This window comes from Sorghum bicolor, chromosome 1, assembly GCF_000003195.3.
Source record: "Sorghum bicolor cultivar BTx623 chromosome 1, Sorghum_bicolor_NCBIv3, whole genome shotgun sequence".
NCBI lineage: Eukaryota > Viridiplantae > Streptophyta > Magnoliopsida > Poales > Poaceae > Sorghum > Sorghum bicolor.
Window position 1 is genome coordinate 71,636,247 of NC_012870.2, and position 70,415 is coordinate 71,706,661.

The following is a 70,415-nucleotide window of genomic DNA, read 5'->3' on the forward strand; positions in this document are numbered from 1 at the left end:
TCATATTAGTTTTGTTTTAAATTAAATGTTTATAAATTTTACCATCATTTAAATTAAAACAACTATATAATCAATAATATAATATAAGATTTATGTTTTTCATTAGCTATGTGAAATACTTTTATACTATGTAATTCACATATTGTCAAACCACATAAACTTTTATTGAAATTAATGATCAAAGTTTAAAATATTTGATTTGGAACAAACCAAGTACGACATAAAAAAAAAACGGAAGGAGTACCTCCACTCCAAACTCCTATTATCTCCTTCCAGTCATTCCCAAACGAAAACGTGTTCCCTCTCTACTTCACAGCTCCGCTTGGAGCATGAATGCATGATCGAGAAGGTGAAGAAAAAGAACAACTCTCAACGCCCAACAATGAACCAGAACCGTGTGACATGACAGAGTCAAAAGGCTCAGCGGGTTAGCGCTGGCTGAGGCCGGCCGACGTCGTCTTCTCGTCGTCCCTCAAGTTGGACTCGGAGTCATAGCCAAGTCGCACCCATTAATTTCTGACGGTGCCGCTGCTACTTCACCTAAAATTTATTTTTTTTAAAGATTTCTTATTACATCAAATTTTGCATGTAGCACATGCATAAAGTATTAAATATAGATGAAAATAAAAATTAATCGTACACTTGTAAATCACGAGACGAAACTTCTAAAACTTGTTACTTCATAATTAGATAATATTTATCAAATAAAAATAAAAATACTATAATATCAAAAATTCAAAATTTTTATAGATCTAAACAAGGCCCAGATGTCCAGATGGCCTGGAGAGATCTGCCGGCAGCATTGATTGGGCGTGCAGTTTCGTGTGACGATTGGCCGATTGCTTGCTCAGCGACGGCTCGCAGCCGCTGGCTGCTGCTCTCGGCGTCAACGTCTGCCCTGCGTCCATGCTTGGTGATCCTTGAGTACTCCAAGATTTGTCCACCGAACCCTTTTTTTTCAGTTTGTGCTGCATTAAAATCAAGCATGAGGCAGATCAATGGATTAGCGGGGATACTCACCTTTCGGCCTGTTTAGATGCAGCCAAACAGCCAAAACTTTTAGAGAAATGAGTACTTTTTGGAAGAATGGATCTAAACAGGGGTTTGTAAACTTGGCTGTAAAGATTTAGAATTTGGGACCTTGGAGCCCCAAAACTGTGTAAACTTGCTTAGAGACCCGTGTCATGTGTCTTGCAGACCAAAAAATTTAGGAAGCATCTAAACACCTATTTGAATGTAAAGTTTACAGCCAAAAGTTTTGGAATGTAAAGATTTGGGATCTAAACAGGCATTGTATATAGGGCTTGTTTAGATCCCAAATTTTTACATCCCAAAAGTTTTGGCTGTAAACTTTACATCCAAATAGGTGTTTAAATGCTTCCAAAAACTTTTTGGTCTGCAACACATAAGACAGATTTGCCCTTATTTAGTGCTTGATTTGGTTCATTAATTGAAGTACATGCACATGATTGCTGGGGGTATACCCGTCCAACTCGGGTCCCAAATTCCAAATCTTTACAGCCCATGGTTTACAGACCCCTGTTTAGATCCATTCTTCCAAAAAGTGTACATTTCTCCAAAACATTTTGGTTTTTGGCTGCATCTAAACAGGCCCATAGTTGCCACTGCATGCTAGCTTAGGCCAGTCTCAATGCATAGTTTCATGGTACAATTATCAAGACTATAACTAGGTAACCGAGCCACATGAGTTTTATAGGAATGAAACTCCTCTCTCATGTGTTGATGAGTTTCATGAGCATCTCCAATAATTCCAAAATACAATCGTTAAATTGATGAGTTTTTCAAGCCACTAAGAAAGAGTACAAAACATACCCCATCCGCCCCCATAAAAAGTGTAATTCTCGCTTCCAAAAGATCAAAGATATTTAACTTTGACTAAATATATATAAGAAAAATATTAATATTTATGATATATAATTGAGAAATTATTTTCTACTCCCAAGGTGTAGTTAGCTTATGTTCTTCAAATTTAGGACATATATGACCCAACGAAATATACGTTGACGAAGTATACGATCATACTAGACCATCTAGGACATTATATATGCCAAGTATGCATGTAATATAGTAACATATTAAAAATATATGGGTTATTTTGAAAAAAAATCACATAAGTAGGAAAAATGCATCCTATAATTAGTATCACTAGATAGATCGTTGAATATATTTTTATAATAAATTTATCTGTAGATACAAATATTGGTAATATTTTCTATAAAACTAGTCAAACTTAAAAAAGCTTGATCAGCATGAGTCCCATAGCGACTCTTTATAGGACCAAGTAGTATTTGTTAGCTTTCTCTAACTATTTTTAATATCTCACTTCTAAAAACTAGAAGATAACTTTGTGTCAAAGATCCTAAACTGTGTTTAAATCACCTTAGCTATTATATTTTTTCGCTCTTGTACGTTTATATTGAAAACTTTGTCCGTTTTTCTTTTCTCCACCATGTCCTTCCACCTCTAGATTGACCAATTGAATGAGCGCTTATATTTATGTGTGATTGGATCGATGTTCCGTGCTGGAAAAATGGATGTTGAGATAAGAAGTTGTTCAACAGAGTTTTTTTTTCAATCTTACCATAAAATCAAGATTGAGAGTTGGTTTTGAAAACTCTTGTAGATGTTCTTAGGTTGTCTTAGTGGTGGTATATCGATCATATAGTATACCTCGCTTACTGCACATGCTTGGCATGGCGCGCCACGTAAACTCATTTTTATTGGAGTTATTACTCAATTAGGTGCTTTAGTTTTTAGATGATTTCAGTTAATAATTTTATATAACCAACTTTTAAAAAAATAATTCACAAGAGACAATTCACAATTCTTTTTTAGTCAACAAAATCAGGCATGTGAACTATGGAGGAAGTGCGCTCTCATGGCCGAGCCGCGACCATTTATACTTTTCTTAAATGGCCCAGAACTATGGAGCAAAGAACCGGAAGGGTTTCAATATTCCTCCAGCCCATCACGGTGGGCGAATAAATGTTACATGGGCCTGGTGGAAACAAAGTTGCTCGATGGTTTTCTTTTCTTTATTGGCCCAGCCCAGTACTGCTAACGGTTCTTCTTAGTATTTTCTTCTCTCGAACAGAAATAAAAAGCTGCGCAGGCTGTTCAGACTGTAACGTGCGCTTTTTGACATGGATAAATCGAATTCGAACTATCTGTGGATTGGTTAAGTTGAAGCATAAACAATTTCAAGGAAATGCCGAAATACTCAGCCTGATCCGATGCTGTGTTGAAATGGACCCCTTCGTCAGTTTGGATTCAGATCTGTCAGTCACGCCCTTCCTAAGTGGGCTCCATTCTCAATCGCTTCCGATCAATATGACTCATAATAATAATCCTCAGCTATCGGCAGATGCACGCCACAGCTCACAAGTTAGTCAACCCCAAGCATAACAAATCCCCTAGCGAAGTCCTGTGCTCGTTTTCTTTCCTAATCTCCCACTGAAACATTGGAGCCGGTATCGTCAACCACTCAACGTTGCCTTTACACCACCATCACGCTCTACCACTCCATCTGCTTCTCTAGCTATAAAAGACACGCCAGGTCGCCAGTCCATGCACAAGCACAGACACACACACAGCTAGGAGCTAGCCCTTCCACCTGCAGAGAGCAGCGCACGAGTGGCGACCAAAAACTCAAACCAGCAGCAGCCATGCAGCTCAGCGTCCCGCCGCACATTGTGGTGTGTCTCGCGTTAGCCTTTCTGCTGCTCCCGTCCCACGCCGCGGCGACGGCGACGGCCCCGGCCGGCACGCTACAGCGTGAGACGAAGCAGCAGATCCTGGCGAGCATCCCGCCGCACTGGGACGAGAACCCCGTGCTGTTCCTGACGTCGCCGTCGGGGAAGTACGCGGCGTACTTCATGCGCACCCAGACCACGCCGGGCGCCGGGGGCCTCGGCGCCGACTTCTGCTACGTCGAGGTGCTCGACACGACGGCGCCTGGCGCCGAGGGCCGGAGCGTGTGGGAGTCGGAGTGCATGGCGGTGAGCACCGTGAACACGTGCGCGCTCGTGTTCTCGTGGAACGGGCTGGAGGTGTTCGACGGGAGCACCTCGGTGTGGCACACCCACGACACGCGGTCCGACGACCACAACTTCCTGCAGACGCTGCAGCTGGTGGACCACGGCGACATGCGCATCCTCGACAAGGGCGGCGAGCTGGCGTGGAAGGCCAGCGACGAGCCGCGCGCCGCGCAGCACTGCGGGATGCCAGGCTCGCCCGGCCTGGCCTCCGCTCTGCCCCCGTTCGCCGAGCCGATCGGACACGGGAGCAGCGACCTGCCGTTTGGACAGGGAGACGGTTATGGCAACGGCGTCGGAGTCGGGGTCGGCGTTGGAGCTGGCGGCGTGGCGCAACCTGAGGCACCGCTGGCGGCGCCATTGCCGCAGCCCGAGTTGCCACTGGCGCCGCTGCCTCAGGAAGCGGATCAGTTCGGTGGCGCCGCCGCCGCCGCGGGGCAGGGACAGACCGTGCAGGATGTGGGGCAGACGTTCGGATTCGGCAACCAGCCGCTGGTGGACAACAGCCCGTACGACAGTGGGGCGCTAAAGCATGGATGCAGCCTCGTTGGGAACTCAGTTGCTTTGGGTCTCACCGTGGCCGTCGCCATGGGTCTGGGCCTCTGAATTCGAGACAAGCGCGCGTGCAAATGGTTGTGGTGTACTAAACTCGATCTTGTTATTATCTCCGGCATAAGTAGCCGGTAGATGTATTGTGTTTGGAGTGGTGCTTGTTTGGTGATGTCAGTGGGGTATTGTCGTGTTGTAGTATAATCTTGAGACTGCAAATTGTTTGTTAAAAATCTGAGCTTAAAAAACAAAGGTTATCTATGTCACACTCAATAGATCCAGGATTTGCACATGACTAGGGCCTCTACCTAGCAGTGAAAGTAATTATACATTTCAGTTTTTGTACCACAAAAGTAAAAAGGGGTTATATATAGTCTATTGGCGTCGTGGCGACCATGGCATGCCTGAAACGCGCGTGCCCACCGGCGGGCTAGGGTTCTCGCTTGCTGTTGCTGTTAAGCCCCTACTGAAATTTTATTGAAAATGAAACAATTGTTAGGCTTGTTGTTGCTGTTCCTGCTATGGAGAAAGTAAGATGCCGAAAACGACTTCTTTTATTCTTTCTTCTGGAATGAATCCGATCACGTCGATGCATGGCGTGGCGTGATTTACACATGTTTAGGTCCATTTGCCATGGCAAAAGATTAGCCTCTAAACTTTTGCTGCTAGACTTTAGCCTTTGTTTGAATGTTTGGATCCATGGCAAAAACAATGGAGTAAAAGTGCAAAATGAAGTGTCCTTCACCACCCCCCCCCATCCCCCAATGTTTTTAGCCAGGTTTGCACGAGATGAGGTGCAAATAGCAAAACTTAAGCTTCTCTTTTGCTCACTTTTTGCCCACCTATTTAGATCCATTTATCCAAAACATGGGTTAAAAGTGCTGGACAAAAGTTTTGCCAAAAAAATAAACACAGCCTTACATTGGCAAATAATGGTGATCCGAACGGGGATTATTATCTCACAAGAACATGCATGCATGCCCCCACTGCGGGCGCGAAGGTATATCAGGATCATGTAGGTACGACCACTAGCTAGCTAGCTAGTGCCCTAGATCATCGTGATTTGGATCATGTAGGTACGACCACTAGCTAGCTAGTGCCCTAGATCATCGTGATTTCTTCGTGACAAATGTTCATAGATTTTTTCTTAAGAAAATTTACATATTTTTGTATTAAGATAAAGAAATACCGAAAGTTACAATGATGTACCGCAAACATGGTACACTAGGGGAATAGTGTTATATAATTGGGCTCTGTCCTCCCTAGCAGAAGGAGATCATGGACTATTACTCGTTAATTATGCTACCTAGCCATCACCAGCAATTAGACGCGTTGGCCTGCGCGGCGCCTCAACCACTCTCCCTACACTATAGGTCCGGGAAGAGTTGTCGCATTGTCTCAGCATGCATAGGGTTGACCTGGTCGATGAAGATGTTATTGTAGGCGTTGTTGGCTACTGTGGAAGGCCTCGCTTGTCCATTAAGGAATCCCATCCGTTTCATCATCACCACCTCTCCTCGCTTAGAAGCCGGGACGTGTGAGAGCGCCTATGTGGCAATCCTATTGCAAGTCGACAAGTTTGGTTGTTCCTCAACATTCAACTAAGGCAGCAATGGCAATGGCGCCTAACGAAGGATCTTATAGTGAATTGCTTTAGCCTCTTGGTGGCGTAGTCAGCTGATCGTGGAGGGTGCCCGCATCCACACTTGTGGGAGTGGCGCTGGGGCTTTGCGTGTGTGCCTCAACATCAACAACGTCGTGCTGTCCCCCTCGAGGTGGCAAGCTTTCTAGGCACTCGTCGACATCCACATGCCAGGTTGCTCCCCCTCGCAACTGCACGTGCGGCTGCCCGTGCACGATAGTGTAGGTGAGCCCGTTGTCCATAGAGCAGCCGTCGCTGGAAAATGTGTCTACCGGTCAGAGGCGGAGTCAACAACATTGATTAAGGGGACAGACAAATAGGATGACACATATAAGTGTTCAATAATTTTTAGTACTTTTATATGTGTAGTTAGTATTCATAAGAAAAAAAAAAGATAAATTACCGTATTTCTGTAAGACTATGATTGAAAATAAATGACTTATTGTGTTCTTATGCTATAAATTAATAATAATTATAGAGATACTTAACTAACTTTGACTGTGTTGGGTGGGAGGGGGGGCATGGCCCCTCCTCGCCCTTGCTCCGTCTGGGCCACCAGCGATGCTTCCACTTCCTGAGGAAAAGTCACCCTTGCTGGTCAGCTCACTCTTTCTTTTGCTAGCGAGAATTTATTCGCTAGTCGCAACATCATGGCACACGTCTACAGCTCAGAGCTCCGCCGAGATGTATGTTTGCACATTTCTCAAAGCGAATTCAATGAGTGGGAGAGTGAGGGCATGTGCCCTTAAGGGTAAAATAAACTTTACCTTTCGTGAGGGTCCAGGGCACCCGCTTCGTGCAGAACGGCAAGCCCTTCTTTGTCAACGGCAACCGCAGCAGTGCGCTGCTATACTCTCCCGACCACTATCACCAGAAAACTTTCGAGGTCTTGCTTCTTTCCCTTGTGCTAACGACGAGTAATTAAGTTTCTTGAGATATTGAGATCGATATTCTGGCTCTTTATTTCTGTTGTTTTGTGAGCTGATGCACATACATTGCCATTTTCTCTCTCTCAATATTCTACTATTCATTCAGGGGTTGGATTTTGTGCTATCTGAGACCAGGAAGTATGGGATTAAGATGATTCTGAGCCTTGTCAATTATTATGGTGATGACTATGGAGGGAGGAAACAATACATATATTGGGCGAGGAAGCAGAATCAGATCATTCCATCTGATGATGAATTCTTCACTAACCATGTTGTCAAGGGCTTCTACAAGAACCATATCAAGGTGAGAGAGATAGAGATAGAGAGAGAGAGAGGGAGTGCTGTAAGCCCTAGTAATTAGTTTTGATTAAAAACCATATCAATGTTTGTTAATTGAAACATTTATCAATATCAAGATTTGTTAGCTGATAAACATTTATTTGTTAGCTGATAAGTCATGACAAAAAGTACTGTTAATTGATTTGTTGTGACAGAAAAACACTGCTGAATGGCTGGCAGAATAGGCGAGCTGACCTCGCTGGCCATCCGGAGTGATCCAGCGTTTTCCGCGTGGGCGTCATTCGTCACCTGTGGGGGTATAAACCCCTATACCCTTACGGCTAGACTTCGGCCAGGAGGCTTGGCCCATTACAAGACGAGTTCAAGGCTTGATCCGACAACCTGGAGTTTCGCGCAAGGAAACAAGATGTGGAGATCAAGCAGGATTCTAGTCGGTTAGAATAGGAATTGATATCGAATTATCCATGGCAATTGTAACCGACTAGGATTAGTTTCCGGATCTGTAACCCTGCCCTCCAGACTATATAAGGAGGGGCAAGGGACCCCCCTAGGATACATCATATTCTCTCAACACAAATCAATACAACCAGACGCAGGACGTAGGTATTACGCCAACTCGGCGGCCGAACCTGGATAAAAAGCTTGTCCGTGTCTTGCGTCACCATCGAGTTCGTAGTTTGCGCACCGTCTACCGATAAACTACTACCATGGGTATACCCCAAGGTAGACTGCCGACCAGCTTTCGTCGACAGTGGCGCGCCAGGTAGGGGGTGTGCGTGCAACTTTTCCGGCGAACAAGATGGTCATGATCCCAGCTTCCGCGACCGTGCCTGAAGGCCTCACGTTCACCGTTGGCCAGATCACGTGGACGACGTGCAGCGGCGGCCTCACGACCACGGTTTCGAAAGAGACCCAGATCCAATCTGAGATCACGCCGTCTCCGACCACACACGTGGCGGCACCGAGCACCCGACCACCGCTCCCGCTCTACGAGGGAAAGAAGATCGACAGCTCGGACCTTCTCCAAGCGCTTGATCGCGCTGACTCCAAGCTACTCGAAGTTTCCCAACTAGTAGACGGAGTTCTGCGCCGGCCCGACCAAGCTGCTCCAGCGGATTTTTTCAAATCCCGCCGGCCAACTCGTGTCGCCACACACGAACGGCTGGGAACGTCTCTGACGATAACCTCAACACCCTCAGGACGATCCGTCGAGCTCAAGAAGGAAGATTATCCTTGCGGCCTGAACAACTCGGCCTCTGTTTACTCACAGCACACCCAATCCGTTTTCAGCAAGGCGGGTTGGTTGCCGACAAGGAACGATCGTCACTACGTCAACATGGTGACAATCCGAGAACTACGGGACGGCCAGGTTTCCAGCACCAACTCAAGCACCGGTTCCGTCCCCACCGAGGTTATAAACACCGAATACGAGGACTACGACCTGGATTTTCCTTCACACCCTCCGGGTTTCGACCGATTCCCGATATTTCCCCCCCGGCGAGGGGATATTGTGTTCAATGTCAGCGCCGACGAACCGGTCGTTGATGGAGAAACAGATGACCAGAGGCAACTCCGCGAACAGCGCAACGCCGATCGCGCCCGACGACGCGCAGACGAGCAACAACAAATGCCACCAAATAATCTCAACGATGCCTTTGACATGGTCGGGGACCAGCCAGTCTACAAAACGCCAAGCGCCAACGTGGCTGTCGCCATGGCTAACCTAGATCGGCTTCCTGATACCCCCGAATGCCAGGGAGTCCGTACCAGCATCCGAGCACACCTGATCGCTGCAATGGGACAGACAGCCACTCTGCTCAAGAGAGTCCAGGACGTCTCTTATACGGGAGCTGCCTCTGACCAGACTAATCGTAGCCGAGCCTCACCGCCTCCCAGCAGGCGTCACCGCAGCCGCTCCCCCGACGACCGTCGAGAGGACTCACGGCGCAACGATGGTGGTCGGGACGCCGACGGTCGCCGCAAGCAGAACCACGTACGTGGCCAAGAAGTAAACCAGCACAGGGATCTCCGCCACGACATCCCTCCCAAAGATGCCCGGGACCGCATCAACAGGCGCGCCGCAGAGAGAGCAGTCCACGAAAACCTGCGCCGCATCGAGTATGATGCAACTCACGGTCCTCCGGGCCTAAGACAATTCTCCTCACACCTCCGCCAGGTCGTGTGGCCCCGCAATTTCAAGCTCGAAAAACTTAAAAAATACGACGGCAAGGAAAATCCAGAGAACTGGATCACCCTCTATGAAATCGCCGTCCGATCAGCGGCAGGGGATGAGCACGTCATGGCTAACTACTTCCCCGTAGTCCTCGACCAGGCTGGTCATCAGTGGCTTCTTGGCTTGCCCGAGGACTCTTTCGACTCTTGGGAAGAGCTACGCCAGGCTTTCATCGACAACTTCATCGCCACATGCGAGCAGCCCGGCAACAAGTATGACCTCGAAAGGATAAGGGACAGGAAGAACGAACCCCTGCGCGATTACATCCGACGATTCTCGGATATGCGCCTCAAAATCCCGAAGATTTCCCACGACGAGGCCATCTCAGCCTTCATCAAGGGCCTGCGTTTCCACGAAGCGCTGAGGAACAAGCTGCTGCGTAAACGTCCAACAACGGTAGCAGAGCTCCTCGCCACGGCCAAAAATTACGCCGATGCCGACGACGCAGAAAAACTAATCCGAGACGATGCGAGAGGTCCCGACCAGCCTTCCCGGCGAGATGACGGTCGCGGTCGTTACGACAACAGGAACCACCGTCGCCCCGACAACCGCGACCACAGAGACGGTTGGGATCGGCGGCGCGACAGCCGCGACGACTTCAGAGGAAAGCGCCCTCGCGAATACGACCACGAAGTAAATACGGTCAAACGTCCCAATGGACGACGGGACTACCAAGAAGACTACAACAAAACATTGAAGGGACCATGCCAACTACATCCAAAGTCCAATCATACCATGGAAGAGTGCCACGTCCTCAAAAGTATCTATACACGGCGGGCCGCCCAAGACGACTCCGCCAAGAAAAATAACAAGCGCGACGGGCACGACCACGAAGAAGAGGATGAAGACCAAGATAGGGACCCCCGGCACCAATACGTCAGCCCCACTGACGTGGTCCACTCCATCTTCGGGGGCAAGGTCTCCACTGAGTCCAAGCAAGAAAGAAAGCTGTTAAAGAGAGCCTGCCTCAACATAGACAGCACGGACGGGCTGATCGCAGACCCGAAATTTCCCACGTGGTCCCACAGGGAAATCTCGTTCAGCAGGAAGGACCAGTGGGCCGCTATCCCAGAGTCGGGTCGTTTCCCCCTGATTCTTGACCCCTGCATCAACGGCGTCAGATTCGAGCGCGTGCTCGTGGACGGGGGAAGCTCCATCGACATCCTTTTCCGCAACAGCCTGCCCGCCCTCAAGATATCCCCTGCACAACTAAAACCTTACGACGCCCAATTCTGGGGGGTTTTGCCAAGTCAAAGTTCAGTGCCTCTCGGACAGATAACATTGCCTGTCCAATTCGGCACACCCGACCACTTCCGGACGGAGTTCGTCAACTTCGTAGTCGCGGATTTCGACGGGACCTATCACGCCATACTGGGCCGACCATCGCTGACAAAGTTCATGGCAGTCCCGCACTACTCATACCTAGTCCTTAAGATTCCTACGGAGAAGGGTGTCCTAACCGTCAGAGGCAACGTTTACACTGCGTACACCTGCGAAGAAGAAAGCTTCAAGATCACCGAGGCAATCGACCTCTCAATCCGCATGGCAGAAACAGCAAACCAAGCCGCACAGCTGCCTCCCGACCAGCTCCGACTACCCGAACAGGAGACAGCCAGGAAGAACTCAAAATCCAAGGAGTACAAAGAAGTGCAGCTGGTCGAGGGCAGCCCCGAGAAGACAGCCCTCATCGGGGCCAACCTGGATCCAAAATAGGAAGACGCGCTCGTCACGTTTCTAAGGGACAACGTGAGCGTTTTCGCATGGAAACCCGCAGACATGCCCGGTGTCCCACGAAACCTGATCGAGCACTCCTTAAATGTCTCGAAGACCGCAAGACCAGTCAAGCAAAAACTGCGACGGTTCACTCGTGACAAAAAGGAGGCTATTAGGACAGAAATAACACGGCTTCTAGCAGCCGGATTCATAAAAGAAGTGTATCACCCCGATTGGCTCGCCAACCCGGTTCTTGTACGCAAAAAGAATAATGAATGGAGAATGTGCGTTGATTACACTGATCTCAATAAACACTGTCCTAAAGATCCTTTTGGTCTCCCTCGCATCGACGAGGTGGTCGACTCAACGGCCGGATGCGAACTCCTCTCTTTTCTAGACTGCTACTCTGGTTATCACCAGATCTCGCTAAAGGAAGAAGATCAGATCAAAACGTCTTTTATTACACCTTACGGCGCATACTGCTACACAACCATGTCTTTCGGACTCAAAAACGCCGGAGCCACTTATCAACGGGCCATCCAACAATGCCTCCACGACGAGATTCGCGATGACCTCGTCGAGGCCTATGTAGACGACGTGGTCGTAAAAACAAGGGACGCGAGCACCCTAATCGACAACTTAGACCGAACTTTTAAGGCGCTCAATAGGTACAAGTGGAAGCTCAACCCCAAGAAGTGCATTTTCGGCGTTCCTTCCGGTCTACTGCTCGGCAACGTCGTCAGTCGCGACGGCATACGACCAAACCCTTCAAAAGTCAAAGCCGTACTCGACATGCGACCACCGAAGAACGTAAAGGATATCCAAAAGCTAACCGGATGTATGGCCGCCCTCAGTCGCTTCATCTCAAGGCTAGGAGAAAAAGGCCTCCCTTTCTTCAAACTATTAAAAGCGTCGAAAAAATTTTCTTGGACAGAAGAAGCCGACACCGCATTCAACCAGCTTAAGACCTTCCTCACTTCACCACCTGTCCTTACAGCGCCTCAGCCCAATGAAGACCTACTCCTTTACATTGCCGCAACCGACAGGGTTGTTTCCACGGCAATAGTGGTCGAGCGAGGTGAACCAGGTCACGCCTACAAGGTCCAGAGACCAGTTTACTTCATAAGTGAAGTCTTAAACGAGTCCAAGGCCAGGTATCCACAAATACAGAAGCTCATATACGCCATTCTAATAACGTCAAGAAAGCTGAAGCACTACTTCGACGGCCATCGAGTCCTGGTGACAACCAGTTTCCCTCTCGGGGACATCCTGTGCAATAAAGACGCCAACGGCAGAATCGTGAAATGGGCAATGGAATTATGTCCATTTTCCCTGGAGTTCCAGAGTCACACCACTGTCAAGTCTCAGGCCCTGGTCGATTTCATTGCTGAATGGACGGATCTCAACGAGCCTTCCGTTCCCGATGTCTCAGACCAATGATCAATGTTCTTTGACGGGTCCTTGAACATCAACGGTGCCGGCGCTGGGATACTGTTCGTATCACCCAACAAGGACAAACTGCGTTACGTCCTTCGGATCCTTTTTCCAGCGTCAAACAACGTCGCCGAATACGAAGCATGCTTGCATGGCATAAGACTAGCCGTTGAGCTGGGAGTCAAGCGCCTCTATGTTTATGGCGACTCCGCTTTGGTCATCAACCAGCTCAACAAGGAGTGGGACGCAACCCACGAGAAGATGGATCTCTACTGCAAAGAAATTCGCAAATGGGAAACCAACTTCTACGGCATAGAGTACATCCACGTGGTCCGGGATAAGAACCAAGCAGCAGACGCGTTGTCGAAGTTAGGTTCATCTCGGGCCCAGATCCCGCGGGGTATTTTCGTCCAGGACATCCACGAGCCGAGCGTAGGCTCCTCCCTGGTCGACAAGCAACCCACCGAGGCAATGCTCATAGACGACGCCACTCCGACAACCGGTGGGCGTGACTGGCATACCCCGTTCATCAAATACATATCGGACGGGACAGGCCTTCAGGACAAAACAGAGAACGAGCGCCTCATTCGACGATCAAAGAACTACATCCTGGTCGACGGCAAACTCATGCGGAAAAACGCAAGCTCTGAAGTATTGCTCAAGTGCATACCCCAAGATGACGGTATCAAGCTCTTAGAGGACATATATGCTGGATCCTGCGGCAATCACGCCGCATCCAGAACGCTGGTCGGAAAGGCTTTCCGAGCAGGTTTTTATTGGCCAACCGCGGTCGGCGACGCAGAAAAACTGGTTCGACATTGCGAAGGATGTCAGTTTTTCGCTAAGAGGACCCACGTACCTGCCCACGAAATTCAAACCATCCCGTCGTCTTGGCCCTTTGCTTGCTGGGGGCTTGACATGATCGGGCCATTTAAACCAGCCCCGGGCAATTTCAAGTTTGTTTTCGTGTTAATCGACAAGTTCTCCAAGTGGATTGAGTACATGCCTATGGTCAAGGCAACCTCTGAGAAGGCTGTGGAGTTCCTCAATCAAATCATACACAGATTCGGCATCCCGAACAGCATAATCACCGACCTGGGCACTCAGTTTACTGGCACCGCTTTTTGAGACTTCTGCGATGACAGAGGCATAGTCATAAAATACGTGTCGGTGGCACATCCACGTGCCAACGGTCAAGTTGAACGTGCTAACGGAATGATCGTCGATGCCCTAAAGAAAAGGTTGTACACCGAAAACGACAGAGCACCCGGTCGATGGATGAAAGAATTGCCGGCAGTGGTCTGGGGCCTCCGAACTCAGACCAGTCGAAACACAGGGGTGTCTCCCTACTTCATGGTGTACGGCGCAGAGGTGGTCCTGCCGTCTGACATACACTTCGGATCTCCCAGAATCGAACACTTCGACCAGGCGACCGCTGACAACGCCAGAGAACTCGAAATCAATTGCATGGAGGAAAAGCGTTTGGATTCGTGTCTCCGAACAGCAAAATATCTCGCGGCAGTCAGGCGATACTACAACAGGAACATCAAGGTCCGTTCCTTCGTGGTCGGCGATCTGGTACTTCGATGGAAAACAAGCCAGGAGGGAATGCACAAGCTATCCACTCCCTGGGAAGGACCCTTCGTGGTGACCGAGGTCACACGACCTACGTCCTACAGATTGGCATACCCAGACGGAACACGAGTGCCTAACTCTTGGCACATAGACAAACTGCGACGTTTCTATCCTTAAAGTTTTAATAACTTTCCTTTGTAAGTATCTCATAATCGTTGATAATGAAATTCTCTATTCTTTGCCTATACCTTGTCACAGCACTCGGCAAAACTCCTGCAATGGATGCTCCTAAAGACTACCAAGATGAATACGGTGACACGTCACTCAGATAATCTTACAGCGCTCAAAACAACAGTCATGACAAAAAGCAAACTTTATTACAAACTTTACATACAAAGTTTACAATAAATCCCCTGACGGGCAGACACTAGTCTATTCCTACAGACTACTCTATTGGCCTAGCTGCTCGGGCTGATCACCCGCCCTGGCCCTGCTGCCCGGACGAAGGTGTCGGGGCCACCGGCGCCTGGCTGGTCGAGACCGCAGGCGTCGACCGCCCATCTCCCGCAACGGACGCGCCCGACAACTCCCTGGCCGACCTATCTGAACTCGGCTGGTCGGGGGGAGTGGCCGTTCCGCACAGATTGATGTCGCCGATCACTGTCGACGACAAGTCCAGCAGACTACCCCGAAGCTCGTCCGCTTCCTGTGGGCCGACCTCCTTCGGGTACCCCTTCTCCAGCCTGCTCAAGTCGATCAGGGGGTAGTGGGCGCGCACCATGCTGAGGACGTGCGCGCCGGCAAACTCCCCGGCGTCCTTCACGAACTGCTGGAGCCAGTCCCACGCCCGTTGCGCCTTCTCGACCGGGGTCAACTGTGGCGCGCGGGGCTGGCTCTCCGGGAGCTCGGGACTGATCAGGTCTAGGACCGGGGACACTCCTTTCCAGATCCTGCAACAGTTGACCTTCCAGGAGTCCCGGTCCTTGATCAGATCATCCAGGTGCTTCTTGGCGTTCACCTTGAGCACTGCAAACGAAACAAAGCGTTATTTTCGGCATACCAAACAAACAAAGGGGCGACAAGCAGCAGCTAGCAAGGCGGCACCCATTACGAGATAATTCCCGGTCTTTCCGACCCAATTCCTCTCCTGCTCGCCGCCCGGACTCCAGCGCACCGGCGAGCTGTTGGCTGAGCTGCTCCTTCTCTTGTCGGAGGCGCGCCACCTCCTCCTCCAAGTCTGCGTGAATCATAAACTGGTCGGTACAGCAAACTACACAAGTACGCAAAGCTGCTCGGAGCGTGTGACTAACCTTCTCGCTGCCGGTACTGGTCGGCCAAGCGACGAGTGAGGTCGAGACGACGCTCCTCTTGGGCGCTCATCTCGGCCACCTTCTCCCCGACTTCCGATCGCAGCCGGTCTACCTCCGCGGCCAGGGCCTTGTTCTCGGCCACGACGCCTTCTATCTGGTCAAAGCACCGTTTCCGGTACTTTGCCGTTTTCATTACGCCCTACAAAGCGAACATATAATGACCATGCAAGAAAAGGCATAGAGTGTACAGCAGTACAAAAAGTCGCTTACCTTGACTTCGTCGACGAGGCGCTTGGCCGCGCGCTCCACCCTGGCGGCCTCCTCGGTCTCGGCGAGCTCCTCATGAACGATAAAGTGATCCCCGCGTTGGCGCCACACATATACGTGTTGGCGGCCATCACGGGGACGACCCTCAATCTCTTCCACCTCGTCATCGGAGGCCGCCCGGGTTTTCTCCTCCTGCGCTGCGTCACCCCCGGTGGTGGTCCCAGGCATTACTGGCCCCCGGACCAGACCCGGGGAGCCTGCAGCCGAAGAGGTTCCTGCTCGGGGCGGCGTGGGGACTCCACTCCCCCCGGCAGGAGGAGGGGTCGGGGCTCTTCCCTCCTCTTCTGTGGAGCCAGCTGGGGGAGCCTCTTCAGCCCTGGTCGGGCTGCCTGTCGTAGTCGGTGCCGCGGTCGGGAGCCCCTCGGTGCTCCCAAGCGCGGCTGCAGCTGTAGGCTGCTCTGTGGTCTGGGGGGCCGTATCTTCAGCAGCGCGGACAGGCTCGCCCGTCCCCTGGCTGGCAGCCTGGCCGGGGTCGACATCCGACGCCGCACTACAGGAACAAAAGTATAATAAAAAAAAAGCAAAGAGGAGTCCAAAATACGTAAGTTGAACACTTACAGGTCCGATCGACGGTGGGTCGCGGTGAACCTCCTCCTCGCCCGGCCGGTCGGCACCTGCCCCCCCATCTCGACAACTTGCGGTGCAGGGGGGTCGCCGGCCACTCGATCAGTAGCGGTCGGCGCATTATCTGGGCGGCTCCGAGGCCGTCGGACTAACGACGGTGCAGCCTCCTCGTCGTCGTCATCGTCGTCAACGATCCGCACGAGCCGACGACGCTTCGGCGCTTGGCTACTCTCCGCCGGTAGATCTGCCGGCAACTCCGGTGTCGGCAAGGAATCTGCCGGCAATGGCCTTTTCCCCGCTACCCTCTCTTCGGTGGTCGGGATGGGGCGGGCTTGTTCCTCCTCACTACTGGTGTAACGAGTACACCTAGCAGCATCGACTTCTGGCAGGTCTTCTCCCGCAGGATTCTCCATCCCCGGTGCCAGTGATACATACACTGTGCACCGGTCGACATCGCCGATCTGCAAAAGCAACAAAGATGCGTCAACTACGGACGATATACGAATGCTAAAACAAAATACTCTGCAACATACCTTTGGTGCTGGTCGGCCTAACTTGAAGGCTTGCACCCGATCACTGCCGCGGATGAAGCCTCCGTCCGCAAAGTTGAACAGCTCATTCAACAGCCGTTGTACCTCCGCCTTCTCCAAGATCTCCGGTCGCATCCTGGTCGGGTCCACGCTTCCGGAATACTCGTACGCCGAGTGCACCCTCTTCTGGCAGGGCATCACCCGACGGCAAATGAAGTTGCCGACCACGCCAAGCCCATCCAGGCGCGACCAGTCGATCAGCTTCATCAGATCCGCCACTTGACCGTCGAACTCCGGGCGGTCGGTCCAGCTTACCCTCTTCTCGGGAATGTACCCCACGTCGCAGAACGTGGAGCTGCCCGGTTCCTCCCTGACGTAGAACCACTTCCTATACCATTCGGTCAAGGAAGTGTTCCATGGACAGTGTAGGTAGTGATTCTTCATTCCATCACGAAGGTTGAGGTACACTCCACCTGCAACCTTAGAGCCTCCAACTGCTCCCTTCTTCCTCAAGCAGAAAAGGTAACGGAAAAGATCGAAGTGTGGCTCTATGCCAACATAGGCCTCGCACAGATGAATAAACGTGGAAATAAGGAGAATTGAGTTCGGGTGCAGATTGCAAATCCCGATCTCATAATACAGAAGAAGACCTTGGAGAAAAGGATGAACCGGAACCCCAAAGCCCCTCTTAATGAAATCTTCGAACACAACGATCTCACCGGCACGAGGGTCGGGGAAGCTTTCTCCTTCCGGTGCTCTCCAGCCGCCGAGCTTCGAGCTGTGCAGGAGTCCCATGTCGACGAGGTCACCGAGGGATTTGGTGGTGCTACGGGACTTCTTCCACTCCTTGGCCATCAGTTCAGCCCTCTTCTTGGCGTTGCTCTTCGCCATTGGAGGTGAGAAATGGATTTGGGTTACGAAGATGCAGGTGATTGAAGGAGGCGAAAATGGAAGGCTTGAGGGCAATGGCAGGGTAAGGAGTACCGGCGGAACTGTCAGGTTTTTTATAACCCGCAACTCCACCTCTCCCACTTCCCGTATTCTCGGGAAGTGAGCGGGCCATGCGGCGGATGTGGCGTTTCGGTTTATAATGATTATAGACAATTAATGCGGCGGAGTTTTCGTACCAATTGATGGTTCCCTTTTTCTCAAACCACGCAGAGGGCGGCTGTACAGTTGCCAGGCGCAACTTTTCATGCGTCCATCTGACAACCCATCAGGAGGTCTCGTCATGTCAACTTTAACTGAAAAGATCGTTTCAATAAAAAGAAGACAAATATGCCAGAGAGTCAACAATCCGGGGACTGCACCGACCACCGAGCACTTGACGCTCGGGGACTGATCGCCCAGCCTATCAGCTCGGAACTTCAAGGACTGCACCGACCACCGAGCACTCGACGCTCGGGGACTGGTCGCCCAGTCTATCAGCTCGGAACTTCAAGGACTGCACCGACCACCGAGCACTCGACGCTCGGGGACTGGTCGCCCAGTCTATCAGCTCGGAACTTCCAAGGCTGCACCGACCACCGAGCACTCGATGCTCGGGGACTGGTCGTACAGTATAGCAGCGCAGAATTCTAAGGAGCGCACTTGGTGCTTGGGGACTGGTCGTCATACTATTATACACCCGGGGACTGGTCGATTAGTCTATTCAATTGCAGACGGACTGGTAAATTCAATTTTTTAGACCTTGCTACAAGGCTCATACTTTGCCTTCCAGCAAGCTCGGGGACTACATCGGTACGATGCATCTGGCGATGCATCTCAGTTACAGAATTTCTTTGAGGACTTTTATTTTGACCCTGGCACCACGTGCCTACGTCACCTACTACCAGGCTCGGGGACTAAGTGGGCACACTTCACCTTGCGGTGAATATGCTTGCTTTTTTAATGTTTATACGTTTCAAAAAAGTAAAGTGGGCACACTTCACCAGGAAAGAAATCTTTTTTAATTTAGAGCACCACGCATTCTTCGAACAACTCGCTTCTTCGATGTCGATGTTGATCAACTGTCTTTCGAGTTGGTCAAAGAACCGTTGCAACTGTTTGGGCGACTTTCCCACTTATTGAAGACGTCAAGTCTCACTGATCGAAGAAGCTCAAGACGGCGTGTTACATCACAATACATGGTGCTCGGGGACTAGCTGTGGGGGTATAAACCCCTATACCCTTACGGCTAGACTTCGGCCAGGAGGCTTGGCCCATTACGAGACGAGTTCAAGGCTTGATCCGACAACCTGGAGTTCCGCGCAAGGAAACAAGATGTGGAGATCAAGCAGGATTCTAGTCGGTTAGAATAGGAATTGATATCGAATTATCCATGGCAATTGTAACCGACTAGGATTAGTTTCCGGATCTGTAACCCTGCCCTCCAGACTATATAAGGAGGGGCAAGGGACCCCCCTAGGACACATCATATTCTCTCAACACAAATCAATACAACCAGACGCAGGACGTAGGTATTACGCCAACTCGGCGGCCGAACCTGGATAAAAAGCTTGTCCGTGTCTTGCGTCACCATCGAGTTCGTAGTTTGCGCACCGTCTACCGATAAACTACTACCATGGGTATACCCCAAGGTAGACTACCGACCAGCTTTCGTCGACATCACCCTTTCTGGGCTTGCTCCTTCCGTGTTTGCACTACCGCGATACCCTCGGGCGACACCACATCGCCGGTAGCCGATGCGGCGGACGTCGCTGGTGTCTTTTCTGTGCCCATCGAGTGCCTGGTATGAGGACAACGACGCGCCGCACACAGAGCACTCGTACTCGTACCCGTACTGTAGCCACGCTCGCTCTCGATCTCCTGAATGTAAGGTCCGGCGGCTCGCCGGAGCTTGGAACGTGCCGGCACCGTCGATGCTCGGTGCGCGGTCACCACAGGAACACGAACACGAGGACGAGAGAGAACACGAGACACAGCGATTAGGTTTAGCCGCGATTGGCGCAACCTTACCAGATGCAACAAACTTGATATATATATGGCTCGATCCGAGATCCCCGCCACGGTTGGCAGCTGCGAGATACGCCGTCATTTGCGGACGTCCACGCGACAAGCACGGCATGCGCGCCGTGGCGGGGTGAACCTATCTGGGCACGGTCACAGCGTCGAGACGTGCAAGTCTCCGCCTCAACCCGTGATTCTACGTGCTAAACAAAATGTTCACAACTTAATTGAACTATTACAATGCATCTAATCAAAGGAAATATGCACTTTGACACGATTACGACGAGCTCTGCTCCAACATTCACCCCCTTAATCGTGACAGATCTCACCGACGCCCAGCTTCTGACGCATCTCAATGAACTTGACTCTGCCCAGCGGCTTTGTCAATATATCAGCCAGCTGCTTATCAGTACCAATGTGCTCCACTTCGGCAATCCCATTAGCAACACACTCCCTGATGTAATGATACCGAGTATCTATGTGTTTGCTTCGATCATGAAACACTGGATTTTTGCTCAGCTCAATGGCTACTTTGTTGTCGATCAGAAGCCTGAATCTTTCAACACTTCTCCCTGTCAAATCTGCAATGAGCCTGCTCAGCCATACTCCTTGACAGGCAGCCGATGCAGCTGCAATGTACTCAGCCTCACAACTTGATAGGGAAACAACCCTTTGTTTCTGTGAGCACCAAGTTATCACATTCCCATTCAGAAAGAACACCACACCTAAAGTGCTTCTTCTCTTCTCCAGATCACCAGCATGATCACTATCAGAGAACCCCAACAGTTTCAACTCTGAAGTGGCATAACTCCTATATGTGCAACCATAATCAGTAGTGCCTGCAATATATCTCACAATTTTCTTTACTGCAGCCCAATGTTCATCAGTAGGAGATTCTATGAATCTACTGACCATCCCCACTCCAAAGGCAATGTCAGGTCTAGTATTGACCAAGTACCTCAAACTGCCAACAATGCTCCTGAATTTAGTCACATCCCTAGTCATATCTGGTTTCCCAGGCAACAGTTTGTTGTTTTGTTCCATTGGAATATCCAGTGGATTACAGCCCTTCATTCCACACTGCTCTACAATCTTTGCAGCATATGCTCTTTGGCAAACAGTTATTTTTCCTGGTTGTTGATTCACCTCCATCCCCAGATAGTAACTCAAAAGCCCCAAGTCACTCATACTGAAGGTCTTGCTCATCTGATCCTTGAATTCTGCAATTCTTCTCTTGTCAGGACCACAAATGATGAGATCATCTACATACACTCCCAGCAGCAATAGCGAATCACTACTGCCCCTTTTATAGACTGCATGCTCCTCTTCACTCCTGCAAAACCCCAACTTCACAAGTTCTTGATCAAGCTTTGAGTTCCAGGCTCTTGGTGCCTGTTTCAGGCCATACAAAGCCTTTTCAAGTTTCAGCACCTTCCCTGTCTGGTTTGGATTCAGAAAACCTGGTGGCTGTTGGACATATACTTCCTCCTGTAGATCGCCATTCAAAAATGCAGATTTTACATCCATATGATGCACTTCCCAATTTCCATGAGCAGCTAGAGCTAGAATTACTCTGACAGTCTCTAGTCTAGCAACAGGAGCAAATACCTCCTCATAGTCCACCCCATGCCTTTGAACATATCCCTTTGCCACAAGTCTAGCGTTGTGCTTCAGAATGTTACCTTCAGGATCCCTCTTAACCTTGTATACCCACTTCAGGCCTATTGCTCTGTGACCCTTTGGAAGAGTTGCATAATGCCAGGTGTTGTTATTTTGAATTGACAGCAACTCACTCTTCATGGCTTCTACCCAACATTCTTCTTCCAGTGCCTCATCCACACCCAGTGGTTCATCAGCTGCTAGCATGCACACCCCACTGTATTCAAAATCCTGAACTTCTTCAGTGGAATCAAACAAGTCATTCAGTGTCCTGAATCTCAGTGGCCCTCCAAAGGTTTCTTCAGAGTGCTGACTCGGTGGTGTTGCAAAATTGTGCCCAGCTGGTGCACCTAGGTTGCCCTGGGGGCTTGGTGTAGCTTCATCATGACCCACTACACCTCCTTCAACAGCAGACCCACCCCCTACTTCTTCTGTTGCGGGACCATCGACATTGTCACCTATTGTCGGATTTCTGTCAGACTGCTCATAGTGAACAATAAAGCCATCTGACAGTTGATCTGCACTTGTGCCTGCATTGGTCCAGTCCCAAGGTTGTTGTTCATCAAAAATGACATCCCTGCTGACTACCAATCTCTTGGCTGCAGGATCAAAGAATCTGTAACCTTTGGTACCTGACTCATAGCATATGAAGACCATCTTCTTGGATCTGTCAGATAGCTTCTTCAATCCTGGACCAACCACTTTCACATGAGCAACACCTCCAAACGTTCTAAGGTGACTCACTTTTGGTTTCTTTCCATGCCAAGCTTCAAAAGGTGTTTTCTTGCTCAGGCTCTTGGTAGGAGACCTGTTAAGAATGTAAACAGCAGTACAGACTGCCTCACCCCACAATTCAGATGGCACCAACATTGTTTTCAGCAAACACCTAGCCATTTCTACCACAGTTTGGTTTCTTCTTTCTACAACTCTATTCTGCTGTGGTGTATATGGTGTGGTGGTATAGTGTTTAATGCCCTCCTGACTGCAGAAAATGGAGAACAGATTGGAGACAAATTCTCCCCCCCTATCTGTTCTCAGGGACTTTAGCTTGTTGCCACACTCAAGTTCAGCTCTGAGTTTAATCTTCTTGAAACACTCTAAAGCCTGATCCTTGGTCTTGAGCATCTCCACCCACATATACCTGCTGCAGTCATGAACTACCAACAGAAAATAGGATGCTCCCCCAACTGTCTTGGGAGTAATATGCCCACACAAATCAGCATGCACCAGCTCCAACCCCTTCTCTGCTCTAAAACTCGACACTTGAGGAAAAGGTTTCCTATGTTGTTTGCCAAGGGTGCAACCATCACAGACTTTCTCTACCCTTGTTACTACTGGCAACCCTTCTACCATCTGTTTAGTGCCTAGGTCATTCAGTGCTCTGAAATTCAGGTGCCCATATCTAGCATGCCATAACCATGATGCATTTTCAGACTGAGCGAGCAGACACACTGGTGAAACTAGACCAAACTTAGCCAAATAAAGTCTATTGCCAGTTCTAGGTGCAGAGATCAGCAAAGTCCTATCTTGATCAAACACACGAAGCCTTCCATCTCCTAGAACGACCCAAAAGTTTTTCTCCTCTAACTGACCCAAGCTAACAATATTACTTTTCAGCTTTGGAATATAATAGACGTCAGTTAGTACCTTGTGACCATGTTGGCGATCTTCCATCACCACAGAGCCCATGCCACAAATCTCGACTCGTGAACCATCACCAAATCGCACTGTACCGCGAACGCTCTCATCGAGCTGTGTCAGCATCGATCGTGTTCCGGTCATGTGGTTACTGGCCCCAGCGTCCAGCACCCACACATCATCAGGGACATGCACCGGGATCACCTTTTCAGTCAGATGGACACACTGAGCTGGGTCGCGCACGACGTCGCAGGTTGCCAGCATCAGCGCACCCACCTGATCGCCGCCACCAATGGCCACGTTCGCCTCGGCCGGCGCTGCGTCCTTCTTCCTCTCCTTCTTCGGGCGTTTGCAGTCCTCCGCCCAATGACCGTAGATGCCGCAATTCCGGCATCGGCCTTTCCTCCGTGGCGTGCCCTCGGATGTCAGTTTGACCGAGCCCGAGGCACCACCATCTGAGCGCGCCGCCATCTTCCCCTTTGAGGAACCAGTGCCGCCGCCGCCACTATTCCCTCCCGGTTTCGATCCGGATTGGAATCGGTGCTTGTGTTTTTCAAGCCAGTCTTCTTCGGCGAGCATGAGGCGTCCCGCCTTGTCCACGATCTGGTCCACCTTGTCCTCGAGACGATCTTCTGCCGCTCGCAGTCGACCCACGAGCTCATCAACCGTCATCTCCTTGAGGTTGCAGAACATCTCGATGGAGACAACCATCTGTGTGAACCTGGCAGGTACCACGCGCAAGAATTTCTTGACGACGCGCACGTCCTCCACGGTCTCACCGAGGGTCTTGAGGTTGCCCACGAGATTGTTCATCCTCATGGCAAATTCCTCGATCGACTCTCCTTCCTTGAACGCGATGTTCTCAAACTCCCTAAGGAGCCTTTGGGCGTTTACTTCCTTCACCCGATCTGCACCAATCCGCATCACCTTCACCGCCTCCCACGCTTCCTTCACCGTCTTGTGGCGCCCAAGGGACTGCCACATCTCCTTCGGTACCGAACGCAGGAGTGAGCTCATAGCCTGCCGATCCTGCGACCGCTTGGGGTTGGTTCCTGGGTCGATCACCCCCCAGATCTCCAACGCCTCGAAGTTGCACTGCATCAACATAGCCCACTCGGAGTAATTATCGCATGTGAGCATCGGCCACATCAACGACGACTCCTTGACACCGCCTGAGTTCTGGTTGTCGCCCATGGCGATCACCGGCGGCTGACGAAGAGAGACGGCTTGTACTTTCATGGATGGATCTCGCGGTGGACCTACGGCTCCACTCGATTGCAAGCTCCTCGCTCACCTCGCTTTGATACCACAATGTAAGGTCCGGCGGCTCGCCGGAGCTTGGAACGTGTCGGCACCGTCGATGCTCGGTGCGCGGTCACCACAGGAACACGAACACGAGGACGAGAGAGAACACGAGACACAGCGATTAGGTTTAGCCGCGATTGGCGCAACCTTACCAGATGCAACAAACTTGATATATATATGGCTCGATCCGAGATCCCCGCCACGGTTGGCAGCTGCGAGATACGCCGTCATTTGCGGACGTCCACGCGACAAGCACGGCATGCGCGCCGTGGCGGGGTGAGCCTATCTGGGCACGGTCACAGCGTCGAGACGTGCAAGTCTCCGCCTCAACCCGTGATTCTACGTGCTAAACAAAATGTTCACAACTTAATTGAACTACTACAATGCATCTAATCAAAGGAAATATGCACTTTGACACGATTACGACGAGCTCTGCTCCAACACTGAAGAACCTGAAGAAGCAAAAGCATCACCGGGTGGGTGCAGACAGCAGACCTTAAATGTTCCTGCTTCAATCCTTGCTTTGATCCTCTTGAGATTAATCTAGAGCAATAGATGCACACGAGCAAGAATCCCAGATGAACCAGTGACTTGCCGGTGCTGAAGGTTGGATTAAAAAAATAGCTAGCTTGATTTAGAGATTCTGCTTGCTGCGGACGGTGCTTATTTTGAGAGTCTAAATAGTTTTAGAGAGCTAGTTTAGATATCTAAATTTAGATATGCTCTTAGAGTTGCTCTTAGTTAGATATTGGAGACTGTGTTGTTGTCCTAAATGACTTTCTCTATGGTATGGAGTGACTACATGGCTGACTAGGTGCTATCAGCACTTTCACTTGTGCAACCCATGCTCTAACTCACCAGAAGTCGGAATAATTATAATCAGCAGCTATTGGGCGCAAATCCAACACGGCCACCGATGTCGTACACGATGCGGAACCCCTGCTGCTGGATGTTGCCGATGATGGAAACGCTATGGTCACCGGTGGCAGCAAACGCAAAGCACACGGTGCCCATGGAGTCCACGGGGATGAGGTAGTTCTTGGGCTGGAGCTTCACCTCGACGCTGCCGGCGAAGTGCATTGACACGGTGGGCACCTTCTTCATGCCCCGGCCACCCACGGTGTAGCACGTATCGAAGAAGCCGGAGGGGCCGCCAATGGAGACCTGGCCGAGGTCCACTGCCACGGCACGGAAGGCATCACGGAACGCCGTGTACGCGGGGCGGGCAAGCCGCGTCACGGCGGTGCCGGAGTCCACAATGACACCGCCGCGGCCGGTGTACGGGTCTAGCTGGAGGTCGCGCTCGGTGACGCCCGGCACGCGCACGCCGCCCACGCTGATGCCGGTGAGCCGCACGTAGTAGAACGTGGGCATGTTCAGGTTGAGGACTGTGGGGGTGAAGGACACTGGCGGGGAGGTGTCCACGGCGCCGGCACCAAAGGTGAGGGTGGAGGAGAGGGAGCCTGGGCCGGAGAGGAAGTCGACCAGGCAGTAGGAGAAGGTCCCGTTGTGGTCGATCTGGTTCGGGAACGACATGAGGCCACGGCCGAGGCCCAGGATCCCCGCCGCCGGCGCCCCGAATAGGCCCTTGTTGTCATGGCCGCAGCCGATCGATATGCGCGGTAGCCGGACACCGCCCGCGAAGGTCAGCGTCTCCTCGATGAAGTCTCCCACCGTCGTAGAGCCGTCCCCGTAGCCCACGGTGTAGACGCACGTCCCGCGCTTCGCGTCGCCGCCGCCGGATCGTCCCAACGCTTGGCAATCTGCCGCATTGAAACTCATTTCGCGGTATGACGTCGAGTGCCGCGGGTCGAACACGGGTCCGGACTGCGGGTAGCAACGCCTGCATGGCTGGCACTGCAGCCACGTGAGGTCGCTGGCCGTGTCCAGCGCCAGCAGCGCCTCGACGCCCGGCGTGCCCACCGCAATCTTGGCGATGTACTCCCCGCTCGTCGGCGCCCTGGACACCACCGGCGCCACGAACCCGCGTGCGCTGGAGAGCCCAGCGACCGGCGGCGGCGTACCGTTCGCAGCAGCTTTCGAGATGATCCACGCTGCCCTCAGCACGTCCCGCTGCAGGCGGCGCGCCAGGAGCTGGGCTGGGGTGGCGTTCGCTGCGAACCTGTCGCGGTGGAGCAGGCGAATGTGCAGAGTGGACGATGACGCAGCGACGTCCTCCTGCGCCTGAGCGTCGTCGTCGGCAGCCGCCGGGGCGCTATATGCGTGCGGAGACAGAGGAGTTACCGCATAACTGTGGTACTCGTACTCCACAGGCGTGGCGAGCCCGACGACGGCGGCGTGGGAGTGCGCGGCGAGCAGCAGGAGAAGTCCGGCGATACACAACGACGCCATGGTCATTAGCAAGCGAGCAGTAGTCGTACTTCTCTGGATCGTACCTCCAGCCCACAATATAATATTATTTTGTTCCCAGTCAAACTTCTCAACTTTTAACTATGGCCTTGTTTAGTTTATTTTTTTTAGATTTTCAATTATATTAAATTTTACGGCACATACTTAAAGTACTAAATATAAATTAAAAAAATAATTAATTATATAATTTGTTTGTAATTTGCGAGACGAATCTTTTGAGCTTAGTTTATGACTAGATAATAATTATCAAATATAAACAAACAGTGCTATAGATGTTTGTATCATTATCTATAAATGTAGTTCTCCTATCCTAGTCCAACAGCTTCTCCACTAAAGCCCAAGATGGAGCCAGAGCATAAGACCCCAGTCAAACTATAATATAATATTATTTGGTTCCCAGTCAAACTACTAGACATATTAACATATCTTTAAATGCGCTACCAAAATATGTATTTTTCTAGCGCAAACTACTTGAATATGTTTTTGGCCTATCTAATGAATATATTGAATGTTATAAATATTTGTATCTTTATTATCTACTAGCAAATAAGTAGTCAAATTAAAGCACGAGTTTTTTTTAAAAAATACAATCTTGAAAGTTTTTTTTGTGCAAACACAAAAAACCTTCCTCGCAGTATATCATAGCTTTAGTTTTCATATGATGCATGTATTGTTAAAATAATATCAAATTGTGTGCTTCCTTTGATGAGAACCCACAAACAATATGTAATTCTAACACTGGATTAATTGAACAATCAGCTGAACCACACATTAATTTAGACTGGACTGGATCAATTGAGGCCTTATTTAGATCCAAAAAGTTTTTGGATTTTGACACTGCAGCATTTTTATTTTTATTTGACAAACATTGTCCAATCATAGAGTAATTAGGCTTAAAAAATTCGTCTCGAGATTTATAGGCAAATTGTACAATTAATTTTTATTTTTATCCATATTTAATGTTCTATGCATGTGCCGCAAGATTTGATGTGACGAGAAATCTTGAATTTTTTTGTTTTTAGGTTGAACTAAACAAGGCCTGAACAATCAACGGAGCCAGATTTTAGGGGGGCTTCGAATCACAGGATTTCTAAAGGAAAAACTCAGGAATCAGCAATCTTTTCGTTTGGCTGATAAGCTATGGCAGAAAGCACTGTTGATTAATTTATTGTTAGATAAAAACATTGCTGAATGGTTCGGTTGATAAGTCTAAACGAACCGTAGGAAAGGTAGAGAAAAATTTCCTTCATGGGTCACTTGAACGTATTCCACAGGAATTGAAACATCCACTCTAGCCTCATTTTTCCCCTCTTGCTTGTGTAAATGATTAGTAGACCTTGGAACAAGTGAGTTAAAGTATTTAGTTTGAAAAGTGATATTCTAGACCATTAACTAAATGAATAAATTTGGATTATGCACTTCCTAATATTCCTATCTCTATGAATTTCCCATGAGTATCCAAACACCTATCTTCTACGATATTTCTATAGTTTTCAATCCTCTGTTTTATAACTCAGTTTCTATGGAATTCTTATCTTTTTTCTATTCCTGAGCTTTTGCAATCCTACATTCCAAAAGAAATCTTAATAATATAGTAATACGTGTGTTTTGTTTCTTTTCAATCGTTCTGGTTACTTCTAGAGGACATTGATTGCAAGTCTCCGGGCACAGAAAATAAATAAGCTTAGATACCCAAAATATCTAAGGATATTCAGATTAGCGACGGTAACAAATCTTTATATCTTATAATCAATTAAAATTATGCTTAGTCTACTTAGAGCTGTTGTTTGGCAATGGTTTCGCCAAAACAGCTTCGGCTCTTCTGCTTTTTTATATAAAAAATGATTTCTCCACAAAAACATTAAGAAGGGCTAGAGGCAGAGCCGAAGAGGAGCTCTGCCAAACACGCCCTTACAAAAATTGTCCTCCACGAAGATAACATTTTCTACATCCTACCAAATTATGCATTCACATCACAAACCAATGGTCTAGATCTAATTTGAAGAGGCTTCACCACCATCCTTCAACAATCCTTCACAAGCTTCAATGCTCCTTCACCCCTGCGCATGTCTGCTTGCAAGCCCCGCACGCTCTCTTCTTTTGATTTCCTGTTTCCATTTGAGTCTGTCTAGCCAACAACTGATTGTTTAGCCCCTCTCACGATGTTTTATAGCTATACTTATGCCGCCTTATTTTTATATTTATAATGATTTCTATATTTATTATGTAATTGGGGGATAATATACACAGAAAAAGCCTGTATTACCTCACTCAACTTTTGCGAAAGTCTGTTTCTTCTCTCTAAATTCTAAAACTAGGTAAACCATCTCCCCGAACTTTTAAAATCGTCCGTTTTACCTCTCTAACTGGTTATAAGCGGTTTTCAAAGGCGGTTTTGTCCTTTTCCTTTTTTTCATTTATTTTGGTTGAAAAAAAATCATAGTAAATCACGTAAAAACGTAAAATAGAAAGTCCAATTTTGTTGGACTCCACATGAATAGATTTACTCAGCAAATATATAATATAATATGCTTTAGTATAAATTTTTTACTCTAGCTTTAGATTTATGTTTTTCCGTAATTAATTTATAGTTACAGTTTCTATGGTCCAAATGTGATGAAATTTTTACGGTGGTCTATGAACTATATAGTAAAAGTTACATACCCGTTGGATCATATATATAACTTAGTTATACATTTATAAATACTTTTAACAAGCATAGACCTAAATAAATATTTTTCACCGTCAAACCTCTTTTTGTTTCTTTTTGCTTTGAGATTTGAGAAGACTGCCAAACTTGTGTTCCATCCGTTGCCAAAAGAACGCAGAGTTTCTTTCGAGCCAATTAAATAGTAGCACGTACGCGAGAGATATTTGCGACACCTATAATAATTTGCGACACCTATAATAATAATCAAACATGCGAAAAAAAAGAAAAAATGGATGTCGTAGCACGTACGCGAGAGATATTATTAATCGAATACGCGCTTCCATTTCATTTGCAGAGCATCACTGACTACTGAAAGCGATGGAATTTTTTTCTTTTTTGATGCAATGGGGGGAGAGGTTCCCCACCAAAATTCATTTCAAAACTCCTAGTAATATAGCACGCGAGAGATATTATTAATCGAAGATGCGGTAGCCACGACGAAGCAGCAACCAGCGCAGGCTGAGAGTGAGACTAAGAGTGCCATGTGTCAGTTCGAGGTCAGGTTGAAGAAATACCGTCTGCACGAGGGACCCGGCCCATTGTATTTGTGCTTTTTGGACCAAACATATCTCCCAGTCCTTAGAAAGGGAGGACTGCAAGAAAATTGTTCGGTTTCTCACATGGACGCCAAAGGACGACGCTACAAGCGGTGCACCGGCCATTCGCATTCGTAGCAATCACCAATTCACAGCTATTGGCCGTACGTGCAGCGTGAGGTTACGATCCAAGATGTTAAAACGATCGACCACGACGTGCCTAGGATAGCATGCATGTTCACTGCTACTTGCCCACTAATACGACGACTGATCTGTCGCCAGTCACCAATGCTTCCCAAATTAACTGGAGCGACCGGCGGGCGGGTACTGTTTACGTGCTCCATCGGTCATGGCACGCACATGGTTGGTGCAACCCACCCTCTCCCGACGCGGCCCGGCCCATCACGCACAAACCATGCATGCGCCGTGCGAGGTTTATGAGCCACCCTGACAGATGAAGCACGCACACCACATCGGTGAGGAACTGTGTACCGTTAGCCACTTCAAATTTCAAACGCCGGCCGCAGAAGGCACCTGCGTGCGTGGAAATAAGCCTGACATCATATTTGGAAAGTAAAGATAAAGACTATGGGTATATATAGGTAGTGATTTCTCACTCCAAATAATGAACTTGAATCTTTTCGCCGGCCGGCACAAAAATTCTTTGTACAGTGGTAACAGTAATGAAAAAGTTCGGCGTCGTAGTTGCAATACACAGCTCGTTGGGTTAGGAAACAAAAAAAAGGCAGAACCACGGACTGGAATGATCAAAATCAGTACTGAGACTCCACTGGAAACATCCGTCGCATCGCTCACACTTTTTATTCCTCACGATCTGGCCGGTCTCTGGACGCCGGCCAGTACCTGTCCCGTGTCCATCATCCCAAACTTCAATAGCCCGGCCGGCCGGCGGCCACACTGTCACTACCCGCGCCCCGGCGTCGGCCCCTATATAAACGCATGCACCCGAGCACCATCTCACCCCATCCAAACTCACCGCCTTCACTTCCTCATCAAATATACACATCTCCTGACGAAGAAGCAGCAGCCAGCTGCAGGCCGGCTCCAACCAAACCAACATGGGGACTCTGCAGGTTCCCCAGCAAGCCGCTCTTCTTTTGGCTGCGCTCTTGGCCGTCAGCTTCGGTGCCACGGCTTGGAAGAAGGCAGACGTGGTTGGCTGCGTCAAGTGCCTCGACTGTTCCCCCAACGACGTCAATGCCTTCAAAGGTACATGCAAATCGGCTGCCTCTGCAGTACACTTGCACTTCTGGATTTAGCTATAGCTCTGTTGCGGACATGAAATTTTGGCCCGATTAGCTACTGCCTTTCTTAGTAGGAAACTTTATATGGTAGTACTAGCTGGTAACGAAGAAAAAGCAGTGAAGAGTTTGGAGACAAATTTCTGGAACAACACTATGTCCCCCCAAAACAGTTCAACTTGAAGTTCTTCTTGAGTAACTCGATTGATCAATTCTAGTTAAAGGCGCGATAGAAAACATAAGTGGTAGCTTGTGAATTTTCTTCAACAAAAAATAATAGTTTAACCCGATAAATTATTAGACTGCAGACACACACTATTGGTTTGTGAACCGCACAAATTTTTTTCGAATGACACACCTACTTTTTCTCTCTCTCAAATGACACACTTTGCTTTTCATTCACATTTTCAAAAGTCCTGCGAATTTGTGTCCCTCTATCATCACACTGTAAAAGAGCGAGTAATACACATAATCATGGATTGGGCCGGCCACTTGCCAGCCTGAATCAGGCCTGACAACGCTCGGCTCAACTTTTGCGGCCCATGGCATATGGCCGCGCACACGTATACTAAAAAAAAACTTCTGTTCCCTCTGTGCGCTGCAGACCTGCAGGTAGCGATCAAGTGCAAATCCGGCGCCGCCGACGACGAGAGCTACGAGATGAGGGCGCTTGGCACCCTGGACGACACCGGCGTCTTCCGTATCCCACTCGCCGCCGAACTCCTGCGCGACGACGGGAGCATGGACCGTGACTGCTTCGCGCAGCTCCACAGCTCGCTCGGCACGCCGTGCGTCGGTCAGGCGCCGCCCAGGATCGCGCCCACCACCAGCCAATCAGACGGCGGCAGCGCCACCAGCGACACGACCTACCTCGCGGCCGCGGCCGACACGGTGTTAGCCCCCGTCGCGTGCGCCTGCGGCAAGAAGAAGAAGCACTACATGTTCGGCCCGCCGCCGCCGCCGCCGAGGCCGACGCCGACGCCAACCCCGAACCCCCCGACGACGCCGACGTACGGGCCCCCGACGCCGACACCCACGCCCGTGCCGCCGGAGCCCAGGCCTCCGGCGCCCGAGGAGCCCGAGCCGTTCTTCAAGAAGAAGCCCAAGATGAAGTTCATGCACAAGAAGAAGCCGTGCCCGCCGCTCGTCGACGACGACGACACCACCCGGCCTGCTGCGGCAGACGGGCAGGGGCAGGAGAAGATCCCCAAGAAATTGAACTAGGGTGGTGTGTGCGGGCATGCAAGCAGGACAGCAGCAAATTAAGCGATCAGATGTTGGAGGGTCGTCGGTGATGTTCGTTTCGTTTCGGTGATGTTGTTGTTGTTGTGGTGTCAGTGATTGTTTTGTTCAGTTCATGCCGTCGTGTGTCCGCGGTGGCATTGGTGTTTCAGACTTTCAGTCCGTTGCTTGATTTGAGAAATAAACGTAGTGATTTCTAAAGCAAAATTTCTCCCTTTGAGCATATCAGTGGTGTCTGATTTTCAGACTATGTTTCACTACTTCTATCGGGGAAAATATGAAGATAGCAACGAAGGATCTGCATTCAATTGGAAAAACTCCGCGCCACTGAGGGTCCAAATGTTTATGTGGCCGCTGACTCAAGGCCGGATACAATGCCGAACCAATCTGCAGCGAAAGAACATCGTGCCAATGTCACTGTGTGAAGTGTGTGAGTAAGCTGATGAAACCCCGGAGCACATCATCAATGGCTGCCCTATTGCCATGCAATTCTGGGCGAAGATCGGCGTTACCAATGCTCCGGACTTCACAGTAACGGAGCTGTACATGACCAACCGGCCGAGTAACATACCACAGCAGGAGTTTGGGGCGTGGGCGTTCATAGCACTATCGTGCTAGCAGCTCTGGAAAACGAGGAATGCGCTTGTTTTCAGAAATGAGCGAACATCCACCCAACAGCTGTTGCTTTGCCTGTAGGAGAGAAGCGGAGCAATGGAGAGCCAGACACTGCCGAGAAGGAACAAGTGTGTAGCGGATCAATGGTCGGTGCACGGTGTTCCGTGACGCGTTAGGACGCTAAGCTAGCTCAGGAGTGACCTGTAAATTCCATTTCTCTCAAAATGTAAACATCTTGTAGACATTGCCACGGGCCGCGAAGGCCAAATAAAATTCAATGTAGGGAAAACTCCCACCAGTGACAGCAAAACAAAAAATGGAGATAGTTGTTGAGTACTGCCGTGCGGTGTTAATTCGGCCATTCGGGCCTTCGGCTACTGAACGAGCTCCAACTCTGAAATTAACTTTTCATTAATCACCATTACCTCTCCTTGAGTCGACAGCGCACGGTTAGTTGAACACTATATGCACCGGATCCAGATCGTCCGAACGCGTGCAGAGGCCGGTAAAATGGGTACGACGATCTCCACCACCCGTCATGCGGTCCTGCCTGCGCGTGGACAATTAACCGCGAGTACGAGAATAGCTGGAGGAGTAGACTTGAAGGAAACGCTGATCACATTGCAAGGGGCCATACTATTAACTGGAGATCTAGCTACAATGGCGGCGCCAAATTAGCTGCCCATAGTTGCCAGCTTCACTAGTTTCACTTAGCTTCCGCCGATCGATCGAGCTAGCTGCGTCATCAGACCTTGGCACCTATTTATAGACACCTGCGTTCCACTCCTTGCTCCCCACCCATCCACATCTTCTCCTTCCTCAACAACTCCGAACAAGTGGTAGAGAGATGGAGATACAAGCACGACAGCTACTGGTGGCCATTTTGGGCATTGTGATAGCGATAGCTTTCGCCGATGCCGTGCAAGGAGCGACAGCAACGCCGGTTGTTGTCGGCCTGGCCAAGTGCTCGGACTGCGCCAGGAGGAACATGAACGCTGAGGCAGCTTTCAAAGGTAGTTTACACAAACCCAAACCACCTGTCACTCTGTCAGTGTCATGATATAGTGGTGTTACTAAAAACAGTTTGGCTGGCTAGTCAATGCATGATTTGTCTGTCGTTTACTTTCCCCAGGTCTTCAGGTGGCTGTCAAGTGCAAGAACAGCAAGGGCGAGTACGAGAGCACGGCGGTGGGACAGGTGGACAAGTCCGGCGCCTTCAGCGTCCCGCTGGCCGCCGATGCCGTTGGTGAGGACGGGGAGCTCAAGTCGGAATGCTTCGCGCAGCTCCACAGCGCGTCGAGTGCGCCGTGCCCCGGGCAGGAGCCCTCCAAGATCGTCGCGGCGCCACCGGGCGGCCACGACGGCAACGAGAAGACGTTCGTTGCGCTCGGCGGCAAGGTCCACCGCTCGTCGCCCGAGTGCGCTTCGGCTTTCCTTTGCCACCATTTCTTCCACAGCATTATGCACCATCATCACGTAGGAACCCACACGCCTGTGGTTCTCCCTCACGCGCCTGATCACGGCCACGGCGGCCATTCCCTGCCGCCTGTCACCAAGCCGCCGGCGGTAGACGTGCCTGAGCACAAACCGGCGCCGGTGACCGTGCCGGAGCACAAGCCTCCGTCGACGCCGGTGGACACTCCGTCAACGCCCACCGCCCCGTCGACGACGCCAGTGTATTCGCCGCCGACGCCAACTCCCATCTACCACCCGCCGGCGCAGCGGGACGCTGTCACTGGCCCGTAGCTCTTCAAGAAGCTGCTGCCGTTCCTCAAGATGTTGTTGCCTTTCTTTCCTCCTGATGCGATGGAGACTCAGCACTATGAGTGTTTGGTCAGTGTTTTCTTGGCTTTTGCAGGTTATGCAGTTTCTTCAGAATAAGGTGTGTGTGTGTGTGTGTGTGTGTGTGTGTGTGTGTGTGTTCTATCTATTGGGGATAGTTGAATCTTATGCGATTTCCTGTGAACCGTTTTTATTTAGTAAAGCTCTGCAACAAGTTGGGAATACGTATTAAAATATGATTGCAATCAACAGTAGCATGTTTTTTTTTTACTATTGAACCTCGCATACTAACCCGATTACCCGAAAGTTTAAAATGGGTAAAGGTGGGCTATGTACAACACTTAAATATCTTAGCGATAAAAATGATCCGGTTTTAGAGTTGATCTCAAATGATCAAATGGAGTTCACTATTGCATAGCACTCTGGATGTGAGAGTTATGAGAACCGGAAGATTCTGCCCCGAACGACTGCTGCAAAAGTCTGTCATTGTAGAAAAATGGTGTTCCATGGAACGGTATGAATGTCCAAACTTCAAAGTGTTGTTATCCAGAGGAGAGTGTAAGGGCGGTCTCAATGCGAGTTTGTCAATGGAAATTTATAAGAGCTTTATTGCATTAAATAAGAAACATGGTAAATATGACAATTCATTAATGTGCTCCATTACTATAACACTACGTTGATTGCTCTTTGACCTTAAAACAAACTTCAACTTATATACCTTTTATGTATGTTCTCTTTTTCATGTCTTTGTTTTGATAGAAACTTAAAGAACTTAGTGCATAACCTTTTTAATTTAATTCGCACACAACTCTATTAATATCTAACCCATAGACTAACAAAAAAATAATATTGTGCTGCATATTATTTATGAACAGCCAATCAGTAGACTTTATCGCATATATCCTTCTCTCAGGACATCATCCATATTATATATTCTCTTAGAGTCCTTTGATTGTACCTACATTAAAGAATACGAGTAAGAATGTAAGATACCAGCAGTATCTGAAACGAAACGCCACTTAAAAAATAACCGAAGTAACACATCAGCCAACCTTCCTATGCAGAAATATTGCCGCATCAATAGTTCCTTCAGCGTAGATTGAACGACCACAAACATTGTGCTGGAACTCAAATGAAACACTAAAAGAACACAATTAAATCAACAAAGATGAAAAAATAGCAAGACTATAAAAATATCCATGATTGAGTATAATTACTTTATTGGCAGTAGCATCAATTTTCAGGAGAATGGTTATTACCTGTCATCAGGAGAAGTAAGATGATACAGATGGAATGCATGCCCTTGAATGTGTTCTTCAGGGACACCCACCATCTCAAGCTGCTGTTCAGGATCTCTAATCTTGACCATCTGTCAGCACAGGACGTAAGAAGCATAATATAGTAACATTTCTGTTTTCTTGAGGATAAAAACATGTAACACCAAGAAATTTACAAGGAAGAGATCTTGATCCATGAAAATATTGTGGTAGTTTGAACTGCATTAATGTGTTTTCCAGAGCACAAACAGCTTTTCTCTCATAACCGGAATAATTTAAGTTTTCAAGCATAAAAGATAAAGCATACCCGGTTCATGTCATATGACACACCTAGTTTCTCAAAACAAGCAATCACGTCTTTAGCTGTACCAGATGTGTCCAGCTTGCCAGCTTGATGGGATTCTAAAACCTGGAAAAAGGAATCCTGACACTTAGAATTACAGGTATTGGCAGATGGTATGACCACATATCAAAATTTAGCATTTTAAGTCTCAGACCAGACAACTGATTGAAGAAACTACAAAGAAGCTTAAATCACTGAGCCTCCTTCCACAAGACATGTGTCAAGATTGAGAGATGATATATTGGTGGTCCAATAGAAGTTTAAATCCTTAAACACAATGAATCATCACTCTGAACTTTTAATTCATATGGAAACACTCAAGTTAGAATTGTACCTCTAAATGATAGCCTGAAAAGGCCCCTGGAAACTGCTCAGCCATGATTTTCATTGCAGCAACAAATGCAACCACCTGATTGAAGATGAGAGAAAACTATACAGGTTATCCATGTTTTCAACATTTGAAGTATAATAATGAAAACCAACATTTTTAATCTTATTGAGATAGATAGTTCTTTTTTAGCATACCTGTTTACCCATCTGTGGAGATACTAGTGCATAACTTTTTGAATCTTGCACTGACTTGTAGAGCAAATGCCTGTTCCCACCAGTTGTGCCCATCACAAATGGCAAGCCAAGCTTGCAATAGAGCTCAGCATTAGCTGCATAATGCAAGAGTCTCAATTTTTGTTTCAAATGAGAAGAATAGTGCAGGATTGAATAGAGTATTCAAAACAATAAAAAAAAAGGAGACACATTGAAGGTAGAAAAACGATAAAAACATCTGCAATTTGCTTTTAGAAGTAAAAGCAAGAGTTCAAGGCTTTAAGCAATAATGAACTAAATTTGATAGCTTCCTAGATGTTCTACGTGAAATTTGACAGGCATAAAAAATTATTTTTCTTATAATCGTTGTTACCCTGCCATGTAAGAACTGGAATGTAATCATTAGCATAAACCTAACAAAAAATGTACAACAAAATTCCTGAATATACATTTTGATGTGAACATAGCAGCAAAATGATGTTATAACAGCATGTTTAGTAATTAGCACAGACTAGCAATTCTCAAACTGCAATATCATGATTGTGTAAGCTAAAGTGATCATAACATGTACTAAGAACTTTATATATCGTATTGAGAAAATAAAAAAGGCTAAACTGTTTACAGTTCACAGAATCAGGTGCTGTGTAGTCCACAATAATGACATCTGGGAATTCATCAGCCACAGATGAAAGAATATCTTCTCTTGCAGAAGGACCATATATCCGAATGTCTGTTTGTCCAACTTGTATTGTTTTTTCAACCTTCTCTCTACTACTGAATGAAACAGGGACTAGGTGAAGGCCCCTCAGAGCAGCAGCCTCAGCGACAGATAACCCCATTTTACCAGTGCAGCCATTCACCTAAATAATGGAACAATGAAAAGACTAAGTAACAAAAGGATCAGGTCCCTTCCATCAAGCAAGATAGTCTTTTTGCCTTCTTTTTCAAACGTTCTCCTCTTTTTTAATATATATAATCAGTAGGGGCCTATCCACTCCTGTTTCCTCCAAAAAAAAGGAGACAAGAAATCTGAACAGCTATTCTACATCAAAATTGTACCCAACTGCTCACATAAACATTGACATTTAGCATAGCATTATTCAATGTGAGACCTGGGGATCTTTGAAAAGTTTTGATAATAGAACTGTTACAATATGAAGCAAGAACAGCGGATACTAGCTTCTAATGTAAAATATTAAACAAGTTGCCCACCTCTTACAAATGGGCATAGTTGATCAGGTATGCTTATGCATTTTCCTTTCCAACTCCTTTTCTTTATGATTGCATAAAATTATTTATACAGTTTAAATATTTCCAATGACCCATAAAAGTTTCTATCAGCATAAGATATTGTTGAGCAGGATTTTTGTTGAAGAAAAGGAAATTCACGAATATTTGCAGCTTTGCACTTGCTTTAAGCGAATTATAGATGCAAGCACAATAGCCAAAGAAGCCACCTTTGCATCCAGGGAGGCCAGCTTCATATTTGACCAACTACTTATACATTTACCCCGATATGCATCAACTAACCAGAAATCTAGCTTGTGTAGTATGTGCGTTGTGGAACCAGGTTAAGTACGTGGTGTTGTGCTTCCTCAGTTAAACTCTCCTGGGAAAGAGTAACAGAAAATCTGAAAGCAAAGCTTGACTCATGATCAACCCCAAATAAAAACATTTTTACATAATAACGAGACAGTGTTGCTCCAGAAAATATGCACTGATGACGATGCTGTCCTAGAAAATGTACATCTCCTGAGCCGTAAGCACATTTGGTCAGGCATTAGGTTCTATGCAGAATCATCTTCCGAAGATTCTAGAGTGCACAAGACGCATCTGAATCCAAACCTAGAATGATTTGAACCCTCTGATCCCCTCCAAAAGGCAGTACAAACCACCGGCGAGGCCTAAGACAACAGGTAACCCCGTTGTGGCATTACATCGAACAAGTAGGTTGCTACGTGGGAACCATTGCGCAGACCAGGGCCGGTAATCTCGCCCTAAAAACACTGAGCCAGTAATCTCCATAGCAGCGTTTCATCGAACAGGTTTGCAGCACATTGGAGGCGGCCAGCGGAATGCGTACCAGAATCGGGAAGGAGACGCTCTCCGGAGGTGCAGCTGACTCCAGAGCGGCCGACGGTGCCGCGGCGCTAACATATTGCGCCGCGGCGGCTCCGCCGAGGCGACCCCGTCTCGGCCACCTCAAGGGGCGCGAGAAAGTGGTAGGGGGTGGCCGCAACGAGAGCATCTCTACTACCGCAGCGGATAGTTTCGACTTCCGACCACGGCGCGGATAGGGACGAGCCAAATGCCCAAACTGGACGTTTATCACTCTCCTAGGCCTGTTTGACACGTTTATCCGACTCTCGCATTTTGCCACGCCACGCTATACTGTGAAGCTAAAGCCCATAAAGCTATAATAAATTTATCAGCTTCTTTTTTTATATTGAAAGATCAGCTCCTAATTTATTTCAGAATATAAAATAAAAATAATAGGGTCGCTTCAGATTAAAGCCGCAGCTGCGGCTACAGTTTGATTACTACGGAACATTGTAGAATGAACTACCTGTTCATTTAGTAAATCATGATAGAAATATTGTTTGTTGATTTACTGTGAGAGAAAAATATTACTGAATGACTGCAAATTTGGCTAATAAGCTTCAGCGAACAGTCCATAACGGTTGCAGCCTAGCTGTTCGTGTGTCTTATCAATCATATTTTTTCTACCAGCCAATAGTATTTTTCTCTCGTAATAAATCAGCGAATAGTACTTTCAACTTTTCAGACGAATAATGTGTAGCTACAAGACAGTTAAAGCGTAGCTACAATGCATGGAAAAAAAATAACGAAACTCAAGCTACTGGAGCGGCACCAAATAAGCAGCCCCGCGTGGCTCCTCGTTGTGAGTTTGATCAAATTTTTGCTGAGGCTAAAATAGAGCAGGAACCAAATCAAAAGCATACTTTGTCATACTAAATAATGGGGTATTTGGTTCGGTGTTAAAGTTTAACAGTTATTATAGCATTTTTGTTTTATTTGATAATTAGTGTATAATTATAAACTAATTAGGCTTAAAAGATTCGTCTCGCAAATTATTTTCTAATTGTATTTTTAATTTCGTAGATAGTCTATATTTAACATTTTATGTATATATTTAAACATTCGATGTATAGACGATAAAGTTTACTGGTGTGAACCAAACAGGGCCTAAAGCCGTCTAGAGATGCATATGTGTTTAGATAATTGACTACCTCACCTCGTAGTCCGTGTTAGCAAATTTTTTCTTTGCTTGGGTGGGGAGTCAGTCTGTTTTTCTCTCCTAACTGGATAAGGTTTGCCTCGCCTGAGTTGGTAAGGAAGACAAACATTTGACAACCAAACATCCTCTATGGAGTATATCGTGCATAATTCATATATTGATTTTGTCTTTGTTATGTGATAAATATGTTAATTTGTTACCTAAAAACACATGTTAAAAATTGTATTGTTTTCATATATCTTATGCATTTATTGCGAGCTTGGTGATATTTATACCTTTAGTATAGATACAACAAATAAACAATACACAAGGAGAGGCATAGAACGAGGAACAAATTTCATGAGTCGAGCCATGCCATGTATTCCATGAACCGAGCCATGCTTGATTTCCTCGTTCTAGTGGGCATGTAGGCTATGAAGCCTCCGCGAGTCAACTAATCGAACATGCTAGGCATGTATGTATCGATTAAGTTTGGATTGCCCGTGGACCACACAATCAAATTATCAAACACCTCCGCTTATAGGTGGCGTGGATAATTACCACAACCCCGTAAATTCGCCTCCACAAGATGTTTGTGTGGCTTATACGGATCAATCGTAATTGCTTAGCGGACTAGTCCAGCGTAGCCTTGAGAGGTCCATTTGTCTTTATAAAAACCACATGTCACTAATGGACCGCTGCTCTCGTAGAGCCCCAACCCCCGACGATAGAAATAGGGTGTGATGTGCAATTTAGTATTTGATCTGCTGAGCTCCACAGTTTGCTAAAACTCACTTGACAAATTTATAGTTTTGCCAACTCTCAAAACCAAATGTCAAATGAAAAAAGAGGTCTTCTCCAACAGTTTGCTATTTGGGCTTGGCAAAAGAACTTGGCATCCTAGGATTTTTACCAAAAATCACAAAATTGAGTCTTCAACAAGTTGGCAAAACTATTGGCAAATTCGGATACACGTGATGCCAAGCGATGGAGGACTTGACATATTTGCCAAGTGAAGGGGAGTTTTGCCAAGGTCACAAAATTGCTAAGTAGTTTTGCCAACTTGTTGGAGGCTGTTTTTTGTGGTTTTGGCAAAAATCCTAGGATTGCAAACACTTTTAGCAAACTGTTGGAGTTACTAACTATCTCGACCGCGGGGTGCGGTTGAAGGACTAGAAATGGAAAATTGCAAAAGAAAACATGCAAACCTTTTATTATATTTTTAGTAATAATGACAATAATTAATAAAATATAAGAGATAAAAATAGATTCGGTTATAGTAAATGTAACATATAAATTCTATTGATATTGATGGGATTTTCTCCAAGTCAATGCAGCCCTTCCTCTCGTCCTCCAAATGGCAAGATGGCAAGTTGGGAGTTTGATTTTTAGAGGCGTGGGTTCTAATAAAAAAATGACGGTTTCCTTGTCTCAAAATCGTATCCTTCCATCATCATACAACTAGGGCCTGGTTTTCGGAACAGTAGTATTTTTATTTTTATTTGACATACATTATATAATCATAGAGTAACTAGCCTTAAAAGATTTATCTCGCGATTTACAGATAAATTGTACAATTAGTTTTTATTTTAATCTATATTTAGTAGATTCGATGTAACGATAAATCTTAAAAAAAAATTGGTTTTTGGTGTGAACTAAACAAGGCCTAGAGTTGTGAGATTCCCGTCCCTCGATCTCGATTTCTCAATCAAATATAAAAATGTTGTCAAAAAAATTAAATATAAAAGTCATGCAGCGCAGCAGCCAATACGGGCAGGCCACAGAGAACGTTGACCAGGGGCGCCCAACCCATGGCGGAAAGCGACGCGCGCGAGATAAAATGGCGGGGAAGCCGGCAGCAAGGCCAACTCGCCTCTCAAAATCTTCGTTGCCTCCGCTCTGCATCCTGCTTCCTGCAGAGTACACAGACTCGGTGATCCCCAATCCTTCCTCCCCGTCCTCCGGTTCCCACACCAGCAAGCATGATCTCCCCGCGCCCCGCGCTCTCCCCCAGCTTCCTCGCCTTCCGGCCGGGCTCCCTCTCCCCGGCCGCGTCGCCGCCGCCGTCCCCGCGCCTCCACCACGCGCCGCCGCCCCTCTCCGCCTCCATCTCCTCCACCGTCGCTGCCACCGCGGCGCCGGGCCACGCGGCGGCGGCCAGCTCCTTCTACGACGTCCTCGGCCTCCGCCCCGGGGCCAGTGCGCGGGAGATCAAGGCCGCGTACCGTCGCCTGGCGCTCGCCGTCCACCCGGACGCCGCCGCCGCCGCCTCGTCCGCCGAGGACTTCATCCGCGTCCACGCGGCCTACTCCACGCTCTCCGACCCCGACAAGCGCGCCGACTACGACCGCCGCCTCCTCCTCTCCGCCGCCGCGAGACGGCGCACCGCCGCTCTCGGACGCTCGCCCTCGTTCCCAGCGCACCGTTCCCGCCGGACCTGGGAGACTGACCAGTGCTGGTGACATGTGATTGTGAAGAAAGATCTTGGACGTCTGCGGCTGGCGCGCCTCCCGCAGTCGCCGTCGGCCCGCAGAATCTTCCGATTGGTTGGGAACGCGAAGATCCCCGCAGGCCGCAGCCACTGGACTCACTTGTGGCCGAGCGATATGCTCCCAGAAAGCATAGCCGCAGCAGCCTCCCACTGTGGAAAATAGATGGTGTGTGACGTCCTCTGTTTTGGATCATGGGATGTGTAGTGTATGTGTATGTATGACTTGGTGTTGGTGTCGCCATGTGAGATTGTGATAGGATAGGTTAACTTAAATACTCCTATATGATGGAGAAGATAAGGCTGATGGCCACAGCAATAATGCAGTCGAGCTATGAGAAGAAAGCGATTGGTCTGTCTCGTTGCATACTCTTCTTCTTGGGTGATCGACTGATCGTGGACGTGGTTGCAAGTTTGAGTAATCTGTCAGTGTCTTTGCATACTCTTCTTTTGCGTGGTGAATGCAGACGTGTCGCGCTGTTTCTGGATTCTGAACATTTCAACAGACAGAATTGCTTGTTTTCCACTGGAAATGAGGTCGAAGTCCATCTTCCAAGTCGAACAACGAGCGACATGTATTAATAAACGTATAAAAGTTCATCAAATCAATCTGATTATATATTGATAATCGTATAAAAGTTCATCAAATCAATCTGATTGCGTCGCTTGCCACCATCACGCCATGTACTGTGAACTACAGCCCCCGTTTGATGGTGCTGCGTCCATGATTGTGCTATTTGTTTGGTGAAAAAACTGACCCAGCGCGCCCTGGATTCTTTATACGAGCAGCAGTCGCTCACGGCGGCAAGGACCAAGGGCTAATCCGTTATAGTACTCTGCTGATGCTGCGTCACAACACCGCAACTGCGATATATGAGAATCAATTCCAAAGCCTTTTTCCACTCACTGTTTTGTTAAGCGTTTTGTCAGAGCTTATTCACTTGAGTTTATCAACTAAATCAATCAGTTATTCAACAGTATTTTTTTACAATAAATTAGCCAACAGTATGGTTTATCGCCTTGTTTAGATGTGAAAATTTTTTGGATTTCGCTACTGTAGCATTTTCGTTTGTTTGTGGTAAATATTATCCAATTATGGACTAACTAGGATCAAAAAATTCATCTCGTGATTTTCAGATAAACTGTGTAATTAGTTTTTATTTTCGTCTATATTTAATGCTTCATGCATGTATTGAAAGATTCGATGTGACGGAGAATCTTGAAAATTTTTTGGTTTTCGGGGTGAGCTAAACGAGGCCCAAGAAGAAGGGCTAATCCGTAGTACTCTACTATCATCTAGAAGTTCAGCGGTCACCATCTCACCTCATTTTCAGAAACCCACGAGCCAGTGGGCCAGACAGAGGCGCTGAGTCTGCATCCTTCCAAACAAATCTGTGGCCCCGATCCTAAGGAGGAACCGTTTCAAGAAAACATGGAGAAAAAATTGGTTGATGTCGTCGATGGTCTTCTAGAAGAATCTAGATGTGTTTGGCTCGACAGGACCTACATACATGCTCTACTACTCTGCTTCGCTTCACGTCAAGGCCATGCTTTTTTGGCGCAAAGCGAACACTGCCCACAACATTCTTTTTATTTCTATCATAGAAACTTCATTCTTTGAAAGTAGCGGCGCTATTGAGAAAGTAATGGGGTCATCCATACCGTGCGCTAAAAATATCCATCTCCAATTATCCAACCCAAAATAAAGAGGGCAATGCTCACAGTAAGTAATAGCCAATTATACTCGATTTTTATTTTTATTTGAAAATAATCTGATCTAAAAAATATCACCAGTTCATGTAGCACGACAAGATGAGTGTTCACACTTTGAAGGCTCCACTTTATTAGTGAAGCTATTTTCTTTAGCTCAGCTCCATGATAACTTTATTAGTTGAGTTGGAGCTATTTTGATGAACTATTTAGCAAAACGGCTCTACATGCGGAGTTCCTTGACATGCCCGAACAAAAATCCAGCACAAGACCCACCACAAACGAGAGGGGAGCTAAGAGAAGCCATTATTTTCAGCTTTATCTCACATTCACCTATTTGTGAGAACATGTTTTAAGGAGCTCTTCAGGTAGAGCTATTTAATTTTATATCATTTGGTACAAAACAATTCATGGAACTATCAAACGATGCCTAATTTTTTTATAGGGTTGCGGCAATGACATGCAGATGTTTCATTTTAACTTTAACTACATCATCATAGAAGTGAATTTATTCAATTTTGAATTAGGCCAAAAATTAAAGAGTTGGGTTCTCGATGTATGGTTTTTTCGTGAATTGTTACACACGTCAAATCGTCTGGTGCATGTAAATACACAATGCTCTTCCTCTGAACCACACTGAACACTGAACGATCTATTGCAAACTGGCTTGATAATGGCGGATCGTTCAGTCCTTGACGCTGCACTGACAGTCACTGCAGGATAGGACGTTGTCCAGCCCATTCAAATCCGGCATGTGTGCAACCTTTCCACATTTGCTGCAGACTTTGTTTCGGGATCTACTAGAACTTGTATAAGACATATCATCACACATGACATTTCTAGTGCTTGTGTTATCATACAATTTATCAAAACGGCAAACCCAAACAAGGCCGGACATAGGGCACATGAACCTTACAGTCTCAATGTCTTTTATTCTTATTTTATATGAAAATAATTTCACAATACATGTGTGCCTTTGTACACTCCCAAATATAGTTATATTATTCATGAAATGAAATATGGAACTAATATAAGACACGCCGATGTTGATATATTTCCGGCAACTCTTAACGCCTCTCACTTACTGATTCTGTGGCCCCTTGAGATCCGAGTTGTCTTCTCCATCTTCGATGAACACCGTGTATCACACAAACAATTTTCTTGATAACCCATCATTTTTGGCTTCCATTTACAGCACTAAAACACTGCACTGGTCTCTACGTCCGGAAAGGAGGATTCGTCGAGGATCCGGAAAGAATATTCGTCCAGTTTTTGCACTCGTTTTGTTAATATACATTCCATTCCATTAAGTAATTTTAGTGTTTAAACGTTCTATCTTTATATTTAGTGGACACATGTGCTCGTGCTACCTTAAACTTTAGCCAGGATATTAAACGTTTTGTTGCATATTCATGTCTAAATACATAGTAAACATCATGTAGAAAAAAACAGAACGCCTTAAGATTTGGAATAGAGGGAGAGTCCTTGTAATGTGATGCTGGGCTTACTTTTAACCCTTTCGTTTGGTCTCACGAGTCATGACAGCTGAAACAGCCGGACAAGTGTTTTCATTCTGGGTGACAAACTGATTTCGGGAAGGCGATAACCGATAAGCATATCACATCAACAAAAGGGCCCGAGAAGACATACGTATATAGCCCATTTATTTCTGACAAAGCATCATGTGGCCCAACTACAGCCCAATTTTGTGCCTATATTACTTTGGTCAGACAGCAGAGGAGCGAGCTGAAGTTGCTGAATGGCCGGGCCGTCGCTCTGTTTCGGTTACTTCGTCCGGCAACTCCCCTCGACTCTGGTGATGACTGATGACCACGTAGTGACGTAGTCCTACTAGCGGCTGCAAAACTTTTTAACACGGGAAAAAAAAAACTTTTCAAACGGATCGCGATCCAGAGCGGCATCAGCATGTGCCGCCCGTCCACCCGTGCGGTTTCTGTCGGTCAGGCACTCAGGTCAGGTCTCTGTAAAGTGTGCGTAGTGGGGCCAAGAAAATTCCCTGGCACCTGGACGAGCGTCTCAACAGCTGTGAGACGGCAGCCTTTGAGGCTGTCACAGCTCACGGAAATCGCAATGGCTCCAATGATCACAGCCATTTGTCAGGTCCTTAGAGCAACGTGGACTGAGCTGAAAGTTCAATTTGTTATATTTACTACTAGTAACGTGTGATCTCCTGGCCCGTCGCGCGCGTCGCGTGATTCTTGCCGTCCCTGTTTTTACTGTCAGGCACACAGCCACCGTGCGCCGCCGCTGTAGTTTACGCTAAGGCCTTGTTTAGTTCCGAAAAGTGAAAAGTTTTCGGTACTTTTCGTTTGTTTGTGACAAATATTATCTAATTATAAACTAACTAGGATCAAAAGATCCGTCTCGTGATTTACAGCTAAACTGTATAATTAGTTTTTGTTTTTATCTATATTTAATGTTTAATACATGAGCCACAAGATTCGATGTGACGGAGAATCTTAAAAACTTTTTGGTTTTCGGGGTGAAGTAAACAAGGCCTAATTTGCCGGGTGAGCTGAGTTCACAGTGGCCCGGGAATCAGACAATTAATTGCAAGAGGACACACGACAACGACATCGGCATGGTTGTTGAGCGAACGGATCGGGCACGCTTGATTGCTGGAGCTGCTCAGTTGGTTGTACTATCTTCTTTGAGAGAGAAGTTTGTTTTGAGCAGACCATTATTTGGTTTGGGTTAGCATATCGTCCTTTTTTCAGATGGATTGTGTCTGGGCAGATTATTAGCGTCGGCCGAGATTAGCGTTCCGGTCTCGTTGTTTACTTGTTTAGACGCTACTATTTATATTCGGGCAAGCGATATCGCTTCCACGGTTGATGATAATTGTCTCTCTAAAATAAAGGACAGGCTCGCGAGACGTAGGATTTTTGGCCGCATAGGCTCTTGCCACGTAGTAGCGCTACCTTTGCGATCAGGCAGCAAAATGCTTGGGACAGAATATCTGGCGCTCGTACTGTAGATTTCTGTAATCATAGCAGCAAGCGTGCATTCATCATTGCATACGTACCATTTATTTCCCCATAAATAGTAATCAGGGACCAGTAGGTCCGGTTCGTCTCCTTGGTCGAGATTGCAATAGTCTAGAATAATCAGTCCAAGAAAAAAAAATCTAGAACTAGATTGTTGCTGTTTTATTCCTCAAAAATGGATTTCGGATTACCAGAGGCAAGTACCTCTAGTTTCCCGTGATGCATCAGCTTATCTTGAACAAGAACAGCTGAGCGAGCTGGCTTTTTTTTTTCCCAAACAGCTGTGCGAGTTGCCTACTTTGTTCTTTGCTACCACTCTCGTTGTCAACCACTGCTGGGTTAGTAAACCAAAATATAGTTTGACTGGACATTTAATCTCAACTTGAAGTAGTTTATATGCTTCTTCCATACCTATAAAGAAAGTCGTTTAGAATAGCGATATAGTCGCCAAAGACTAACTTTGACTCCTTATTTTTATAAAAATATTTATCAAAAAATAGTATATGTATATTTTTATGAAAATATTTTTTCGACAAATTTATTCATGTAATTTTCATATTTTAAAACTCAACAATTTAAAAATTATTTATGATTTATATTTTCTATATTTGATTTAAACCTCGTCTAAAATAACTTTATTTATAGATATGGAGAGAGTATTTTGTTGCTCACGAAGAGCCGTACCCAAACCTACTCCTAAATTCTATCGACAGAAACAACCCGATAAAATATACTACTCACTTTGTACCAAAATAATTGCCCATTTCGTATTTTAAGAAGTGAACTAAATTCAAATTTAACTAGACTAATAAAAAAGGGAGAATTAGCTGTGGGACATGCATAATGATGGCCATTTGTCAGCGGACACTACGAAAAATTAGATTGCTCAAAGACACTCCGTTTGTTGTCAAATTTGCTGGCGGACACTACGTGTAATCAAATATTATTACAAAATAAATATAAAATCATATAAGTGCTAGAAAATTATCCTATAAATTTTTTTAGACTCTACACGATGAGAACTATATTGTAAAAATGATACTAACATTTATTTTTAAATTAGTTTATAATATAAAAATAATATGATTAATCTTATGATGCCTTTTTAGTACAGTATAATAAGTATTAGTATTTCTATAGATTGGTTTTTTTTATGGGGATGTGAGACGTACACCTCAGATAAAAAGAATATAAAACAGGTATAGTCGCTATACTATATTCAAATTTGACACTAGCTCTTGATTAAAAAGATTGATTTTTTATTAAAATATATAATATAATTAGAGCTCGAGAGTGCCCAAAGTGTATAGCGCCTTTCGTGCTGGCTTGCTACAACACACGTAGTCAGACCTCCAGTCGAGGCTCACGTATTTTGTCCATGTGCCACAAAAAGGCGCCCGGTTCGGTGCGGTGCGATTTGGTCACTGCCTCACTGGTCAGTCGCGTTACCCACGTAGCGCCAGTTTAGCAGTCAGCACCTGCATTCTGACTACTTTCGTCGCTGTCCACGTCGACACTTGGACCAGGTCAAATCGCGTCTTATTTGGACTGACAGAACGCCTCCTGTTCGTGTAATTTATGACTGAAGAGGCCATTGGCGTAGCAGACTGGCACGGCCTTTGTTAGTTCCGTGTAACATTTTCGTTTTTATTTATTAATTATTATCTAATTATAAATTAAATAGATTTAAAAGATTGGTCTCGCGATTTACAGATAAACTGTAATATATGTGCTGCAAGATTGGATGTGACAGAGAATGTATTTAGTGATTAATGTATGTGCTGTAAAATTGGATGTGACAGAGAATCTTAGCAGACAATCTTAAACAAGGCCGAACTCATAATGCCGAAATTTTGGAGCCGGTGAACAGAAACAAGGTTAGTTACGGCCTGACCGGGAAACGCAGAATTAGAGCGTCGCGACAAATGACAGCTTGGCGCCGCCTCACGCCCTCGGCGTGGTCGCGCGAGCACGTACGTGATCCCTCCCGCTGCCTTTCACGGCCGCCGGTGACGCGCCACTTGGCTGCACCGTCCGCTGTCCACCTCCTCCGCCACTAGTCCCGTCCGTTGCCTCTGCTAACCCGTCGATAAGCTTTTTCTGCCTCTGCTTCCTTCGATTCGATCGCCGTCTCCACGCACCGCAACTAGCGACGCTCCGGCCGTCCGCCGCCTCGACGCCTCGTCGATCCATCGTCGGGCAACCTGTCGCGGGGTTCTTGGGTGGGCGAGGGCCCTGGGTAGCAGCAAAACTCAGGCCAGCGGCGTGGAGCCGCACACGCGTGAGCACGACCAGTCGCGAGAAAGTGGAAGTGGAAGCAGGCAACCAGAAAACCAGAACCGGTATTTCTCAGCAGGTACACGAGCCGAAGCTGCGAAGCATACCACCGGACCAGCGGCCACGACCATCATCACCACAGCGCGTCCGCGGCATGTCTGTCTCCGCAGCAAAGGCGCCGTAAGGGCCCATCACCAGCCTGCCAGCCCGTCCGACATGGCCCACCGCGTCCGGTCCACCGACCCGGTCTCACGACTGACCCTGGCCGGTTGCTTGCTGATCCTAAAACCCACCCTCCTCCCCCGCGCGCTCCTCGATCCTCAATTCCTCATCCCGTGCTCGCCAAGGGACGAAACCGAAGACGGCAACGCCACAGCCCACAGACCACAGCAGTCAGCACGCCGGCCACACCAAAGACAAGCAAGCAGCTTAGGAATCCACGCGCCCGGCGCCTCCAATCCCCTTTTGCCTTGCTAGGCTTGCGGCGGTTCGTTAGTGGCGGGATTTTTCCTTTGCATTTCCCCGCCGCCGTCTTGGCACCTCGGCCCCTCCTCTGCGCCGTGCCCAACGCCGGGGAGCACCGGGAGCTAGCCCCCGATTTCAAGCTCAGTTCGTGGAGGTTGAGGCATCGGGCCCTGCCGATTGCCCACACGCACGCTCTCCGCCCAAAATTTGCCTGCGTCCTCGCCGCAAATCGTTTCCCGTGATCCCGAGGCGCGCGCGTGGTGCGACGAGGATGGGGGAAGGGGCGAAGGCGATGCTGACCAAGCCCATCCAGCTCGCGGACCTGGTGGCGCAGCAGGCGGGGTATCAGTGCCTCCGGACGGACTGCACGGAGCTGCGGTCCCGCGCCAAGAAGCTCGCCGAGCTCCTGCGGCAGGCGGCGCGGGCCGAGCTGTACGAGCGCCCCGCCGCGCGCGTCATGGCCGACACGGAGCGCGCGCTCCACAAGGCCGCGGGCATGGCCGCGCGCTGCTTCCAGAGCCACTCCCGCCTCCGCCGATTCTTCACGCTCAACCCGGTGTCGGGGCTCCCGCGCACCCTCGCCCTGCTCGACACCGCGCTCGAGGACATCGCCTGGCTCATCCGCATCTCGTCCCCGCAGGACGACGACGACGGCGACCTGCGGGGGCTCCCCAACATCGCGCAGAACGAGCCCGTGCTCGGCATGATCTGGGACAACATCGCGCGCCTCCACACCGGCGGCCTCGCCGCGCGGGCCGACGCGGCCGCCACACTCGCCTCCCTCGCCAACGGCAACTCCCACTTCGCCAAGTACATCATCGAGGAGGATGGGGTCGCGCCCCTCGTCAAGCTGCTAAAGGAAGGCACCGACGAAGGGCAGGAGGCCGCGGTCACGGCGCTCGGGCTTCTCTGCCGCGACGAGGACAGCGTGGAGAAGCTTCTCCACTCCGGGGTGTGCTCCGTCTTCGCCGCCGCGCTCAAGGATCCGCCGATGCGCGTGCAGGCCGCGGTGGCGGACGCCATCGCGTCGCTAGCGCGCCATAGCCAGAAGTGCCAGGACCTGTTTGCGCAGAGCAACGCCGTCCGGCATCTCGTCACCCACCTCGCCTCCGGAACCATCAAGGAGCATAGCAGGTATTCTGTCGGTGTGAACGGCTCCCGGAACACCGTTACTGCGGCGGCGGCGGCCACAACACCGCTTGGCAATCTTCACTCCGTTGTGCTTGCCGAATCGGGAAGCGTGCGCCAGGGCGAGCCTGGTTCCTCAACCAATGGCAATCAGCCGCCAAACCCGTTGGAAACTTCGACTGGCCAACAGCGAGCAAGAGCGAACCAGATGCAATCGGTGGTGCAATCCGCGATGGCGGCCACCAACACGACGACGACGACTGGAGTCATGCCACCAGGTGCGAGGCCCCAGCTGAGCTCAAACGGTTCAAGTGGCCGCGGATCACGCGAGGCCGAGGACCCGGCCACCAAGGCGCAATTGAAGGCCATGGCGGCAAAGGCTCTGTGGATGCTTGCGCGGGGCCATGTGGGAGTCTGCAAGAGCATAACAGAGTCTCGCGCGCTCCTCTGCTTCGCCAGGCTCCTCCAGAGCGGCGACGGCGGCGCGGGAACGGACCTGCAGTTGCACTCCGCGATGGCGATCATGGAGATCACCCGTGTCGCCGAACACAACCTGGCGCTGCGGCAGTCCGCGTTCAAGCCCAGCGCCACGGCAGCCAAGGCCGTCGTGGAGCAGCTCCTCCGCATCGTACGCAAGGGGGACGACGACGGCCTGCTGCTGCCGTGCGTCACTGCCCTCGGCTGCTTGTCCCGCACATTCACCGCGAGCGAGACACGCGTGATCGGCCCGCTGGTGGAGCTGCTCGACGACCGCGAGATTCCGGTCATGAAGGAGGCCGTGGCCGCGCTCACCAAGTTCGCCTGCACCGAGAACCACCTGCACGTAAACCACTGCAAGGCCATCGTGGACGCCGGCGGGGCGCGGCACCTCGTCCAGCTAGTGTACCTCGGAGACCAGCTGCAGATCGAGGCGCTCATATTGCTCTGCTACATTTCGCTCCATGTCCCGGAGAACGAGGAGCTCGCGCAGGCTGGGGTGCTCGCCGTTCTCCTGTGGGCGTCGAAGCAGGCACACATGGTGCAGGACCTGCGCGTTGAGGCACTGCTGCCGGAAGCCAAGGCTCGGTTGGATCTGTTCCAAGCCAGGGCATCCAGGTGATGATTGCAGCAACCACCAGTGGAGATGAATTAGTTCATCTTGCTTTGCAGAATCAGATTAGATTTGTGTCTATTGTTCTTTGTTAGTATTTCTCAGTTATGCTATTGTTAGAGTGTACAGATCGCAGTCGTATTTGTCTCGAATGGAAATATTTGATCGGTATAGTGGCTTATTGTCCGTTCCTAATAAATTCTTGTCGATCATGTCTGTACGTGTAAATTGAGATGGTAACAAAACAAGGTGTTTGTCATCATGTCATGCTTAGATCGACCCATCTGGTCCGATTTGGTCGCTGTTTAAGTGTAGGTTCACTGCTTCAGCCATAATGGCAGGTTGACTTGAACCCAAATGCACCTTTTTTCCTGAACGAAGTACACCTGCTACAATGATCACCGAAGATTCAAAATAGCAGATCAGCTACAGCATTTGGGGTATAAGTCATGTACAATGGACGTGCTAGAGACAACTAATGGGAGGTCTGTTGTCTCTAGCACGTTCATTATAGCCAAAATTGAAGTTAATTTGTGCTTCATCAGTTTGTGGTATTGACAGTTACGTGCTCTTCTTTTGGTTAGCAGGATATTTTGCAAATGTACTGTTCAAGTTTTTGTCAAAACTATGTATTCATTTTTTTAACTTCTGCAAACATCTTTCAATTAATAAATTTTGACATGGTTATTTTAACAATTTGACTTCCGTACGTATCGACGAACATACGTTTGCAATCTTGTACTTTCCGTTGAATTTACTACAACTTGTACTTGTCGGCTTCGATCAAATCACAATAAAACTGACGTCAATCATAATCTTGCAATACAAACCCCCACCCCAGCTAGTTTAAGATTCATTTGATGTGTTTAGTTCTACAGTACTAATTTGGGTACACAAGTCAAAAGTTAGGCACATATCTTAAGAATGAACAGCCGGTGGTATCTTTAACCAGGCATGACTGTATTTTAAGACAAGCTTGTCGGTCAATGAGGATCTTGCGGCTCGTGCAAAATAATTTATTGGACTATTATTTTATTATCATCGACGTTCAGGAAAAATGTCAGCGTGGCGACAGTTCTGACCTACGAAGAGTAATCCCCATATGCAATACCTGAGACTTTAACCACACGAATACTAAATCCGGTGGCGAAATTACTGGTAAATTTGTCAATCGTGGTTTGTCAACGGTATGATCCTAGCAGGAGGGAAATACACAAGGCGTGTGGCTTATTCTTCAGTTCGCTACTTTCCTGGTACTTGTTGGTACGACATATTTTGCTTCTGTTGGGAATTTTGGGGGAAACAATAGCAATAGGACACACGGTTTAATTAATTTATGAGTTAATGTTGACCGGTACAAAAGTAACATTTGGAAGCAAAGCAATGTGTTTGCTTGCTCGATTCTGACATTTGAGCGGTAAAAAGGTGTACTAGAAGGGAAGGCAAATTCTGTCACGTAAAATACTCTAGCCACAGGAAAAAAAAAGGCTCCGAGCCTCCTGGTCGGAAATGACTCTCATGAAAAACAAAACAAAAGGAAGCGTATTGTTCTTTTTTTAGAGGAAAAGCAGTACCATTGACTGGGTGCCAGAGCGAGCTGGACGCTTCGGCTTGGCCCGTGGGACGGCAAAATACCACGTGTCGTCATTTTTGCAGCCTGAATTATAGCAGCCTGCAAGCCAACTAAATGCTGAGGTGGAGGAGATCCGGTGCGGGCGCCTCCGCCCAATACTTCCACCCTGCCATCCTTCTTCATCCCGTCGTTCTTCTTCTTCCTCAAACCTTACTGCTCTCGCCCATGGATCCAGCGCCCCTTGAGAGCTCCAGGCGACACGCATCTTGCAAAGGAGGGAAAGGTGAAAGCGCAGCCGGTTGGGACTCAAGCTTGCGCCGTCGCCGCCTCCAGCTTCGTCACCGGTGTCGCCAGCACCGTCGATAACTTCCTCAACAGCGCCGCCCACAAACTCCTCCCGATTCTTGGCTCTGCGTTCGCAGGCTTCACGTGAGCAACCGCGGCGGCGGCAGTGCAGACCGCGACGACTTTGTCCTCCCCGTGCGCATCCTGTCCGGTTGCTCGACACAGATAATAAGCATGAGCCTCCCGCCGGCAAGTCCAGTTTCTTTTCTTCTCTCTCTATTTTTCAGGATTCGTTCATTTGTTTGGTATACTGTGAAGGTCGGTGGACACCAACTGTTCGACGTTTTGCCACATTGGTATTCTTGTCATACGGTTGGCACTGTAACTTTGTATAATTTGTAAGAATGAATAACAGTTTGACAGAAGTGATACGCACAAGTTCTTGCTCCTTTATTTGATGCTTGTGTGCACTTGAGACCTGATGCTTGTGTGGCTTCTTCTTTTTCAGTCGACTATTCTAATTTGGTGACTATTCTAATTTGGTCACCTGATGCTTGTGTGCAGTTGGTTGATTTGAAACATTGGCCACATGTTCCTTTTTTTAGCCGATGTTTTTTCAGTCGATTGAATCTTTGTCAATTTTATGTAAAGTTTATGAAATATGTGGCCACATAATCACTTGGTACAGTTGATCATAGCATTGTGCCGTAATTTAAAGCTTTATATAGTCTATGAAATCGTGAGATGAAATCATCCGAGGTTGTTTTATTGATCGTTTCATCCCACTCTAGCTGAGGTGGCGTTTTGGAAACCGTGTAGTGAAACTAGCCATTGAGACTGGCCTTACAGTCGGCTCAGACACAAAAACCAAGAAAGTCTGTGAGATAGATAAGTGATCTATGTATTAATAGCGATAAGCTAACCATTATATGAGTGGACTATACTATAAAAAAATCTTACAACCAGCAGCTGTATTATAATACTTGCTCTAAACCCACTCAATCGCCGCCGGCGCGGAATTGGACGCACGGGCGGCTCGCGGCAGGCGTAGCAATTTTATGGGCCGTGTCGTACTTGGGCCAAGATGAAACACCGTGGATTGTTCTCTTGTGGAGGAAAACAAAAAAGAACTGAGACAAAGTGGATTAAGGTAAATTTTCATTAAAATTATAATCTAATGCATCCCAACACATATAGATCCATATAAATCAAACTACATCGGGATAAGCCCTAGAGTGGAGTCTTTTGTATGTGGTAAGACTAACCTGCCGCCAACACGCCATTGTGCCTCCTATCTCCTGCCCTTAGTCTATTCATTGGTCTGATGAAAACTTACGACTAAACTTACTATTGGCTGATTTATTGTGAGGAAAAAATACTGTTAGCTGGTAGAAAAAAGTATGACTGAAAAAAGAATCAAACAAATTTGCAAGTGGGACGACTGGATGGAGCGATAGTGGACCGATAGAAGAAAGGGGTTTCCGGTATGAACAAAATCCATGGTGAGTTATTCCCTCTTATTTGCTCTGTGCAACAATATGGTTTGAGAGATACGCGATGAGAGGAAGCAGCAGGGAGACAGGAGGGTTCGATTTGTTACATCCATCTCTTTTTGGGCGTTGCCAGTTAACGGCTATGGATAGATTGACATGTATTGGATGTGGCGTCCATGGCCAGGCCTCTGCCTTGCATTATTAGGTTGCTTTTCTCTCGCGAGTCATTATCATCATCGACCGCGTTCAGTTTCATTTGGTAGAGGTGGATGGATGGATGATGTTGCCGCACCAATACCTGTGATGCGATAATGTTATTTTATCGCGTCAGCAGTGGCGCGACAAAAAAGCCAGATATTAGGACCGATTATTATTACAATATTATTAAAAAAACTGAGCTGCGCGCTGGCAAGGGAGACGCTCAGTCGTACACTCGTACTACAGGTCGGGCAGGCCGCGACCACTGAGCAGGAGACCCGAACCGAGCCATCCTCGCTGCTAATATCAGCCTTTTACGGCCCATAATCATCCGCTGCAACGCCTGCCTCGGCGTTCCGTAGATAGGATAGTCGTTTGTGGCTGCCGGACAACGGGGCCAGGGGACGACGAGGCCAGGGGAACTATTACTAATATGGGCTCATAAGGACATGTTTGATAGATCTACAGGGTCTACTAGCAATAGAATGAACAGGGATTTGGGATAAAAAAACAATACATACAGTGACACATATATGTACATACACTAGATCTATTACAATTGAGTAGAAAAAGAGGTTAGGGTTCGATCATCGGCGTTGCCGGTGAGAGCAGCTCCTGTGCTGTCCATGTCGAGGGCGTTGACGCGGTGACGGAGTAGATCCCGTCGTCCTTCGGGCCTCCACCGGCACTGACCGACGACGGCGGGGTAGGAGTAGAAGGGTGACGGCACGGTGGTGCTTCCCGACGCCACTGCGCACTATCGATCGGCGACCTAGGGTTGTGAGTAGGGTTTGTGAAAGGTCCTTGTTTGGTTTTGGTAATTGAGTGACAACTTAGGTGGACTAATAGTGTTTATGTGAGATACACAGGAAATTAGTCCACAGGTGATGACGGAGGAGCTCATTGCATATGAGACATGACATGGAGTCATGTGACCAAGGTGGAGAAGATCAAGATGAGGCTTGGCTCGATGGACTGGTTGCAAGAGTGAAGGGCAAGTCGGAGGCTTTGAAGCGAGGGACCGCGTGTGACGGTGAAGCTTGAGCAAGACTTGGCGCCGATGGACCGAGGCAACGGTGAAGAACAAGTGAGGTCAAGATCGATGAACCAATACGGTCATGTGATGATATGAAGTGGATCATATCATTTGGTGATTGGTTGGTGCATGTGTTGCATCAACATTGGAGGAGATGGAATGGAAAGCGCAAGGCAAAGGTATAACCTAGGGCATTTCCATTTCACCGGTCATAGGTGTGTAGAGAAGTTTATGACCGGATTTAGGATAGATGGTAGTACTATCAAGAGGGGCAAACTTGTTTGCATATCGGTCATCTAATGCCACTTGAGCGATCTAACTTTGCATACGTTTTAGGATCGAGTGGCGTGGCAAGTTTGAGAGGCTAACTCCTTTGGGAAAATATTTGTGAAAATGCTAACACACATGCACATGGTGGTGTACACTTGGTGGTGTTGGCACATTTGCAAAGGAGGTGGAGTTCCTAGGGTTCAGAGGGGTGTGGGTTCCTCTCTCCCTCCCGCCGAGCTTGCGAGGCGGGATTCGGCGCTTTTGAGAAAAATAAGTGTATATTTTCTATTGCACCGGTGGGAATTTTAGAGAAGTCGCGGGAGTGTTTTCTCACTGAGAAACACTCACCGGACGCTGAGTGCGGAGGCACCGGACGCTGGCCTCAGCGTCTGGTGAGCTTGACCGTGCTAGGGTTAAGCACCGGACGCACTCTGAGAGCGTCCGGTGGTTAGCGTCCGGTGTGAGGGGTTTTTGCAACCCTCTCTGCGCACGAGTCCGGCGAGCACCGGACCGTCCGGTGCCTAGCGTCCGGTGAGGTCGCGAGTTTGACAAACTCTCTGCGCACGAGTCCGGTGAGCACCGGACCGTCCGGTGCCCATCGTCCGGTGGTGCTGTGTCTGGCGCGAGCGCGTGGTAGCCGTTGGTGGCAACGGTCGACTTCAAACGGCTAGTGACACATGGCGGCCAGCTGAGCACCGGACGCTGGGTGTTGAGCGTCCGGTGGCTCCTTGAGAGCGTCCGGTGCTCACGTGTTTTGCCCAGTGAAGGGGCAACGGCTAGTATAGCCCTTGGGGCTATAAATAGAAGTGGTGGCCGGCCTTGGCCGGTGCTGAGCACCCTTGGGACTTAGTGTCCATTCTTAGGGAGTGCTAGTGAAGCACCTAACTCACATATGCTTGATAGTGATCATCCGATTGTGTGAGTGAGCGATTCTAGTGCGTTGCATTGAGAGATTGCATCGAGTGGCACTAGGTGTTCGTGTTGCAAGCCGGTGGTGCTTGTTACTCTTGGAGGTTGCCACCTCCTAGACGGCTTGGTGGCTTGTGACTCCATCGAAGCACGCAAGGAGATTGTGCGGTGCTCCGGAGGAGATTGTGAGGGGTACGGTGCTCACCCCGCGGGGATCGCGAAGAGCAACTCTATTGGATTGTGCGTGTCATTGAGCTACCTCACTTGTGGGTAGGTTCTTGCGGTGTCCTAGTGGGGACGAGGTTCGTGTAACACCTCTTAGCCGCCGAACCACCAAGTGTTGGTCGACACAACGGGGACGTTGCTTGGTGGCAACCAAGTGAACCTCGGGAGAAAATCATCGTGTCAACATTGTTCTTCCCGTTGGTTTGCAAAGTCCCTAACACAAGCTTGTTCTTACTTTCATATACTTGTGATTGTGTAGTTGCTCTTGTAATTAGTTAGCTTGTGTAGCTTGCTAGTTACCTTCTTGCTTGTGTAGCTAGAAGTAGTTCCCTTGCGTGACTAATTTGGTTTGTGTAACCTTGTTAGTCACATTGCTTAGTGTGTGTAGCTAAGTTTTTTGCGCTCTCTAATTTGGCATTGGTTGCCTTGTTATTGAGCATTGCTAGTGAGCTTAGGAGCTTTGTGCTTTTGCTTACTAGTTGTGTAGGAGCTCCCCGGTTTGCAAAGTACTAGTTGCATAGGTTTGTGTGACCTTGCTCCTAGAATTGGTTAGGTGAGCTCTTGCTAAGGTAGCACCTTGCTTGCTTGTTTAGGATCTTTTCAAGGTGCTAGAGAACTTAGATAGAGGGGTGTAGTCTTGGCTAGACCGATAGTTTCAATTCCGCTTTTGTTTCGGTTAGCCGGCGCAATAAGTTTTAGAAAGGACTATTCACCCCCCCTCTAGTCCGCCATCTCGACCCTTCAGTTTGGCGGCGCACGACGAACTTCGTGTTGTGTGCCAGTAGCCCCCTACTCCTATATTTGTAGCGCAGCGCGTCAGGGGCCCACCAACCATAGATCGGTTGGGCGCCCCCGATCAGGGCGCGATCCAGGGGGAAAGGCCCCAGCCGTTGGGCTGGGCCTGAGATCAATCTAACAATGTTTAGATGCACTTAAAAATTAAAAAGTTTATACGATTTTTTATTATATTGAATCTTACAACATATGCATAAAGTATTAAATATAGATAAAAAATAACTAATTATATAGTTTATCTGTAAATCACGAGACGAATCTTTTAAGCCTACCTAGTTCATGATTGGACAATGTTTGTCAAATACAAACGAAAGTGCTACAATGTCAAAATTCAAAAAGATTTTGCATTTAACAAGCCCTAAGTGTTTGGATATTTTGAAAATGATCCATCTTTCCAAACTGAACTAAATTGGACATTTTAGTTTGGGGCTGCTCATTCGGTGGTCAGAAATAATTTAGCAAGGTAATGCCCTTTATTTATTCAGACATTCTCCTAGCTGTAAGTTTAGACTATTGTTCACTTTTTGCTTAAGTACAGACATGATAATTCACAGGACAGCAAGTATTTTGGATAAGGCCTTGTTTAGTTGGTGAAATGAAAAATTTTCGGCCACTGTAGCACTTTCGTTTGTTTGTGACAAACATTGTCCAATTATAGACTAATTAGGGTCAAAAGATTCATCTCGCGATTTACAGACAAACTGTGTAATTAGGTTTTGTTTTTTGATACTTCATGCATATGCCGCAAGATTTGAAATGACGAAGAATCTTGAAAAGTTTTTGGTTTTTAGGGTGAACTAAACAAAGCCTAAGTACTTGTTTAGATGCAAAAATGTTTTGGATTTTGACACTGTAGCATTTACGTTTTTATTTGATAAACATTGTCTATTTATGGACTAACTAGACTTAAAAGATTCGTCTCGTGATTTACAGATAAACTGTGCAATTAGTTATTCTTTTTATCTATATTTAATACTTCATGCATGTGTCATAAGATTCGACGTGACGGAAAATCTTATAAAGTTTTGGATTTTAGATGTATCTAAACAAGGCCTAGCAGCAGTTCAGCACGAGCCAAGAGTTACAGTAGACTAGTAGCTTGCTAGCTAGCTAGTTTGTGACAGTTGCTCTTTCGTCCAATGCCTGTGTGGTTTAGGGCATGTGCATATATACTTACTCCCTTTCTTCTAAAATAAGTGTTCTTTACGCTTTCTGATAAATAACTTTGACTAAATATGTATTAAAAATTTTAATATTTATGATATATAATTAGTACTATAGAAAAGATATTTAAATTTATTTTTTAATAAATTTATTTGGAGATACGTATTTTCTACTAATTGAGTTAAACTTGTGGCACAAAAAACCAATAATAAGTTGATTTTAATTTGGGGCTGCTCATTTGGTTTGGTCAGGTATTATTTACACATTTTTGCTAACTTACTGCATTTTAAATCAGGCCGTGACTACTTTCAAAAAGGCAAAGACGTGAAAATGGACTTGGCTAATGTCATTGGGTTCACAAAGAAGTTATTTTTAATATAATCTTCTATTGTAATAAATAAACACGTATTTGTCACTATAAATGTCCTTGTCATGTTTAGTTAATTTCCTTTTTTTATTTTCTAGGATTTTGTTGAAGTAGGTGAGATAGATTATGAATTTGTGTTAGTACAAAGTGAATAACGTCAGTGAATTTGCTTGCGTCTCTTTTTGATTGCCAGCGCCGAGCGAACACCTGCATGCACGAGCCCATTGCCGCTGTAACCCACGAAAAGATGCGGCGAGATGTGGGCTGCCGCCACAACTCTGACGACGATTGCAGCTGCAGCGGACGTGGGGTGGGCTGAACGCGGTGCCATTGCCCGTGTAGACTCTGTTCGGGTCCAGGAGCCCAGTTCCAGTAGGCCACCGTACCGGTTGGTGCAAAATGCTAGGCAAAATGTTCAGAAACGGAAGTTGGTGCGTGCGTGTCAAAAACCGACAATTCCATGCTCAAAATCCGAACTACTTCTGGACTTTCTTTTAGAGTTTCTCCACCTGAATATTCAGTATTCGAGAACGTTTAATGATAGTGCCACTCTCTTTGAGTAGCCTGTAAAGCTGTAAAATAGAACTGTGCACTGTTTGATCTTGTGTGGCATCCTTGTAAAGCCGCAGAATGGTACCGTGCCCTCTCCTCTGGGAATGGCATTAGGTGTCAGTCAGAACACAGTTCACGGCGACCAAGAGATGGGGCAAAGAGATCCTGCATCCCCGAGTTCTACTGGCCGAGTCCTTGACTCGTGAGCGCACCAGCGCCCAAGTACTGCCAATGATACAGCACTGAGTGGTGGAATACTGCCACACTGCAAAGGTGACGAGCTCTATGCATGCACGAGAGAAAAGTTCAAAGTACTACTAGGCGGCTAGCTAGACTCGGCATCTGCGGCTGTAGAAATATTCCCCTTTTTTGAGCTCCACGCCGGGACACAGCCCAGAACACAAGAGACTCCATGATACTGATACAGTGATTATACTGATACCCTCGTGTCAGCCTCTCTAAAGTCACTGAAACCGGGAAAGCATGCCACAACAAGCTAGAGAAGAGAAGGAAGATGCTGCAGGTGCTGATTAAGCTACACTAACTAATGGATTAGCTGAAACTAAAGCAGAGTCGCGCACTGGTATCAGCTGGGTTCATCCATCGTCTCTTCAGAGCCGGTGGCTGTGATGTCGGTGGTGGTGGCGGAAGAAATGCGCCGGCGAAGGAGCCGGTGCCGGAGGGAGCTCAGCGGTCCCGTTGAATGGCATGGTGATGTTGGCGAGGCCGCCGGGGAACGGCAAGAGGGCGGCGCCCGGCGGGAGAGGCGGCGGCGGGCACTGGTAGCACTTGGTGAAGAGGCCGAAGGTGTCGATCTGGCGGACGAAGTTGGTCATGCTTGCCCAGCCGCCGAAGCCGAAGCCGACCACCAGCACCCACGCCACCACGAACGCGTTGATCATGTACGTGCCCGTCCAACGCCCCACCAGCCGCGGCGGCGGCTCCACCGCGTTCTGCACCGCACAACAACGACAGTTCAAAAGCTTAATTAGTATTCAGAGTTTCTTCTCTCTCTCTCTCTCTCTCTCTCTCTCTCTCTCTCTCTCTCTCTCTCTCTCTCTCTCTCTCTCTCTCTCTCTCTCTTTCTTTTTTCAGAAGAATTGGTTATTCAGAGCATGCCAACAAACTCAAAACGTTGTTAAGAGCATCGAGAGCTACTTGTCATCATTATTAGGTTTATCATTTGCATGGAACTCAGTGCTACAAGCCTACAAACCTTAAGTACATGCTCTATGCTTGTCTGTTCCTTCTTTCCATGGAGAGTAACACAAATGCATGTTGTCCTTTTCGAACGACGCTTTGTTTCGGTGGTCGTCTGAATTTCTGTGGCTCTCGGAGACTACTCCTAGATGCCATGCGGTACAAAATTGCCAATATTTCCGGCAGATAAAGCATCTTTGTTCTGGTTCTAGGGTTCTTTCGGTTTGTCTCCAAGCTTTGCGCCAACCTTTCTCTTCTTTCTTGCTAGTACGTACAGACCACACCACGAAAAAGACAGTTTGACACTGCCGCTGTTTTGTCTTATATGTTACAGACTTTCAGCAATCAGTAGGAACAGCCTTTCAGAGGCAGCGTTTAGCTCCCTATTAATTTCAGCTCTAATCATGACTAGCAACATTTTGCCTTGTACTGCCTAGAAGGTAGGGCCCAATTGAATTGCTACTTACTCAGTCCCGTGAATATTTAGCTACGTGGCTGCTGTGTATAGTGGCATCGACTCGGGACCTAGCTAGCTTGCATAGATTGCTAGTGTCTTCGTCTTTAAATGTCTATCATGTTGATAATTTTTATTCGATTTATAAAAATTAGGCGTAATATTTCTATTTCTAAATAGATTTATTATAAAAACTAGATTTATTTGTCAATAATACTAATTATATATCATAAATTTTAATATAGATGTAATCAAAGTTATTTTTTTGAGAAACGAAAACAACAGACATTTAGAGAGAAAGAGAGTACTTGCCAGTGTAAAAAGCTAAAGCTAGCGAACGAGCTACGAAATACCGAAAGAACACATAGGAGTGATCGAGTAGGCGTGCGAGTGCAACGAAGCTACAAAATTCCTTCTCATCACGTTAAAATAAAACCACCATTGGGTAAAACGTAAATGCATGCAATGCATGGTAGTACGTAATAAACATTTTTTTTTGTAAAAAGAAAAAAACTTTACTAGTTGCAGGAGTAAAAGTGCATGGTACGTAGTACTAGGTATACGTACCTCACGGGCGGTTGCGGATCGGAAGGTGATCATGTGCGCGAGCGCCGGGATGATGTAGACGGTGAAGCTGACGAGGAGCGACCCCACGGCGGAGTTGATGGGCCCAAAGAAAGGGAAGATGATGGCGAGGAACCAGATGGGCACGACGACGGGGAGCCTGGCGGCGGCGCGCTTGCAGAGGCTGCGGCAGTCGTGGAGGCCGATGAGCTTCTCCCAGACGAAGTAGAGCGGCGTGCAGGCGAAGCCGAAGGTGATGAACTGGTGGACGAGCATGAGCACGACGGCGGCGTCGCGGAAGGGCGTCCGCGGGAGCAGCGCCAGCGCGTTGGAGTGCGTCAGCAGCTGGTCCCCGAACGCCCAGTACACGCTCGCCGCCGACGGCAGCGTCAGCGTCAGCACGTACAGCGTCGCCATCAGGTAGATCGCCTTGAACTTCTGCGGCCGCCACATCGCGTGCATGATCTCCCTGCATTTCAGTTCAAACGCCGCTCAGGTTCACATCATCCGTTTTCTCTACAGGAGGCTCAGAGAGTCGACACGGCGCCGTGGCTTTTCAATTTTGCGTTATCTCTTTCGTGCACGCGAGGATTTGGACATCCGTGCCATGTGTTTGTGCGAGTTCCGTGCTAGCTGTTGGCATCTGCAGAGGGGTATCGTATCGGCATCTATCAGAGGCGAGCTGGCTCAGGAGCCAGGAGTCAGGAGTCTCAGGGCTCCGTGGTTGCAGGTGCAAAAGCAGGAGCTAGCCCTGCACTGCATGCAGAGGTAAAGCAGCAATGCACGCTCCTAGGTGGAGTGGCTCCTTTGACTGTACAAGCAAAGTCAGGAGTCGGAGGAGACGAGATAGGCCTGTCGTGCCGTGCCTTGTAAAGACGGAGACGGCATATATATACTTGTGTCAGTGTGTAACTGTGTACTAGCCCGGAAAGGACCTTGCACGGGTCTGATGGCGCCAATGTGGAACAGTACCGTGCGGAGAACGAGAGAAGAAGCTCTCGTGCCTTTGCGATGGCATGGCATGTGTTGTATGTGTAAGCTATAGCACATCAACCGAAGCTCTCCTGCCTTTTGCGATGGCATGGCATGTGTGTTGTATGTGTAAGCTATAGCACATCAACCAGGGCCTTGTTTAGTTCCGAAAAGTGAAAAATTTTCAGCACTGTAGCACTTTCGTTTGTTTGTGACAAATATTATCCAATCATGGACTAACTAGTATCAAAAGATTTGTCTCGTGATTTATAGCTAAACTGTGTAATTAGTTTTTGTTTTTGTCTATATTTAATGTTTTCATGCATGTGCCACAAGATTTGATGTGACGGAGAATCTTGAAAATTTTTTGGTTTTCAGGGTGAACTAAACAAGGCCCAGATGATTGTAGTTCCACACCGGTGCTTGGTTGCTAGTTTTATCTTTCCATGCCTCATCTAAGGCCTTGTTTAGTTCTAAAAAATTTTGGAAAATCGACACCGTAGCACTTTTGTTTGTATTTTATAAATATTGTCCAATCATAAACTAACTAGGCTTAAAAGATTTGTTTCGTCAATTACGACCAAACTGTGCAATTAGTTTTTATTTTCGTCTATATTTAATACTCAATGCATGTGTCTAAATATTCGATGTGATGGAGAATTTGAAAAATTTTGTAAAATTTTCTGGGAACTAAACAAGGCCTAAGACAAGTTTGATTAAATTTAGACAAGGTTCCTTTAGGGTTTACATACTTTTTTTTATTAAATTGGGAAGGCCGCCATTTTCTCATGAAGAACATCTTACCAATACTTGTGTGGCTCCAAAATTTGTAACCATACTTTTTTTTACTCGCTACACTTGCCTAATAATTGACGGCCGGTGGCAAATTATGAGCAGCAACCAAAGCACATGTTCTACGCGAGATTTTCCCTATATGTCCGGTCCATCCTCTCAATGCCTGCATGTACCTTCAGGAATAGGACCGGACGGATAATGGAGAAATGCTGTGCCAAGCGAGAGGTAATATACATATCGAGCAATGTAAACTTGCGCATGGCATGCAACCATGCATGCGTGGTAGCGCGTCTGAGACGTATGGTGTGGCCAGATTCACTTCACAGTTCACACACTAGCTACTACTTTCTCGTTGGTCTCAATGTCATGTGGTCCCCTAGTATGTGTTCAAATCCCTACGTTATTTTTCTTTGTTTCGGTAGTAGAAACATCCACATTGCTTGTATAGCTACTTTGCTCACACAGCAGGGGCCCAAGGCATGCATCCATATAAACAAAAGAAAGTTGTTTGTCTCCTTACACAGTAACAGCGTGCCCTCCGAAGGTGTAGAGAATGTTTGTGGCCCCGGTGAAGTAGAGCACCATCTTGGTCGGCCCGGAGTGCTTCACGCCATCAACCTGCAAGCAGGAAGGAGCACATCATCTCTGCCGGCCGGTCACTCACAGGCCACACCCACCATGCATGCATGCTTCAACGCTACTCAATGGCATCGATCGGCATCATCGATCGATGAGCATGCTGCATGTGCTTGCTTGATCATGCACTTGTGTGTGCGTATACGTACCTGGCCGTGGATGAGGGAGGCGACGGCGAGGTACCACGCGGTGTAGGTGGTCATGACGAGGCCCAGGAACGACCAGATCCGGTAGTTGTGGAACGACGGGATGAACACCGTCGTGGCGCAGCAGGCGCCGAAGATGTACGTCCACGTCCGCTTGTCCAGCTTGTCGTTGATGTAGTAGATGTTGCTGTACGTACGCGCGCATCAGAAACAGACAACTCGCACACGGCGAACCATGCATGCATGCAAGCTGCATGCGAAACGACACACACACAGTACGTAATGTGCATGTTTACCTTGCGCAAGCGATGAGCTGGATGACAGAGCCGAAGAGCAGGAACGTGCAGTTGAAGGCCAGGCCGACGTTCCTCCAGTGCCTCCCGAGCAGCCCGTCCAGCACCTCGAACCACTGCAAATACAGATGCCATGTCATGCGTGGCGACGTGGCGTGGTTCAGAACAAAATTGACTCATTGAGTAACAAATGAATAATGGACGCCGTGTTGAGTGCGTGTTTCGATCGCTTCTCAGTCTCAGTCTCACCTGGATGACATGGTTCCTGAAGTCGGCCTTCTCCCTCTCCTTCCTGGTCCGGTACTCCACGTAGAGGATGCTGATGAGGTACGCCGTCCAGCTGCCCATCAGGCCGTAGAAGAGCTGGAACAGGATGCCGCTCAGCATCCCCAGTTGCGAGAACGAGTAGGGCAGGGTCAGCAGCACCTGAGCCACCTGAATGAACACACAGGCACACCACAAACAATTCAGGTGCATATATGCAGCATGAGCGATTGAGCTCTATTAGCAGTACAAGCCTAGCCTAGCCTCTGCTACAGCTAGCTCATCACGAGACGGGAGAAGGAAACGGCGGCAAATTAAAGTTGGTTCATTCACCTGGTTGGAGGCGCAGCTGAACCAAGCGTCGTAGGCGGAGCCGCCGTGCCAGAGCAGGCCGGAGAGCCGCGACTTGACGGTGTTGGACTCCTGGTCCTGCTCCATTTCCACGTACCGCCCGACGCCGACCGTCTCCGCTCCCTTCTCGTTGGCGACGACGCCCCCATTGGCCTCCGAGGCCATGGTCTCTCTCGCTCTCGCTCTTAGATTCCTATTCTAGCAGGGGGGGTGTCCTGTGTTCTAGCTAGCTATTAGGCTCCGTTTCGATCGATTCGCTTGCGGTGGCTAGCTGGTGAGTGTGCGTGTAGTGAACCACGCCCAGCCGATGAGAGACGCTAGCGGCCGTGTTCAAGTCGAGAAGAAATGGAGGCCGGGAGGGGGTGATATATACTGCAGGAAGCAGGAGAGTGCTGAGGTGCCGGAGGGGTGAAGCAAAGACTCTGCAGCACGTCCGACAAGCGACAGGTGATGAGGATAAAAGAAACCCGTCTTTCTCCTTATCTCTGTTTCTTTCCAGGAGTTCTTTTGGATGCAAGTAGCGCATATATAAACAAAAAAAGTGAGTCTTCCGGAGCTTTTCTTTTTCTTTTTAACATATGCTCTGTGTTTAGGGCAAATCAGTACGGAACGGAACGGAACGGAAAAAGTGCCCTTAATGGCATATGCCCTCACTCTCCCACCCATTGGATTCGCATTGAGAAGTGTGCAAACACACATCTCAAAGCAGATTCGCATTGAGATGTGTGTCTGCACACTTCTCAAAGCGAATCCAATGGGTAGGAGAGTGAGGGCACATGCCCTCAAGCGCAAAGAAAACTTTACCCCAAGACATCTCAACGTGTGTTATTCGTGGAATTTATTGCAAAAAGGAAAATGTGGACACTGTCCCATTTAGTAGTTTACGTAGGAGTTAGGGGAACTGATTCAATGGGTCCTAGATGGTAGATTTCTTGGAGCTTGATGTTTGCTATTTGTATATAGATCCAGAAAAACTCTGATTCAGAGGCATGTCCAGTACAGTCGCAGGACACTCATTTTATATATAATTTAAAAAATAACTATTTAAGTCACTTCATTTTGATCTATATATTGCAAATCCGACAAGGAACTCATAAATGGATCGTGGCCATCTACAAATCATTCACCACACATATGTATAAACAGATTGATAGGCTGTTTGTTGTTAGCCACAATTTACCACACTTTACCTTAGGCAAATTTGATCAAGTTAGCAAGTGTTTGGTTGACAACTAAGCTTAGGCATGATTCTTTTGGGCTCCATATGTCATAGAGTTAAAAAGTGTGGCAAGATTTCTTTAGACATGGCAAAGTGTGACAACCAATTTGCTAGCCACACTTTTTATGGCTTTCTACACTTCACTAAAGTTAGTTGTGGTAAATTATAGCTACCAACCAAACATCCCCTCAATACATAGAAAGTACTTATGTCGTGGAACCAATGTTAAGGATGGAGACGGTGCTCCAAATGGGTACGAGAGATTTTTTTCTAGTTTAACTAAATGAATTAAATAAAAAAATGAGGAAAAAGAATTATTTATCTAGTTTATTAACTTACATTAGAGAAGAACCGCGAGTATCAGTTTAGAGGGTCGTCCCGTCCTTATCCAATCTTCACCATCAGTCCACCAACCAAACCACTAACTCCAATTTCCTTGTTTAGCAGAGGTCTAAGAGAAGCTTTTAGGTTGAATCTAAGGGATTTGAAATCACAATACCCCATTTAGCACGAATCCAAACAAACACTTACTCCTTACTATTGTGCACAAAGGATCCGTAGCTGGTGAAGCAGAAAAAAAAAGATTTACTAGCTCCTAGTTTTTTTCAGGGAAAAAAAGTTTCACACTATAGTGCATGGAGAAGCTAGAGTTCCGTCAAATGGTCCTATTTTTTAAAAAAAACATACACCATTAAATTGTATGATCATCTAACACTGATTAACAAAAGAGAAGCCATGCCTAGTAGAACTTTGAGGTTAACTAGCAAAAAGAAATATAACATACTTAGTTAGATTCCATTATGATCTCATAGGTTAGATTAAACCAAAGTGTCCATGTCTAATACACTTACAAGATTAATAAAAAAACCTAAACTATTGGATGATGACCTAATGACATAGATTAGAGCAAAGAATTAGTGGCTCAACCAAACTCGACGAACAAAAATACGTTCATTTGCCTCAAACTTCAGAGTGTCTTTGATTAAAAAAACTTCAGTGTCTCATTTAAGACTTAATCGAATATTTACTCAACAAGCAAGAAAAACTTTTGTTTCTTCTCATCTAGATAGAGGCAGACAAGGTGGCACTCAACGAAGTTTCTAACATTTTGCCACTAGGAGGTCATTTTCACTTCGAGACCCTTTCCGTTCCCGCGCCGACACTGCGCGGCTCTTGCACCAAGCCAAAAAAAGCGCTTTGGCCACGGTCCAAATTGCTAGGGATCAGATAGGAGGAGGTGCCTTAGTGTCGGCGCACTCTGCGGCCTCGCTCCTGCCGCCCCTCAGCAGCCGGAGCACTCACCAGCGCGGTGTCGAACCTATGGGTAGGGCAGGAGCTGCGACGGCCGAGGGTCCAAGCCCAAGTATATAAGACCCCATACTCTTTAGCTATAATCCATTAGGATTAACGAGAATTGAGAAAGTGCAGACTCGTTGTGTGCGGCGGCCGATCTGGAAAAGGAGACGTTAGCTTCTTTGCTCTTTCTTTCCTGGAGTCGAGGAGCTGAGCCAAGCCACCAATGCACATAGCGATTGCCGCGATCACGACTTCTAGAGTCAAGACGACAAGACCGAGACACAGACGTAGCGTCCTGTGCGGATCGAGTGCTAATCACCACGCGATACTAGCTTCAACACCCATTATTTCAGAATCTAAATTACGCCCATGACCAAGCAGCCGAGACAGAGCTTGACGAGGACGACGATAATTGATCTTGGTTATTGCCTTCTGGTCCTAGGTTTGTTTTAGACTGCAACTTCTCACTTTCAAATGTCCGAAGAAGTATCTTTTCTATTAGAAGCAATGAATATGATGGAGTTCTATTCTTCTTTAACGTATTCATATTAGTTTTAAAAGT

At 47.7% G+C, this 70,415-nt stretch overlaps 8 protein-coding genes across 8 annotated transcripts; 5 read left to right on the top strand and 3 right to left on the bottom strand.

The window, feature by feature from the left end:
- On the top strand, nt 3,606-4,846 carry LOC8054348. The gene has a single exon (XM_002465519.2). The coding sequence runs from the start codon at nt 3,687-3,689 to the stop codon at nt 4,659-4,661; it is 975 nt and encodes a 324-aa protein (XP_002465564.1). The 5' UTR covers nt 3,606-3,686; the 3' UTR covers nt 4,662-4,846.
- Nucleotides 25,592-27,064, bottom strand: LOC8054350 (aspartyl protease family protein 2). The gene has a single exon (XM_002468137.1). The coding sequence runs from the start codon at nt 27,062-27,064 to the stop codon at nt 25,592-25,594; it is 1,473 nt and encodes a 490-aa protein (XP_002468182.1).
- LOC8078855 (proline-rich protein 4) lies at nt 31,324-33,039 on the top strand. Its single transcript, XM_002465521.2, has 2 exons — nt 31,324-31,558; nt 32,195-33,039. Exons 1-2 carry the CDS (start codon nt 31,408-31,410, stop codon nt 32,812-32,814), a joined length of 771 nt encoding a protein of 256 aa, XP_002465566.1. The 5' UTR covers nt 31,324-31,407; the 3' UTR covers nt 32,815-33,039.
- Nucleotides 34,246-35,475, top strand: LOC8054351 (proline-rich protein 4). The gene is made up of 2 exons (XM_002465522.2): nt 34,246-34,460; nt 34,580-35,475. The coding sequence occupies exons 1-2, from the start codon at nt 34,295-34,297 to the stop codon at nt 35,191-35,193; spliced, it is 780 nt and encodes a 259-aa protein (XP_002465567.1). The 5' UTR covers nt 34,246-34,294; the 3' UTR covers nt 35,194-35,475.
- LOC8054352 (probable 4-hydroxy-tetrahydrodipicolinate reductase 2, chloroplastic) lies at nt 35,883-39,740 on the bottom strand. Its single transcript, XM_002468138.2, has 8 exons — nt 39,476-39,740; nt 38,015-38,252; nt 37,375-37,508; nt 37,184-37,258; nt 36,814-36,915; nt 36,489-36,598; nt 36,282-36,369; nt 35,883-36,187 (listed from the first exon to the last, which is right to left on the bottom strand). Exons 1-8 carry the CDS (start codon nt 39,638-39,640, stop codon nt 36,119-36,121), a joined length of 981 nt encoding a protein of 326 aa, XP_002468183.1. The 5' UTR covers nt 39,641-39,740; the 3' UTR covers nt 35,883-36,118.
- Nucleotides 42,291-43,560, top strand: LOC8078856 (chaperone protein dnaJ 11, chloroplastic). The gene has a single exon (XM_002465523.2). The coding sequence runs from the start codon at nt 42,613-42,615 to the stop codon at nt 43,090-43,092; it is 480 nt and encodes a 159-aa protein (XP_002465568.1). The 5' UTR covers nt 42,291-42,612; the 3' UTR covers nt 43,093-43,560.
- On the top strand, nt 50,416-53,230 carry LOC8054353. Its single transcript, XM_002465524.2, has one exon. The coding sequence runs from the start codon at nt 50,850-50,852 to the stop codon at nt 52,803-52,805; it is 1,956 nt and encodes a 651-aa protein (XP_002465569.1). The 5' UTR covers nt 50,416-50,849; the 3' UTR covers nt 52,806-53,230.
- LOC8054354 (auxin transporter-like protein 2) lies at nt 62,007-67,819 on the bottom strand. Its single transcript, XM_002468139.2, has 7 exons — nt 67,321-67,819; nt 66,973-67,158; nt 66,727-66,839; nt 66,434-66,617; nt 66,169-66,266; nt 63,885-64,350; nt 62,007-62,616 (listed from the first exon to the last, which is right to left on the bottom strand). Exons 1-7 carry the CDS (start codon nt 67,501-67,503, stop codon nt 62,275-62,277), a joined length of 1,572 nt encoding a protein of 523 aa, XP_002468184.1. The 5' UTR covers nt 67,504-67,819; the 3' UTR covers nt 62,007-62,274.

Bases quoted from the DNA above. Each gene is read 5' to 3' on its own strand.
- LOC8054354 (XM_002468139.2), bottom strand. From the start codon at position 67,503: ATGGCCTCGGAGGCCAATGGGGGCGTCGTCGCCAACGAGAAGGGAGCG. The intron at 64,351-66,168 runs GTAAGGAGACAA...ACTGAAATGCAG, and splicing joins GGAGGGCACGCTGTTACTGT to GGAGATCATGCACGCGATGT. The intron at 62,617-63,884 runs GTACGTATACCT...TGTGCGGTGCAG, and splicing joins GATCCGCAACCGCCCGTGAG to AACGCGGTGGAGCCGCCGCC.
- LOC8054348 (XM_002465519.2), top strand. From the start codon at position 3,687: ATGCAGCTCAGCGTCCCGCCGCACATTGTGGTGTGTCTCGCGTTAGCC.
- LOC8054352 (XM_002468138.2), bottom strand. From the start codon at position 39,640: ATGCTCTCGTTGCGGCCACCCCCTACCACTTTCTCGCGCCCCTTGAGG. The intron at 36,916-37,183 runs GTACAATTCTAA...TCCTTTTTCCAG, and splicing joins TTTCAGGCTATCATTTAGAG to GTTTTAGAATCCCATCAAGC. The intron at 36,188-36,281 runs GTTGGCTGATGT...TCTTTAATGTAG, and splicing joins CAATATTTCTGCATAGGAAG to GTACAATCAAAGGACTCTAA.
- LOC8054351 (XM_002465522.2), top strand. From the start codon at position 34,295: ATGGAGATACAAGCACGACAGCTACTGGTGGCCATTTTGGGCATTGTG. The intron at 34,461-34,579 runs GTAGTTTACACA...TACTTTCCCCAG, and splicing joins CGCTGAGGCAGCTTTCAAAG to GTCTTCAGGTGGCTGTCAAG.
- LOC8078855 (XM_002465521.2), top strand. From the start codon at position 31,408: ATGGGGACTCTGCAGGTTCCCCAGCAAGCCGCTCTTCTTTTGGCTGCG. The intron at 31,559-32,194 runs GTACATGCAAAT...TGTGCGCTGCAG, and splicing joins CGACGTCAATGCCTTCAAAG to ACCTGCAGGTAGCGATCAAG.
- LOC8054353 (XM_002465524.2), top strand. From the start codon at position 50,850: ATGGGGGAAGGGGCGAAGGCGATGCTGACCAAGCCCATCCAGCTCGCG.
- LOC8078856 (XM_002465523.2), top strand. From the start codon at position 42,613: ATGATCTCCCCGCGCCCCGCGCTCTCCCCCAGCTTCCTCGCCTTCCGG.
- LOC8054350 (XM_002468137.1), bottom strand. From the start codon at position 27,064: ATGGCGTCGTTGTGTATCGCCGGACTTCTCCTGCTGCTCGCCGCGCAC.